General features: G+C 49.5%; 1 long non-coding RNA gene across 1 annotated transcript; it reads right to left on the minus strand.

Annotated features, from left to right (window-relative positions):
• Positions 1-32236: 32236 nt before the first annotated feature.
• Positions 32237-59559, minus strand: LOC141424125 (uncharacterized). Its single transcript, XR_012449000.1, has 5 exons — positions 59317-59559; positions 47922-48048; positions 36282-46676; positions 35683-35814; positions 32237-35512 (listed from the first exon to the last, which is right to left on the minus strand). It is a non-coding gene; the product is annotated as an uncharacterized lncRNA (long non-coding RNA).
• Positions 59560-60871: the final 1312 nt, after the last annotated feature.

The following is a 60871-nucleotide window of genomic DNA, read 5'->3' on the forward strand; positions in this document are numbered from 1 at the left end:
TTCTAAACTTTATGCAAGTAGTGAAATGTTCTTAGGGTTTTTATCACAGCTGTGAGACGAGGTCTTGTGGGGATAGGTACTGGAGTTTGAACTCAGAGCCTCATGCTTGCTAGGCAGGAGCTCTACTATTTGAGCTGTTCCACTAGCCCTTTTCTTGGGGGGGGGGCGGGGAGTAGGTTTTTTTGAAATAGGGTCTGGTGAACTATTTGCCAGTGAGTGGCTTTGAACAGCTACATCCTCCTGATCTCTGCCTCCTGAGTAGCTAGGATTACAGACGTGAGCCACAGGTGCCCAGCTTATTGTAACTTTCCTGTGTAACATGAATTCATTACATTCACCAGATGTGAGCTGAGTCTGCTATATGCAAAAGGTTGCTATGTAGTAAGGTTGGAGATTGAAGTAAGATGTGAACAGTCAATGTGAGGCAGATGGGGGAGGGCCATTAGTGAGTGGCCTTAGGAGGTCAAGGAGGTGAGGTAGTATCCCTCACACACACCATAGCTTTGTGTGTTCTGCAAGGTTGTGCTGGTGTCTTGATCCTAAGCCTTTGCTGCTAATGAGTATCCTCATCCACCCACTAAAATAAGAGTACTGCATCCATAAAATACCTAGGATCCAGAAGAGAGGGACAAGTCTTTTTGCTAATTTACTGAGTGGCCTGTTTGGTCATTTCATGGTTCATTAAAAGTGTTTCCAAGTGGCACCATTAAAGCCAGAGCCATTTCTTCATGTATTGCATTATCACCCCACCTTTATCTGGTTATCACCAGTGTGGTGTTGATAGCAAAACCAAAAACAAATGCTCAACCAGTTTTGATGCTTTTAACAGTCAAAAAATTAAAGCTTTTTAAAAAATCAGCTTAGTACTGTTGATTAAAGTTAACATTGGACAGATTTAAGAAACATTATCCCTGTCTAATCAAAATGGAATGCATAAGATTTGAATTCTGTTATATGAAACCAAATTTGATCAAGTTGTGGTTTTGGTTAACTTGTGCTTGTGAATATTTGACTTACGCATTTGAACGTTTCCATGCACCCAGGCTTATACTGACTTGTAATATACCAGGGTATTCACTGAAAGGAATTTTTGTCCCCTTGTTTCTAGTACAACTTTATAGCCTGTCATTTATGGAACAGGTTATCTTGGATACAAAAGTGTAGCCTTTTCTCAATGTTACTGATTCAGAGAAGGAGAATAGCTTGAGTGACCATTGGAAACAGTTCTGTGGATTTCAGGCACCTGGCTATTTGTTCTGTGTGCCATTGGGCAGTGGAACAAATCTTGATGATAAAGTACTGTGTTAGATACTTAGAATTGAAGAAAGAGAGGGAGGAGGGAGGTATTTTTAGAAACAGCTCTTAACAGTTGCTAAGTAAATATTTTTATTAATTGCAAAACTGATTTGCACTGTGCTAGCAGCATGCATAACTCCATTAAGAGTATAATGTTTTAGTCTAGATTTATACAGTAAAACTGATCAAATAGCCTCTAGCTTTGTGTAACTGCTACCAGTAAAAGTGAAAGTAAATTCTCTGGATGGTTTTTAATATCATTGAAGTGAAGAGTATGTGAGTTTTTTTGGTTTTTTTTTTTTTTTGAGTTTTATGTGACTACATTTTTTAGTTTTTTGTTTTGTTTATTTTTACAGTACTGGGGTTTGAACTCAGCCTCACACCTGCCAGGCAGGCACTCTACCACTTGAACCACTCTGCCAGGCCCCACCCCCTTTTTTTTTTCTTTTGAGACAGGGTCCTGTCCAATTCCTGGGTTCTGGCAATCCTCTTGCCTCACTCTTCATTCAGTATGACTACAAGTGCAGGCCACCACACTTTCCCAGTTTATTTTTTCAGTCTGTATACAAAACTGCATATTCTATTCAAAACAGTAATAGGATTAATTTTACTTAGCAATTAAGGGGCATTTAACGGTGTTCTTAATGCCAGGCACTGGGGTGTTAACAACATACATGGAATATAATACTAGTGAAGCAGGTAGACCAGAGAGGGTCTTCTCTGAATTGCATCTGGAAGAATGCTAAGATTTCACCAGGCAATGAAGACTTTGTTCTCACCTTGAGGACAGCCTGCAGAGTACCACACCCTTCAGCAAGGAGCCAAATGAGGGCAAAGGATTGAAATGCTATGGGTTTGTGTGTTAAAGTAGCCATTAAAGGTTGAAATAAAGTCACCTAAAGTTGAAATGTGGAAGTGTGTATAGGTACTTGTATCTAAAAGTTATTTTCTATAGATACCAGCCATGCCCCTATCCAGTAAGTTTTGGTCTGCAGTTCCATGCATTACTATCAGAAGTGATGGGAAAACAAAAATAATGAAATCATAAGTGCCCTTAAGTATTAGGGCACTGATACAAGATGTGAGAAAATCCAAGAAGCAGGTATAAACCCAATGTGAGGGAAATGGGACTATGAGGGAGTGATGGTAAGGTTTGCAGAACAGCAACACTTCAGGGGTAGGAAAGTGAGGGGATAATTTCCTGATCATTGGTAGGGAACTGGGGAACCAGTTCATACCAATGTCTATCCATTCTAAAAAAGTCACTTGTGTGATGCTAACAGTTAAGTAGGACCCTGAAAAATTGGTGATAATTCATGGAGTTCCCTTATATATTGAAGAAAGGTGATAATCTGCCTTTACAGGATAGGGATAAGTACATTTTAATGACTGGGGGAGGGGGTTGAACTCAGAGCCTCCTGCTTTGCTAGGCAGGTATCTACCCTGTGAGCCACACTACCACCCTTTAATGGCTTTAAATGCCACTTGTGTATCATTTTTTACTCAAGTCCTCATGTGTGTTATACATGTGCTTTCTACCACTCTATCTTCAGTTTCTATCCTTAGAGGAAAATTGCTAAATTTGAAACTAAACATCAGGAAAGAAATTACTGTACACTAATTCTACTCTGAGTGGTTGCCAGAGTCACATTCAAATGTACGTTGTCACCAGGAGACTATCATGTGAAGACTTGCTGTTTGCAACACTCAGGGTTGGTTTGTCTCCAGATACTTTGTATGAAATGGTGACAGGCTGGATGGATGCACAGAACACCAATGCATGGAAAGTAATAAGACATAGCGCACACCACACACACTTTTTTTTCTTTTGGAGACAGATTTGCTGTGTGGCACAGGCTAGCCTCAGACTAAGTGTTGGGGATTCCAGGCTTGTGCCATACCTGCCCGAAAGGCAAATTCTCATGCCCTGCCCCAGACCTACTCAATGGAACTTAGGGTAGATCCCACAGTTGGCTATTGAAAAAGCTCCCCATACCCAGCTGACTCTGATACACAATTAAGTTTGTGAACCATTAGTGAAACAGAATGAGGCCAAATGGACAGCGGAATAACTTGGGAAGGGATCTGGCACAAGACCTATGATTGCAGTTTCTCCATCCATAAGAAGGGAACAATCACTAGCTAGGTCGTCACTGGTGCTTTTGAGTGTGGAATGAAATCAGAAACACTGTAGAAAAGGGCTTGCTCCAGGCTGAAGCAGTGTCTTAGTTCATAAAACCACGCGTCTCTGCCCAATTCTACAGATCAGCTGTTGTGAGATGCTGGAAAACTCCATTCAGGGCCTTCCTCCTAACGCTGGCTGGTTGGCCAACATGGCACTCATTACAGAATACAAACTCAAGTTTCTTTATTCTTGGTGTAGCTATCAGTGATTGACTATAGAATCCCTTCAAACTGCCAGTTTTTTAAAAATACGTATATATTACTAATTTAGGGAAAACCTGATTTGTACATCAACAATTTCTGTCAGGACTGGATAAATGTGAAGTCCCACGTTCTAAATAGCTTCAGAGATGGGGGTTTAGGAGTTAACACCACAAGAGTGGTATTGAAGTTGTAAAGCAAGAGAAATTCTTCCACACTGAGAATTTGGATCTGAAAGTAAAGAGGGTTGAATACACCTCTGGGGCATACAGGATAAAGAATAATGAGCTACTGAAGAAAGGAGTCACAAAGAGGGTCATCCAGCAAGTTAGCAGTGCTGTGTAGAAAGGTCAAAGAAGCAGTTGTTTGTTTAACCAAGGTACCCCATGCTAATTACTGCAAGGAACTGGGGCTGCTGGGAAGCCCCAAGTTCAACCCCCAGCACCACAAAAAAAAAAAAAAAAAGGTTTGTCCTTAATGTGAGCTAAATACCATGCCTTCCATCTTAAAACTGTATACACTGAGCCTCCGAGGTAGAATCAGCAGGGTGAAGTGATGGAGGCATACCAGCAATGAATTCTCTCTGCTGGGGAGCAGCAGACCACTTTAGGACAGACCAGGCCCCAATTAGTACCTGAGAAGATCATAGGTGTTTAATTGTAGTGTTCTGTAACCCACAGTTTGTATGTACTAAGGTAGAGAAAGTTGGACATGTCAGAGTAGCCCTGTCTGGTTTGTACCTCAGGATTCAGGCTTGATCTTCCAGGCAAGCAGAGCCTGGAGCTGGTAAATTCGGGTGGCTCTTGCACTGGCTCCTCGCCTGTCTTTCAGGGCTTGGCACATAGGAAAACAAGCCATGTCGTCCCCTCTGTTGCTAGGAAATGTATAAACACAGCAAAAAATAATCCAGCTATCTGTTGAGGGTTTAGCATTGCAACTTTTCCGTAAATGACAAACAGCTGTTTGACCTGGTTGGGGGGTGCAATGCTATATCTCTCTGTTGGTGGATAGGAATAAGGAAGAAAATATCTCTGCTGGAACTTTTTTTACGTACAAGCATCTAGCACAAGATGGTGACCAATAAAAACCATTGTTGAAGATACAGATCCGCTTTCTCTCAGCACTTATGCTCTTGACTTACTGGATTTGTGGTCTGTTGAAACTTGGCATTATTTTATTCAAGATCTGTTGCCACACCAGGTGCCAGTGGTGCATACCTGTAATCCTAGCTACTAAGGAAGTAGAGATCAGAAGGATGGTGGCTCAAAGCCAGCCTAGGCAAATAGTTCAAGAGACCCTATTCAAAAAAATGATAATAATAATAATAAGGAACAAGTAAAGGGGAGGGGGACTGAGTTCAAACCCCAGTACTCGTACCAAAAAAAAAAAAAAATCTGTTGCCAAGCCATATACTGATTTTAAGATTTAAAAGTTTCCTCCATTAATCAACACCACGCCAAAAAGAGATCAACAAAAGCACTTTAGATTCAGCTCCTTGAAGGCAGAACTGCAGTCCTCTCCCTAAATGTAAAACAAACTTGATCAACACTTGTCCCAAGGGCTTTTTTGTGCCTTGGGTTTTTTTGTGTTTTTGTTTTGTTTTACAGTACTGGGGTTTGAACTCAGGGCCTACACCTTGAACCGATCCACCAGCCCTTTTTTTGTGATGTTTTTTTTCAAGATGGGACTATTTGAGTTGAGTACTATTTGCTGGTGCTGACTTCTAACCTGATCTTCCTGATCTCTGCCTCCTGAGTTGCTAAGACTACAGGTGTGAGCCACTGGTGTCCATCTGTGCCTTGTTTTTAAAGTCTATAATATCCAGAAGGTCCGTGTTGTAGGCCTAAATTTAATAACTAATTCTTTTTCTTTCTCCAATCCATATTCATGCTTCAAGTAGATTTTAAAACTAAAGTGCTTTCTTATGCTTGCTTGTTGTTCCAACATTTGTGCTTTCCAGAAGACCAGGGATGTGACTGGAAAACTTGCTTGCATATGCTTGATACCTGGCTCTAGAGCCCATGGTTAAGGGGGTTTGTAACTGGTTACACTGCATGCCTTAGTGTTTTGCCACATAAACTTTCACTTTTCAGGCCTTTGTGCAACCAGAAGGCCAAGTTCATGTATTGGCGATGGCTGCCTAAGTATCTAAGTTCACCTTGTTCACGAATGAACCTAATATCCTGCCTGCCAAATCTGCCCTTCTGTAATCTCTCCTTGATCGCAGGTGAAATCCGCTGGCCAAGAGAGTGCTTTTCTTTTTCAGGTGCCTTTAAAACCTACACTACCCCACAGGAGGGCAGACCAGGAGGTTCCCACCCAATAATGAGTGGGGAGGGGCGTAGGCGGTTCCCCACCCCAGGCAACCTACATGAGCCCCAAACTTTTCCTTCTTCTAGACTGCCTCATCAGGAGGCAGAGATCAGAAGGATCATTGTTCAAAGCAGCCTGGGCAAATAGTTTGTGAGATCCTATCTCACAAACCCATCATAAAAAAAGGCTAGGGAGGAGCTCAAGGTCTAGGTCCTGAGTTCAAACTCCAGTACCGCAAAAAAAAAAAAAACAGGAGTTAACAAAATGATTAAAGGTCACCCTTTCCCTTACCTTAGTCTTATCTGTTCTAAAGTCTTAGACTAGCCTCTCAGGCAGGCTCCATTCCCCCACTTCCACCCCCAATGACCCCTGCCCCCTGCTTACCAGCCTGTCTAACCTCATCTCTTGGCTTCTATCCCAGCCTGTTTCTGTTCCAACGCCCCATACTCCAGATACACTTGCATCTCCCAGGACTCATTATACCATCAGTTCTTCAGATAATTCCCTGTGCTAGAAGTTCTTGCCACTTTCTCCCCCAATCAGCTGCTTTTTTCAAAACCCATTTTCGAACATACCTAGGACGCTACGCTTCCTTACACCCACCACGAAAGCTGATTACTCCCTGTCTAGTCTCTGTGGCACTTTGTGAACTGTGCTTAATTGTATTTCTTCAGTTACTCAGACATAAATTCCTCCCTCACCAGACTGAGCCCCTCCTCCTAATGCTCAATGACCCCCTAATGCTTACAGGATGATACACAAGGAGTCCATAGTTACTATTTTTTTTTGAGACAGGGTCTCCCTGTATAGTCCAGGCTGGCCTAGAACTCATGATCCTCCTACCTCAGTCTCCTGAGTGCTAGCTAGGATTCAGGCGTGCACCACTGCATCCAGCTTCTGATTGTACCCCCCCTTTTCTTTTTTTTTTTTTTTTTTTCCTACTTTATTTTTCTTGAAGATAGGTTCTTGCTACCTGTTTACCTGGGCTGGTCTCGAACCATGAGCCTCCTGATCTCAGCCTGCCAAGTAGCTAACATTAAGGCATGAGCCACCAGCACTAGCTGATTATGCCTTTGAAATGTAAAACTATGATCAGGCAGAGTCTAACGCCTGTAATCCTAGCTACTTGGGAGGCAGAGATCAGTAGGATCATGGTACAAAGCCAGCTGGGGGAAATAGTTCACTAGACCTTATCTCAAAAAAACCCATCATAAAAAGGGGCTGGTGGAATGGCTTAAGATGTAGGACCGAGTTCAAACTCCAGTACCGCTAAAAAAAAAAAAAAAAGACTACAGATAAGAATCACCATTTTGAGTCTGGACTCCCATTTTGTGCATATGGAGCAGGAAATGTTTGTCCCTTTTTTTCCCCATTTCTTCCTACTTTATCCTGCTATACTAGAATAAATCCTCACCTAAATTTCTGCTTTGTGAGACTCCTAGAAATGCTTTTTACATATGGATGTCAAGTACCTATGATTTTGAGTGGAAACTGAGAAACTGAGGCAAACCTTCATCCTTCATCTGGTAACATTACTGCATAGTCCAGGCTGGCCTCAAAGTCTCTGTCATCCTCAGCCTCCTGACTGCTGGGATTGCAAGTGTGGGCCACTCTTTGTAGCATGAGTATACACTTGAGTGTGAATTTGGACTTTTAGTTTATCATGACCAGTGTTAGTGAAGTGTTGTTTCCTGAACTGCTGTTTCTTCTGATGAGAGTTGTCATCACTGTTATTAGAGTGGATTTTTTAATGTTATCTATTCCTAGGTTGGGACAGGAATCACCATCAATACTACCCTCATTTTTTCATGTTAATTTATAGAAGAATTTAAAAACCTTTTTAATATAATTGTGTGGAACTGGAAGAAGTTTTGGTTTTTTGCTTTGTTTTGTCTTTGAGGAGACTGGGTTTGAAGTTAGGGCTTTGCACTTGCAAAGCGGATGCACTATCACTTGAGCCACATCTCCAGTCCATTTTTGCTGTGGTTATTTTGGAGATGGGGCTGGCCTCAAGCTGGGATTCTTCCTATTTCAGCCTCCCAAGTAGCTAAGATTATAGGCCTCACCCACCTATGCCCAGTTTGGAAGGAGTTTTACTATTGTAAATCAATTCTTTTGATTCTTTCTAAGATGGGTGTGAGAAAAGGAAATTCTGAGATGTCCTCATTTAATGACAGGCTGGTGGGGTGGAGTAAGAGCTGCAGGCAAACCAATAAAAAGTCTGTTTATGTTGAAACATTTAGGACTGTTAACCCCAACCAATCCAAAGTGACGATTACTTCTCCTGGCAGCCCTCCTATACCAAAGCTTCCCTGTTGATATGTGGTCCCACCCCTCTCATCTGTAGTGACCATAGGTTAAGGTGTCTCCCTTCCCCAAAGTTTATAAAATGTGTTCTTGGTGGTCCTGGGTACATCTTCCAACTGTCTCTAGTCCTGCTGCTGGGAATAGCAGGAACTTCTCCCCAGACCTGGCCCCTTTTTCTGGCTGTCATCTGTAAGGGCTCAATAAACCCCTTGTTTAAGAGATCCGTTGGTTTCTGATGTGCCAAAAATCACTGGGGGGGAGGTGGGAGGATCTTTTATGGAAAAATCTGTGAACAGCCCAACCAGTTCCTCCTTCATGTCATGGGATGACAACCTGTTTTCTCCAAGGCCATGTCCTGAAGGAGCTTCTAGAACAAGGCAGAGCAGGTTTGCAATGTGCCCAGTGATGGGGCCATGAGAAAATTGCTTCTTGGATTGGGCTGCCCTCAGGCCTCAGGTTTAAAAACTGCACCAGCTTTCTTTCAGCTCTGCCTCTCTCCTTTCCTTTTCCAGGCTTTTTTGTTTTTTTTGTTTTTGGCAGCACTGGGGTTTGAACTCAGGGGCTCACACCTGCTAGGCAGGTGCTCTTAATGCTTGAGCCATTCCACCAGCTCTTTTGCAATGGGTTTTTTTTTTTTTTTTTTTTTTTGGTGAGTGTGTCCCATGAATAAGGGCTTTGGAGCTAACTTTATTTGAAAGTTGCTAGAAAATGAAGACTCTGGTCAGGTACAAGGCTACAGGTGCACCTTTTAATGTTTATGTACATTGGTTTTCTATCCTCTAAGAGTGAGAATTGAATTCTGCTTGTGTATAGTGATCAATTAGGATTCAGGACGAATTGTGATTTATTTATTTATTTTTTTTTTTTTCATTTTTCTTTTATTATTCATATGTGCATACAAGGCTTGGTTCATTTCTCCCCCCTGCCCCCTGCAATGGGTTTTTTGGAGATAGGTTCTCACGAATTATCTGCCTGGGGCTGCTTCACCACAAACCTCCTGATCTCTGCCTCTTGAGTAGCTAGAATTACAGGCGTGAGCGCCTGGCCCCTCTCCAAGTTTGAATATCTGGCTCTGGTTCCTGAAACTTCTTTCAGCTGCTCGTAAGGATTGCTTTCTGCCTCACACCCTAACAACCTCTCTGTGAGTCTCTATCAGGCAAAGACTCTGCCTGTATAATTAGCCAATCAAACCTGTGATCTCAAATGCTGCTCTTAAAAGCAGCATCAACAGCAGAGGGGCCTGGGAAAGCTAGCCTACCACATTCTCCTCCCCACAGAAATGATGTGTTTTTCAAAAACTGGTTTGCTCAGAGATTTCAATGTCAGCTGTTCGAGCCATTTACAATCAGCTCCTGCACAATGCAGGGAACCAGCAGGCTCTTCAACTCTCTAAACCACTCTGGAAAATTGTGTGAGACTGGCTGACCTCTAACTCACCACAGTAGGCATTTTAGCTCAGGCCATTAACTCTGCTTTTGTTGGATTCTTGCCTCTTTGCTACCACATTAATTAGCTCAGGTTCCATCAGGACTCTCAATGACTCTCCATGGCTTGTTTCCATTTCTATGAAAGGTGAAGCCATAACAATGGTAACTTTCTTTTGCATTAACGTTTGCTCTGAAACAGAAGCAGCATCCTCTGCTGCTGGGTGCAGTTCCATCCTTTGAAGATAGTACTAAGGTTGCTGGAGCCAGAGACCCAGGAACGAGACTGTTCTCTTCTTTTGAGGGGGGCGGGGAGGGGGTGAATTCAGGGCTTTACCTCCGAACCATACCCCCAGCCCCTAGACTTCACTCTGACCAGGTTAACTCCCTTTGAAACCGGAGTTTTGGACCCAAGGCCCAAATCCCTGGGATTCCATATGCCAGATCCGGTCACCTGCCCCTATGCCAAATAAAGAGGCATGTCTGTGAAGGCAGAGAGAGATTTATTACGAGGCTCTGGATGCCATGGGGAGAGGCAGAGTGAGCACTCGGCCCATCTTCAGCCATCTTTGGGGTAGAGACATGAACTAGGTTTAAGTAGACAAAGAACTGGGAGCAAGAGATGAAAGGTATGAATAGTTAAAACAGTTCCAGTTACAGGTGAGGTCTGGTTAGCCATTATCTTATGAAGTCCTTGGGTTCTGGAGTTGTTATTTAGAGTCAAGCAGGTGGTCCATTCTGAGGAGGCTTCACTGTTAGGGGTAGTTTTGGTCCCTTGTTGTGAAGATGTTATTGATCATTCCTGTCCTTCCTTGATTGCAAGGTGGCAGCAGGAGAGAATGGCTCAGGGCAAAGGACAACAGGTACAAAATGGAGACTGGGATGCCAAGCTTTTCTCCTGCTTTGAGTTAATTTGTGGGACCAGGTAAGGAGTCAGTGGTTTTCAGGAAGAGCAGTTTAAGCACCTCTTAACTCTTCTCTACTAAGATACTTCCTGTGTCTAAACAAACAGATACAAATTTTCTCTTTGAGCTGGAAATGTAGCTCAGTGCCAGAGGACTTGTCTAGTCCTGAGATGGATCCCCACAAACAAAAGCAACAACAAAAAATGAGACTTCCAAATTTTCACTCTGTCCTATTCCCTACCTCTAACTAGGATCAAGGCAAAAGCTTTTCTGTATTTAGAACAGGGAACATGGCAGAATCTGTGGGGTTTTTGTTGAGACAGGGTCTTGCTATGTAGCTCAGGCTGGCCTTGAATTTGAGATCTCCTGCCTCAGCTTCCTGAGTGTTGGGATTATAGGCAGGAGCCACCACATCCACAAATCAGTGTGTTTTGATGAAGTCATGACTTATCTTCTTCATTCCTTTTTCCAAGTTGGACGAACTAGGGCCACACTCCTGAGGCCTGGGTGGTCAGGGAAAGTGAGTGTGGCACCAGGTAAGGGATGATGGGATTCCCTCAGCTTCCCAGTTTCTACACAAAATCAAAAGTACTTGAGATCCACACACGAAAAGCATTTCAAGGTGTCTCTCTACAAGCAGTCCCACAATGTGTAAGTTTTAGCAAGGATTTGTTTTAGTCTGCTCCCCACTCAGGAAACTGAAGTAAACACAAATGCCATTCTTCTCTGTGGCCTTTATACTTACTAAGCAGTAGAATAAACACAGTCATGTCATGTAATACCCCTAATCATTAGATAATGGATCCAGGTGCCCAAGATGGGTGCTGTTTATTATTTTAAAACATGGAGATGCCAGTGAGTTTTAGGACTTTAGGACATGACTTCATTTTTCTGTCTCTCCACTTTTCAAGAGCCTTGCAATTTCTTCACATGTCAAAGGGGAAGGCAAAGGCAAGTAGCCCGTTACATCTTCCTGTTTTTGTAACTTAGTTTTTTCAGTTTCTACTTCCTGATTTTATTGTTAAAAATAATAATATACTGGGCACTGGTGGCTCACACCTGTAATCCCAGCTCAGGCAAATAATTCATGAGACCCTATCTCAAAAAAACCCATCACAAAAAAAGGGACTGGTGGAGTGGCTCAAGGTGTAGGCCCTGAGTTCAAACTCTAGTACTACAAAATAAAATAAATAAATGGAAATAAATTATCATCATCATAATATATTTTCCCTGTCTCATCTACCTACCCTGCTTCGGGTAGACAGGCTGCTTTGCCAGCTTGGACCCACCTGGCTGGTAAACACAGCTCTTTTTTTTCCAGGTAGGCTGGCGGTGCCCAGCTTGCGCGTGAGTCATAACAGCTGCATGTCTCTGCAGAAGCAGAAAATGCTGAGCCACCAGGTGAGTCAGTCCAGTGAGCACCTGTCCTCCCCACCCCTGAGCTGGACAGTGGGCCATCGTCCAGAGGAGCTAGAGAAAGAACAGGCCTTGGATAGAAGTGGCCCATGGGAGGGAGGCAGGGGAGGCTCAGGCCCTACTCTCAGACGTTGGTGGTCCATCCAGAGGAGAGAGAACCCATGTCTGAGCTGTGTTGCTCACCGAATCAGAAGCAAGAGTGGGAGAACCAGGCACAGAGCAGAGTCTGGGAGTGATCCTCAGTCACCCAGCTTCTCAGCAATAAAGATGGGGGGGAGTTGGCGGGGGACCCTGGCCCACAGGGACTTGGAGAATTCAATGTTTAGAATCCAGGTTAATATAAAGGATGAGGCTAAAGGAAGAGGGCATGCCAGACAGAGCCAAGTCCAAGGCCCAAGGCTCGGAAGTAGTGTCCTTGTGAGGGCTGGGGAGGTTCCAGAATAGTCCACAGAACTGGAAGGCAGGCTGAGAAGTGAGTGGGAGGAAATACGAAGGCTGTAGGTGTTGCAAATGCCAGATATAGAAACAGGGAGCCCGTGAACAGGGGGAGAGGGTAACTCAGGGCTCTGTATTTTCAAATACAAGGCTTGGCATGTTTCTTTGGGAAGACGACATGAGGACGAGGCAGGACATCAGCCAACCTGGGGTGTACGAGCTGTTCCCAGAAAGGTTAGCGCTGCTATCTAGTGAGAGAAGACTTCAGGCAAGATAGAAAATATAGTGAAAATGATAGCAAAGTTTATTAGGAAAGGAATTATTTTTTTGGTGGCACTGGGGTTTGAACTCAGGGCCCAACGCGTGCGAGGCAGGTGCTCTACCATTTGAGCCACTCTGCCAGCCCTGGAATAGATTTGTAATAGACTGAAAGCGGGTCTCTAGAATGAAAACACTAATACTGCTACCGGAGGAGGGGTTTCCCTCGGCTTCCCGGTTTCTACACAAAATCTCAGATACTTGGGATCCACAAGCAGGAAAAGCACTTTAAAGTTTCTCACAACAAGGAGTCTCACAAGGTGGAAGTTACAGCAAGGGTTTGTTTTAGTATAGCGGGATAAAGTAGAGAGAAATGGAGGGGGCAAAAACAGGAGGCGAGAAATGCTTCCTCTTCCTCATACAGGAAATGAGCGTAAAGCGGTGGTTCTTAGCTCTAGTCTATATACTTTCTGAGCTGGGGACACACGTGGTCACGACATGTAATCATGTAGTCTAGCACCCCTAATCATTAGACGATGGATCTGGGTGGCCAAGATGGCCACTATTATTTTAAAACATGAAGAGTGATCTAGGCTTACCCAAAACACAGCGACAATAGGTGTTTTAGGACTTCCTTTTGCTGGACATGCCTTTTCTGTGCCTCTACCCATCCAAGGAGCCTTGAAGCTTCTTAACATCTCAAGGGGAAGGCAGCTGCAGGTAGCTCCCGTGTGTCTCCCTGCTCCTATAATTTAACTTCTAGAAGGAGCTGTGGGGGGCAGGGGGAGGCGCTACTCTGGCTTTTCAGTTTTTACTTCCTGTTCTAATGTCTGAATCTGGCCCTTTGCATAGTTATTAAAAATAATATAATGCCTTTGTCTTCTCTTCTGGATCCTGCCTCACCACAAGCAGGCAGCACCCCCATGCTTCACCACTTGTGGGCTAAGAAGCCAACAGGTGGTGTATGGACTGGGCCTAGGTGAACCCTGACTGACTCTTAAGACCTAGGCTCTGGGGCCATAGGCTTTCTGGATGCAGCTGTAGGATGCAAGAAAAACCAGGAGCCTGTTGCCCAGCTCCATGTTTACAGAAGGGCAAAAGCCCAGAGTGGAGCTTTCTACGCACAAGCTTCACAGGGCCAGGGGAGAGCTTGACCTGCAAATGCAGGGGCTCCCTTCCTAAGGCTGTGCCCTCTAGATGGACATCACCACACCGGCCCCCGAGAAAGGCTTTGCTGCAGTGTGGGACAGCTTTGTCCTGCCAGAACAGGACTCTTGGAAGTTGTCCCAGGCCCAAGGGCAGGCAGCTCCCACCTCTGGGAGAGGGAGGCAAGGGGAGGTGCTGCCCAACCTGGGCTGATCTCTGTTTCTACCTCCTCGCCCACTCTGCTGCATCCAGGAGCACCTTGCAAACCTTGCTGCACAACCTTCACCTCTTGGAAATCCTCCAGAAGAACAGCACGGAAACAGAGCCCATGGCATAGGCATACTCAGCAAAGGCTTCTTACTCCTTGTCCATAGGCTGGGCTCCCCTCATCCACTACCTAACTCTCCTGGTGGCCTCTGCAGTGCCACCTCTTCTCTCCCCTACCCAGGTAGGTCAAGGTCCAAGCCACTGACTAGATCAGAAGCAAGGATGGTAGAACTGGGCACAGTGAGTCTGGGAGTGCTTCTCTCATTTCTGCAGTCTGCCATTTCTCCCCAGAGTGGCTGCTGCCCACTGATTTTACAAATGTTCCCAAGGTCATGTCAGCCCTCTGTTCAAAGCCCTCCTCAGTCCAATAAAGCCAGGCCTTGCACTCTCTGTCTGTGAATGCAAACTGAAGCTCTCCCTCCAGCCATTCCAACTTCCTCCCTCTGTGCTTCACTTACCAGCCCCACCTCAGGCCTTGCTGTGGCCTCGATCCTCCTTCCCATCCTTATTCACTGCCTTCTTGTTGAGGCCTTGCCATACCACCTTCTGTGAGTACGCCACCTCTCCTATCCCTCATGCCTCAGTCATTTCCCTGTTTGTTTGTTGGTACGGGGTTTGAACTCAGGCCTACACCTTGAGCCACTCCATCAGCCCTTTTTTGTGATTTTTTTTTCTTTCTTTTCTTTTCTTTTTTTTTTTTTTTTTCAGATAGGTCTCATGAACTATTTGCCCAGGCTGGCTTCAAACTACAATCCTCCTGATCTCTGCCTCCTGAGTGGCTAGGATTACAAGCATGAGCCACAGGCACCCAACTCCCTGCTTTATTCTTCTCACACTGTAGCTCAGGGATAGAGCACTGGCCCAGACTGCATGAGGCCCTGGTTCCATCCCCAGTGCCACAAAAATAAATAAAAAATGATACTCACCAGTCACCAAGAGGACAGCAACAAGAGGGCAGTATTTTTGTGGGTCTGTTTGATCAGCACAGGGCCTGGAGCACAGCAGGCTCAGCACAATCTTCAAACATTGAAAAGATAAATGAGTGAATGTATAAATGAGCTCAGAGGGTGATGAGTGGCCATTTAGCTTCACCGAACAGGGAAGTCCTCTCCCAGCTATGAAAGTCCCAAGAAGTAGGGTCTATGGACTCATCACAGAGAATGGGCCAGCTAGTGGAATGGCTCAAGTGATAGAGTGCCTGCCTAAGCAAGCATGAGGTCCTGAGTTCAAACCCAGTACTGTCAAAAAAAAAAAAGTTAAAAAGATAAAGAAAGAAAAGAAAATTGTTCAGAAAAAAACTGGTGGAGTGGCTCAAGTGGTAGAGTACCTGCCTAGCAAGTACAGGCCCTGAGTTCGAACCCTAGTACCTAGTACCACCAACGGGGGGGGGGGGAATAAATAAAGAGAACGGACCAAATATGGTCGGTATGAGATGGGGCGGTGGGGTTTTCTCACTAAGTATTGTCTCTGACTGGCCTGGAGCTACTGTCCTTCCGATCTCCACCTCCTGAGTAGCTGGGATTATAGGCATGTGCCACTTTTGTCTTGCTACTTTCTCTTTTATGTATTTTTGTATTTTTAAAATTTAATAGTAGTACTGAGGTTTGATCTCAGGGCTTTGAGTTTGCTAAGCAGGCACTCTACCACTTGAGCCATGCCTCCAGTCCTTTCTTTCTTTCTTTCTTTCTTTCTTTAATTTTGCAGTTTTGTTTTGGTTTTTTTTTTCAGTACTAGGGTTTGAGCTCAGGGCCTCACACTTGCTAGGCAGGCATTCTATACCTTGAGCCATTCCACCAGCCCTGTTTTGTGATGGGTATTTTTGAATAGGGTCTTATGAACTATTTCTCTGGGCTGGCTTTGAACCATGATCCTCCTGATCTCTGCCTCCCAAGTAGTTAAGATTCCAGGCGTGAGCCACTGGCGTTACTTTCTCTTTTTAAATAAAGCTTATACACCTCTTTTGTCCTCACCATCACTCTCTGTGAATCTTCTCACCTTTTTAGCATAAATGAGGTTCATTAGCTATGACAAAGGGCACAGGCAGCAGCATAGAGCATGATGAGTTTTCCCTTTGGTAACCACTGATACCAGCCAGGTGCAGATGCCAGCCAGTTCTCTTCCCCAGGAAGCTTCCAGTGTCACCTCCATCCTGACTTGATTACCACAGGTTCCAGTTTGCTCTTTTCAGAGCTTCACCTAAATGGATAAATGGAACCACATGCTTTGTGTCTGATCCTTTGCCCAACATGGTGTCTGTGTGATTTACTCATTGTCCTGTACCTTCCCTTCCTTTTTTTTTTTTTTTTTACTTGCAGTATTGGGGCTTGAACTCAGGGCCTTCATCTTGAGCCACTCCACCAGCCCTGTTTTTGTGAAAGGTTTCTTGAGATAGGGTCTTGTGAACTATTTGCCTGGGCTGGCTTCGAACTGCTAGCCTCCTGATCTGCTGCCTCCTGAGTAGCTAAGATTACAAGCGTGAGCCACCAGTACCCAGCCTGTACCTTCCTTCTTATCACTGTATACTATTTCCTTCACAGCTTGAGTTGGAATCATATGACCTGGACTAGTTCTTCTTTTTTGGCAGGACTGGGTTTGAAGTCAGGACTTCACTTGCAAAGCAGGCACTCTGCCACTTGAGCTGTACCTCCAGTCCATTTTGCTCTGGTTATTTTGGAGATTCTGGAGATTCGGTCTGGCAAATTATTTGCCTGGATTGACCTCAGAGTGCAGTCCTTCCAAGTAGCTAGGATTACAGGTGTGAGCCACCAGCACCTGTCTGGACCAGTTTTTCCATCAAGCTTTTTAGCAAACTTAGAGGGGGTCCCACACTCAGCTCTGGGGTCTCTGGCCTTACACAGAAGCCACCCAAGCTGGGGGGATGCCTGCTTGCTCCACTGTAGCCTTAGAGACCTCATGACTGCCCATAGACACCAGACCAGGATCAAGGGCAAGGTCCAGAGTCAGGCCTGTGTCTTCATTGCTCATCTGCCGCTTCTAGGCAAGATGATCTTGAGCAAGTCACTAAGCCTTCACTTCTTTCCGTCATTGGTAAGGTGCGGATACAATAGTGCCACTGAGCATGTGGCATTACTGTGAAGATTCAGTACAATGAACCTTGAGTCTGGTATGCAGGTGTAGCAGATGTTGGGCAAATAGTGGTTATTTTTTATCATGGCTTAGACCACCAGCCACTCCTCCACAGCTGGAGTTATAGGATCTTTGTCTAATGGGCTGATCCACAACTGTTCCCTTTAATTCCCCCAACTTTTACGAGGCTACCTGCTCCGGCCTCCACTTCTGCAATTTTCAAAGGACTTTTATAAATGGATGCAGGGGAGCACTACTCCAGGAGATACGGAAGTGTGTATATATATATATATATCAGGATCATTTCACAAGCAGAATAATGAAAGCTTTGTATTATTCTCCTTGGGTCAAATTCATCACCAGGCCTTTCATTCAGGACTTTGAACTTGAGCTCCACAAAGTGCTGAGTGAGGAAGTAGCTTTAAATGCACACAGGAGGCAGCAATTTGAGATTCAATCTGGTGTCCAGATGAGACCTGAGTCAGCTCACACCCACTCGTGACCTGGTGGTCTGTTGCCTCCCCACTGGGCAGCTGCTATCCCACCAATGTGGACACAGCTCTACCAAGGTACCCTGATACACTGTGCAGATCCCAAGGTCACCCTTGACTCAGCCTCACCATGGCATTGTGCAGGGCCTGTGTCAAGAGTGCCTTGGAGCACTTCCCTACAACCATTACTAAGGAGTCACCGCAACAGTATTTGATGTGTATGTGTCGGGGGTGGGGGGGTGGTGGCAAATGGCAGTTTCTGTCTTGTTTTGTTTTGTTTTGGGCACTGGGGCTTGAACTCAAGGACTCACACTTGGTAGGCAGGCACACTACTGCTTGAGCCACTCTGCCAGCCCCCAGATGGCAGTTACTGGACCGTGGGTTAAATGAGACTCTGGGCTTCTTTCCAAATCATTGCTGTCTCTGTTGTTGCGTGACATTTGACCACAGAGCCATCAGTGAGTCCTAACCTGGTCGCCCACCCCCCAAGTTCCTCTTCGTTGTGAGGTTTAGAGCCACCACTGGGCACATCCAGGCATGCACTTACACTTCCTGGGGGCAGCCACGTGGCAGCGTGAGGCAGTGAAGTAATAAGAATACGATGAAGAGCATTCCTTAATGATTTTGCTGCATGCATTCGTTCATTTAATCCATTCACCAGTTAAGTGAGGGGGACTGTGTTGAACTGTGTCCCCTCCAAAGATGATGAAGTTCCACCCCTAGTAATTGTGAATGACCTTATTTGGAAATAAGCGCTGTGCAGATGGATGGTTAAGTTGAGGTCATTAGGGTGAGCCCAACTCGATACAACTCCTGTCCTCAAGGAAAGGGAAATCGGGACCCAAGTGTACCTGCAGGGAGCCCATCATGGGAACATGAAGACAGAAACCACCAAAAGCTAGGAGATAGGCACAGACCAAGGTCCCCTCACAGTCGTCCGAAAGAGGCACTCCTGCTGATACCTCCATCTCAGGCCTCCAATCTACAGACATGGTGGGAGGGAGACAGCACATTTCTGTTATTTAAGCCCCTTGCTCACAGAACTTTGCTACAGTAACCCAGCAAACATACCGGTAGGTGCTGTTCTCTAGCCTTTGTAGATAAGGAAACAGAAGCTTGCATCTGCCCTGGTTTTATTTTTACTTATTTATTTACTTATTTTGGCAGTACTGGAGTTTGAACTCAGGGCCTCACACCTGCTAGGCAGGCACTCTACCACTTGAGCCACTCGGCCAGCCCTTTTTTGTGTTGGGTATTTTCAAGATCGTGTGTCTCTCAAACTATTTGCCCAGGCTAGCTTCAAACTGTGATCCTCCCATCTCTGCCTCCTCGGTATCTAGGATTACAGGCCTGAATTATGGTGCTCAGATTCCCTGGCTTTCGTGAGAGAGTTGGGATGAGGGAGGAGCTGAAGTGGAACCGGGAATGTCATGAGGGGCTGTTTGTCCCACCAGTTCCTCGTCAGTTGTGACTTCTGCAGCCCTACACTCAGCCTGGTGGCGTCTCCCTGTCCTCCTTCCCCAATCTTTGAAGGCCCTGAAAAGGAAGGGCTGAGTCAGTGGTTGGGGAAATGAGCATCAAGCAGAGGGTGGGGAGTGACTGCACTGGGATGACTGTCTGGCTTGAAGATGGAGGAGTCACCAGATCAGCCTGGGCCAGAAATCCCAGGGGACGGTGCCTACATTCCCTCTTGGGTATTTTCTTTCTTTCTTTCTGTCTTTCTTTTTTTGTTGCAATACTGGGGTTTGAACTCAGGGCCTGCATCTTAAACCGCCCCACTAGCCTTTTTTTGTAAATTTTTTTTTAAGATAGGGTCTCACAAACTATAAACAATTATCCTCCTGATCTCTGCTTCCTGAGTAGCTAGGATTACAGGCATGAGCCACAGGTGCCTGGCAGCACTTTCATTTTCAAAGTCCTGAATGGGCCTCTGGTGGAGGTAGGGACTCCACCAGGGTCACAGAGTAGAACAGCAGGGGCCCAGGAAGAAGAGAATAGCCATTGGTGGAGGGTATGGTGACTTGGTGAAGAGAGCAGGGGCTCTGGAATCAGGGGCAACAGGGCTCAAACTCCCTTCTCTTCACCCACGGGCTGGTTGAATTTGGTTTCATCTTGGCCTCAATATTTCTTTTTCTTTTTTTTCTGTAGTGCTGGGGATGGACCCATGGCCTCACCTATGCTAGATAAGCACTCCACCACGGAGCCACACCCTCAGGTCCCCACTTAGATTATTAACTTCCTTGAGTCCACATTCTTGTGGGTAAGTTGGAGCCTTCAGGTAGCAAACCTGTTGGTTTGCCTGGCATGGGCTCCTAGACACTCCAGTCTCCAAGAAGTAGAGCATCCCCTAAGCTTCGGGCTCACATCTGAATCCTGGTCACCAGCTCTGAGTTCTGGCCTCCATGTGAGCATCTGAGAGGCGATGATAAGGAGCAGTGGGACCGAGGCTGGGAGTGAAATTACTTGGCAAAGTAGGCGTGGGATGGAGGCTGGAGGCAGAGGCTGATTAGACCTGGTAGGCTCCAGGGCCATGGGAGGGCAGGGCCCCAGGGCAGGCGCCTGGAAGCCCTGCTCTCCTCTCAGCTCCTATCCTGCCCTTAATGACACCTTAAGGAGACTAGACCTCATTTGTGGGTGCAGGGTCCCTGGCTTTTGTCAAAGATGCATCCCTTGTGCCAGGTCTGCTAAGCAGAGGACTTCTCTGGTGCAAGGAGGATCAGGAGCATGGTCTCTGAGTTTTGGCTTGTTCCCCAGATGGGGTGTGGTAGAGGGGCAGATGTGGCAGGAGCTCTGGGCCCTGCTCTGGGCTCAGCCTGGACCCATAGAGGGACTCTTTGCCTCTCTGGCCTCAGTCTTCCCACATGGGAACTAAGACGTTATTCCTATCCAGTGATAAAACTCTGGAGTCTCTTTCTTACCTCCGGTGATTACTGGGTGTAGGGTGAGAGGTGAAGGCCTTCATACCCTTTAACTTAATCCTCGCCCTAGCAAGTGATTCCCAAGGTCACCTAGCTTGCCGCCAATTGAGTTGGAATTTATGCTCTGTCCCAGCCCCCCACTGCTGCTGCTCAGTCCAGGGAGTGGCTGGGCTGGGCTGGGCTGAGCATGTCACTCCCTGGGCATGTTCTCTAGAAGTGCCTTCTACTCCTATTCAATTTTTTATTTGTTTTTGTTTTTTTGAGATAGGGTTTCGTTATGTAGCTCAGCCTGAGCTGTTTCTACCTCAGCCTCCTGAATGCTGGAATTACAGGAATGCACCATCATACCCGGGATCAACTAATGGTTAAAGACATTTTTTTTTGGTGGTGGTGGTATGGGAGGTTGAACTCAGGGCCTCAGGTGCTCTTACTGCTTGAGCCACTCCACCAGCCCTTTTTTTATTTTCAAGATAGGGTCTTGTGAACTATTTGCACAGGCTGGCTTTGAACCCTGATCCTCCTGATCTCTGCCCCCTGAGTAATTAGGATTACAGTCATGAGCTGTTGGAGCCCAGCTCTAAAGATGATTTTAAGAGTAAGATGGAAAGCAATTGTGCCAAAGCCAGAGGGAGTTGAGGACAGTGCCATTTTATTTATTTATTTATTTATTCATTTATTTATTTTGGTGGGACTAGGGTTATGTACTCAAGCCTTCACATTTGCAAAGCAGGTGCTCTACCGCTTGAGCCACACCTCCAATCCGTTTTGCTTTTGTTATTTTGGAGATAGGGTCTCACGAACTATCTACCCAGGCTGGCTTCGAACCACCATCCTCCCAATTTCAGTCTTCCAAGTAGCTAGGATTATAGGCTACTTGTAATCATGAGTCACTGGCTCCCAGCTAACAGTGCATTTTAATATGTGTCTGCCTCACCACCTACCTCCTTGTGTCTCTCACCCCAGCCTTGGCCCAGCCTTGCTCCAGGTCACCTGAGAAGAGGTCTCTGGTCATGCTGCCCACACAGAGGTCAGCCCTGATATAACTCAGCCCTCTGATCACGGCTCATTTCCCAGGTCCTGCTTTCAGATCTCCTGGATGCAGGCCTTGCCCATTGGGTCCACCTCTGGTGCCTGATGCCAATGTCTACCTGACCCATTCTGCACCTGCCCCAGGCTCTCCTGAGATCCTCTGATGTCCAGGGGTGGGTTCTCCAGAAGGGTCTGCCTGGCTACGGTGGGTCTGGCTTTAGACCTTTGGTCCACCCAGCCCTGCACTGGTCAGGTGTCCAAAGCAGGTGTCCCTTAGTCCACAGTCCAGAGTCACACTGTCAGCTCGCTTGTGAGTGCTTGGCTCACATTTTGATGTGTGGAACATGCTAGAGGCTGGAGATATAGCTCAGCAGCACACATAAGGCCTTGGATTAAATCCCTGGCACAAAAGAAAGGAAATAAAACTGGAGGAGGGAGGGGGGAGGGAAGAAGAAAGAAAGAAGGAAAGAGGGAAGAAAATACGGAGCCTGGGTCCTCTCTGCATGTGCCACCTCTGGGAACCACCACAGACGTACATAAGAGCATCCGGGCTGGTCACTGAGGACATCCACAAGGCCAAGAAGAGAAGCAGCACCACGTGTTGGCTGGATGAGCAAAGGGCTCCTTATAATGAGCAGGTGGCACTGGTGAGGGTGAGCACCAAGCAGTGTGACATGCCTCCCTGGTTCTCAGGGTAGTCAAACATCACAGACCACCTACTCTTCACATCTCAGAGGTCTGGGTGAAGGGCACAGAAATCCATCACCACCCAGCACATTCACCCTCAGCCCTCACTGTGGAAGCAGCTCTTGGGAGCTCTCCTGCAAGTATTTGAAAGGCACATACAAAGCAAATGTCTCAAGTGACTGTTCTGAGTTACTTGCCAACATGTAAGAGTAGCAATATTTCCCTTAAAAATCTGAATTTTTGTCTGTGTTGAAGAACTGGAAAATCTGTCAGCACCAAGCCTATAAGCCTGTGTGGAAAAAATTGTCAGGAACTGAGGGTCCTGGCCCTCACTGAGCCCTGTGCCTGCTTTTCTTTTTGGCAATACTGGGGTTTAAACTCAGAGCCTCATGATGGTGCTCTAGCACTTGAACCACTCTACTAGTCCTTTTTTCTGTTGGGTCTTTTTGAGATAAGTTCTTGCTTTTTTGCCCAGACTGACCTCAAACCAAGGTCCTCCCGATCTCTGCCTCCCAAGTAGCTAGGATTACAAGTGTGAGCCACTGGCGCCCTTCGGAGCCCCGTGGTCTTCACTCAGGACTCTTTAAACCACAGCACATGTCCTTTAGCCCCAGCTCCTCACTGCAGTCATCTCCCTTCTTCCATGGGAAGACCATATCAAGGCTCTGAGAAGTCCTGCTATTTCTCAAAGCATAATGGTCCCCATTGGATAGAGTGGGTGCCTCCCCAGACAGACCAGGTGGCCCACGTGCCTTTGGAGTCAAGGCTTTGATGCCTTCTCAAAGCACCGAGCAGGTCTGAGGTGACTGAGGGGCACCTCTGTGATGTGAGGAAGCTGCCTGCTTGATGCAAAGCAGAGACAAAAGGCAGTCAGGGAATGAACTTCAAACCCCGAGCCAGTGAGTCAGCATTCCACCCCAGCCTTGCCCTTGCCCTTGGCCCAGGCGTCCCCTCACAAGCTGGCTGATGTCAAGATCCCCAGGCTCATAAGTAACTAGAACCTCTCCCCTAGGACACTGACCACTGTTCCAGGCCCCTCCCTGGCATGACGAGCTCAGGTAAGGAGTGCTGACTCACACTACAGTCTGGCCATGCCAGTGCTCAGAGCATCTAGAGACCCGCCCATCCCCTCAGGTCCTTTCATGTCAGCCGGACTCCCTTGGCCATGGCATCTTTGAATGTACCGTAGAGAATGAGTCTGCGTCTACACTCAGCCAGTAGGATAGAGGGAGATGATTGATTGGTCACGCCCGCCATGGGTGGGGTAGGAAGGAGTGGTGGACTCTGGCCCCATTTGGTAGCCTGGATTAGTCTCTGGTCAAAGACCCCTCATGGGGTGGAGGGGACGCATGAGAGAGGAGTGGGCTCTGCAGTTTATGAAGGGAGCTGAGGCATGAAGCTATAAGGCACAATCTTCAGTCTGCCAGCCTCAGTGTGCCCACAGCCCCCTTCTCAGAAGCAGCTAGGGACCCCAGCCTCTCTGGCTACAGCTGATTGGACCTAGGAGGGGTCCCAAACAGAAGCACAAGCTTGTGAAGCAGCTTGGTTAGAAAATGGACTCGACCAGGCAGATCCTCTTTTGGGAAATGTGCATTCAAGGCAAAGAGTAGAACAGTTGGTAACAAGAACAAGCTGTAAGTTAGCCAAAGATGGAGGAAGGCAAGAAGAAATGAATGCTGGATTTCTTATGATGCAGTCCCCATTGTCCGTCAAATCTACTTCTGGCCAAAGGGACTTAATCTGGGTGCAGGCTGGCCCTGTCCTCTATACCGGCCTCTTGCTGTGTAGTCATGTCCACAGGGCACCCAGACATGGCATGGGTTGGGTTTACACAACAGTTGTTGCAGTTAGGACTGGTGCTCTGCACATTCCCAGGCCACAGAGGGCTGAGGGCCAGCGCTGTGGGCAGACTGTGCCATCCTCCCTGGGGCTGCTGTCCTCACTGGCCAGGTCCAGAGAGCCCAGCCCAGCCTTGGCCTTGGGCTGGTGATTTGACGTAAGAAAAACAAGTGCATCTCACAGTCTGGTGATTCTTTTGTTACTGCAGTCAGTACGGATATTGGATAGAGAGAAGCCTGGGCTCAAAGCTAGACCATCTAGGTCTGAACTCTGGCTGGCTCTGCCACATATCAGCCCCTTGAGCTCTCTGTGCCCCTCAGTTTCCTCAGCTGGACCTGGAGTAACACTGGCACCTCACAGGGTACTTGGGAGGATGAATGTAAGTGCTTAGGATGGCGCCTGGCACATAGTCCATCAGGCCTGTGCCAGGTGCTGCGGGTACAAGGTGGACTTGCCTTGCCCTCACCAAGCTTACTTAGCACCAGGAATTTAGAGGTGACAGGAATTCAGCTTTCTCTGCAGTGGGAAAGCTGGTCCCTCTGGGTCTGCTCACAGCCAGCCTTTGTGAGGACCCCTCCCCCACTACCACATCTGGTCCTGTATCTGATTCCATAGCTGGCAGGTGCCAGCGAGGCATGGCAATGGAGCCAGGGCCCAGGAGGAGGAAATTCAGGGCTGGGAGTCAGGAAGACCCTGTGACTCAGTGGGAGGAAGGGGTAGCACACTGGGAACAGCAGTGGCAGCACCTGTATGGCGTACCTGCTATGTCAGTTATTGCAGTCTGTGCCCTAAAATACCCCTGCACCTGTTTCCTAAGGCAGCTGTAACAAGTCACCTCAAACAAGGTGGCTTTAATTGAGGTGTCCTCTGGGCCGTGTTCCCACCACAGGCTGAGGGGCAGTGCTTCCATGCCTCATCTCACTTCTGGTGGCCTCTGACCACATGCCTCCAATCTCTGCTTCCATCTTAATATGAATTCTCCCTGGGCATGTGTGTTTTGTTTCTGTGTCCAAATTTCCCTTTTCTTATTCAAAAAACAGTCATATGGGGTTCTCAGTCCACCCTTATCTAGTATGAAATTACCTTAATTACATTTACAAAGACTCTTTTGCCAAGGAAGATATTATCACAGGTTCTGGTGAACATGAATTTTTTCAAACACTGTTCCCCTCAAATCCCTTAGCCATTGCTTCATCTAAATGAATATGGTGCTGTTAGTTCCCCATTTTACAGATCAGAACACAGGCATGGAGTAGCCCAAAGTCTCTCAGCACACTGTGCTTCAAAGCCAACTGTCTGACTTACAAAGGCCTTGGCGTCTCTAACGTGGCCAGACGCCGTGGCGCTGGAGCAGGATGTAAGCAGCATTCAGGGGAAGAAGGAAGTAGCAACAGGAAATTCCTTCCCAGGGCAATGTCCAAGGCTGCTTATCAGCTCCCAGACTGGATTTGAGCCTCCCAACCCTCCTCCCCTTTCTGCAGCCTATTTCCCCCTGCCCTTCTGGCATAGGCAGGAAGCCATTTGACTTAATGCTTTGCCCAGGCCTGCTGTGAGCTGGCCTGGCCAGAATGAGCCAGCAGCAGCAACTCCGGAGGGGAACCATGGTGGACAGGCTGGAAAGAATGCTTATCTGGGGCCCCACAAAGGGGAGAAAGGCTTGGCAGTCTTGTGTATAGTAACAATGAGGCTCCAAGCCCAGCCCTATTGCCTGGCCAAAGGCCACGCCAGAGCGCGAGAACTGCCAAGTCCTATCACAGAGGTACATTCATCAGGACAAGAGAGGACCTGAAGAGATACAGTAGCCCTGGAGAATTAAATAAATGGGCAGTCTACTTTCAGACTCCCTTCCTCTCTCCTCTCCGACACAGCAACCTAGACAGCAATCTGTCAAAATTAACCGTTGGTTCTACCTCCAGACCCAGGTGTCTGAGTCTCAGAGACATTTCCTGGTGTACAAAGGACCAGAGGAGAGAGGCAGGTCAGGGCCAGGTCTCGCAGTCACTTTTTCATGACACTGAGTTTTTACATGAGGCAACACCCAAGCCTGCCTGTTGCCCACTCCCTGTGAATCATTCCTGGCCGTTAGGGCAGGTTTTGCAGCTGCTATGATGGCAGCCCTAGCACTGGCATCTGAGGACAGCTGCTGTCACGGCAGGATCTTTGTCACCGGGGCTGTACTGGTGGTCTGTGTCGTGAAGACACTCAACATGGGTTTGAAGTATGATCATGTCTTAGTATCCACAGGTGATTGGTTCCAGCACTCCCAGAATACCAAAATGCCCGGATATTCAAGTCCCTTATAAAATATAACGTATACACAATCTTCTGTATGCCTTAAAAAATCTCTAGATTATTTATAACACTTAATACAATGTAACCACTATGTAAATGAGCATTACACTATATTGTTTAGGGAATAATGACAAGAAGAAAAGATCCATACTGTACAAGTAGGAGTTTACTTGGGTGGGTGAGAGAGCTTAAGAAGGAAATTCTGGGCAGGAGAATCAGTGTGAACAGAGGACTAGTGGGCGCTCCAGGGAGAAGGGGGCTAGAGTGCTGGCAGCATGGCTGGGAGGTAGCAGGGACACATGAAGCATTGTACACAGACCCCAGCTTCAGTCTTGGTGCCTGGGGCCAGTCCCTGCCCTCTGGGCCTTGGTTTCCTCACTGGTAGAGTAGGAAACCAGGGCTGGGCGCTCACTACAGGCTTTTCCTGCTTTGCTGGAGTCCCCACTGTCCTCTCCTCACTGTCCTGGAGAGGACCTTGCTGCTTATCCTCAGAGAGGCCCAGCCCAGCTTGGCGCTAGTCCACCTATCTCTCTCTGGGCCTCTGTCTGCATGGCCCAACCAGGAATGGGGCAGGCAGAAAGACACTAATGTTCCTCTCAGTGCCCTGTGACAAGAGGCACCCTGGCAAAAGCTATGAATCAGAAACTGCCCTGTGACTTTGGGTGAGTCATTCCAACCCCTCTCCTTCCCCCAACCCCCCACCATAGTGCAGTTGGCTGCTGGCCGGACTGAGGCTCTGACAGCTGGTAGGATGGCTGGAGGCAGGAATGCCGGCATAGCCCAGGAATGTGTTTACTTCCCCCTGTGCTGGAAGGAAGCCAGCAAGGCCCCCTGGATTCCTTCCCAGTCAGGCCAGCAGGCCTCTCCACCTCCACCCCAAGCTGGTCACATTGCTGTAGGCTCCCCTTTCATCAGCCACATTTCTGCACATTTTAGCTCTGCATAGATATTAACCCCAAGATAGTTGAGGAAACACATGGATGTCAGGTTCTTGGCCTGAAGCCAGCATCTGGAGCCTTTCCTCCAACTTGGTGTCTAATTATTGTGAGGACCCGGCACATCCCTTGCCTGCTCTGGCATCAGTTTCCCCTTTCTGTTATGAAGGAGTTGGATGAAGTGAGCTCTATCAGCTTTTTCAGTCTGAGTCTTGGCAAGCCCACCCAGGAAGGCAGGGTTATGTATTGGTTGTGAGCATGATATGATCCAGAGCCAGGATGTGCCCGGCTGTGTTCCAGGTGCTATAGCTAAACGAGACAGGCCAGTATCTGCAGCAGAGAAGAGGGAATACAGGCTGTACCCGACCATAAACTGTGGAAGACACTCAGGAAAAGCTATGAAGAGAAGTTATGAACAGACAATGATGCTGGAAGCATGGCTCAAGTGGTAGAATGCCTGCCTAGCAAGTGTGAAGTCCTGAGCTCAAACCCCAGTGCTGCCAAAACAAATTAAAACATAAAGAGAATGCTACAACAAGCTATAATAGAAGACAGAGCCTGTTCTAGGGAGCCTGGGAAGGTGACATTTAAATCAATATGCAGAGGAGAAAGAACACCAGTATCATAAAGGGCCAGAGAAGAGCCTTCCAAGATGAAGGGCTCGTCTATCCAAAGGAATGTGGTGCAAAGACTGGGCAGGGGGAGTAGGGGCCAAGATCAGAGCCTGGGTGGGCCTTAGGGCTTTAACCTCCCCATGTCTCATTTCATCACCTGTAAGTCAGCAGTAAATCTCACTTGCAAGGTGCTCATGAGCTTGGCCTTTCTTCAGGATCTCGTGAAGGAGCACTCAATAAATGACAGCAGGGGTAGGGGTGTAGCTTGCTTAGCAGGTGTGAGGACCTTGGGTTCTGTCCCTAGCACTGCAAATAAGTAAGTAAATAAATCAATAAACAAATGGCAGCAAAGTATCTTGTTATCCTCTGCATGTGTGATTTACGTTTACAGGTCTATTATATTTTAGAACCTGCTTCTCTTTGTTTTTCTTTATTCTTTTGCTCTTAATTAAAAATTTTACTTTTATGTTACATCTTATGTATTCCTTTAAATTTCTGTAAAGAGGACATCATTATTATTACTATTACTTTTTATGTGTCTTCCAAGTGAACAATGAAAGTGCAGGAGAATGCTTTCAAGCGTGCAAACTGCTGTGCAAATCCAAGGGATTCTTCTTCACGTTTTCAAAGTGTCTTTGAAGCTGGGTATGGTGGTGTATGCCTGCAATCACAGCACTCTGGAGGCTGATGCAGAGGGATCTAAGAGGTTTAAGGCCAGCCTGTGTTACATAGCAAGACCCTGTTCTCCCCAGAAAAAAAAAAAAAGAAAAAAAGAAAAGGATATTTGATTTCATTGACATAACATGAACCAAAACAGAACCAAGACTTGCAAATCTCTAGCCTCACAAGGAGCTGCAGATAGTGGGCATTTTTCCCCCCATGTGACTTTAGGAAATGGTTTAGGGGTGTGGGGAGCAGATTTTGTGAGCCTTTTGTGAGTAAGGCTGAGGTCACTGGGGAAATGAGGCCCTGCAAGTCTCTGACTGGCCCTCCTGGAGCAAGAGAACTCAGCTTGCTTGCAGACAGAATGAATGAATAAGAGGAAGCATGGGGTAACACTTTAATAACAAATCTGTTCCAGGATGAAATGCCTTGAGAGGTAGTAAGCACCTGTCACTCTAGTTGTGTGAACTGCAGAATTACTTTTTATACAAGGCATGAACAGGAGTCCATCCTTAGGTGGAAGATGTATGTATTTGGGGTAGAGGGAGGTAAAAGATTTAGGAAAATTAGAAGAGATGATGTGTCATCAATTAGGATCAGATTTGAGTACAGGAAGTAGAACTCCAAAACAGTAATGGCTTCCATGGCTTGCTTCTTTCTCTCATATAAACCTAAAGATGGGTGGTCCAGGGTTGGCACAGAAACTCTGCTCTACCCAATCCTCAGGGGATCCTTTTGCATCCACCTTCCCTTGGATGTGGCCCTCATCCTTATGGTCCAAAATTGTGCCTGTCATATCCACATGTAAGAACTGGTTACAGAGGTATGCCTCGTGGCAAAGGAGGGTGGGAAATGTAGTCTTTCTCTCTCTCCCCGCCCTCTCATAATTCCAGCTAACAAGTCTATTTTTGTTGAAGGGGAGGGTGGATAATGAGGGACACTCATTAGTCTCTTCCATGAATAATATTTGTGATCTCTTTCTGCTCCAAAAGTCCATGAGTTTGTGATTCTCAAGGCTCTACAACTATAAGCAAGCACCCTTGTATGTCTAGTACTGTGCTAGGTGCTTAGTACAAGCTGGGCTGCTCCAGGAGGCTGCTAGAGATGAGCATCCCAGTCACAGGACTGCAGGAGAGCAAAGGTCTGAACTGAGGCCCTTGGCCCAAAACAGCTATCTGACTGGAATGGGACAGGACAGCTGAGAGAGGGCAGGGAAGGGAAAAGATAGTAGAGAGGGGACAGTCGCTCCATTCTGCATGCTGAATGAGTGCAACCCATCACCATGCACAAGTGAGCTCAACAGCCTGCAAAACCGCCTTCCCTTGAGGCAAAGCGATGTTTTCTTTGGCTTTCACAGGTGGGCAGTTTGTGAAATGCATAGTTGAAGGGGGTTTCCATATCCATGAGGAAATGGAGGTGCTGCTGCTGTCCACCATGTCAGGAAACACCCCGGCGTTTACTGCTTGTGGGAGGGGATTCATTGTGCAACTAAGAACCGGGAAAACACTTATTTCCAGCATGTAGGATGCTGCAGTGGCCCTTTGTTGGGCTCCTCCTCTGAGCATAGGACACCTCCTTCTCCTTTCGGGGACATACCTGTTTATCTGTTGAGGAACTCAGCGCACATGGCTCTGGTAAGGCTGATGCCACCCTTTCTTCTCCTCCACATGTTGGTACAATGCCCAGGCCTGGCTAATTGGAGTCACAGTAATTGAATCCAGGATTGGGTCATGGCCCAGTACAGGTCGTGAGAAATCCCTGGAACTTTTGCTGAGGTTATCAGGCAGTGGGTGGGTGTGGGATGATGCGGGGAGCAAATCTTTCCAATTGGGAGTCCTCAGCCGATAAAATGCAAACCTCAAATTGGAGTTTGCTGGTGATCATGTGGCATTTGTAGGAAGAACTTACTGAAGAATGAGGGAACAAGCTAACAAAGAGGACAGCAGGAGGCAAAGAAGAGTGTGATGCATTCCCAATGACATTACTTAGGCCTCTGGATCCAGCCGCTTCTGAAGCTGGGAATTACCCCAGAATTTTCCAGTGTATGAGTCAGTAATTCTCTCTCTCTCTCTCTCTCTTTCTTTCTCTCTGTCTGTCTCTCTCTTCCTCACTGGGTTTCCATCATTTGCAAATGAAAAAGTCCTTAATAATACTCCAGACAAGGTGCAATGCTGCCTAGAAGTGGAGGTAAGAATTTTGGGTGTTGTCACCCCAGGTGCCTGAGATAGCGATGCTCAGCTGCTTCTGCAGAACTCACTGAGGGCCTACTGAGCATGCCCACGATGGCAGAGTGTCTACAGAATAGTTAGCAATGGTCTCTCTCACCTATGTGCGTTGTGCTGAGCCTCCCACTGGGAGGTGAAGTCTATTGTCCCTCCCCTTGAATCATGAATTGTGGCTGGATTGATTTGTGATTTGCTTTGATCAATGGAATGTGGCTGAGGTGATGCTGGGCCAGTTTCAGGATGAGAGCTGGCATCTTCTGCTTTCACTCACCTAGAGCCCAGAGTGGCCATGTAAAGAAGTCTGGTGACCCTGCAGGAGAGACCATCTAATGCAATGGAAGCACTAGGCATGCAAAGAAAGCCTTCTTGGACATTCTAGTCCTAATCAAGCTACTAAGTGTGGGTTGATTTGTTGGGCAGCAATAATTGACTGAAACATCCACACAAGCAACTTTGGACTATCAGGATTTGTCACTGGGTGTCTTATTTGAATGAGGTTCTTGTTGAGAAATGTCGGTGGGAGGTGTTGGGACTGATGATTAGGTGAGCAGAGCCTCAGGACTGAGATTTTACAACTCTGCTTCCGCATGGGGTGGAGAATAGAGAGGGAACAGAGAAGCCACAGTCAAGGTTTCAGCTCTGCACACTGACTGATGGGGGATGACAAACACCATTTGTGAGCCAGTCTTTCAAGTGTCCTATAGGCCGGACACACAGGCTCATACCATAATCCTAGCACCCTACAGGCTGAGGCAGGGGAATCACGAGTTTGAAGCTAGCCTGGGCTATAAAGCAAGGTCCTGTCTCAACAAACAACCAACAATAACAAGAAAAGATGTCCTGCAGCCTGACCCCCTTCAGGAGCTGAGAGAGAACACAGTATGGCTGCCCTGAACCCCAGGCAGAGGTGGCCGTACAGGCAGGGAGGAAGCCCTGTCACAGCTTTCCTTGGGAGTTGTAGAGGGAGAGAGAGGGCCACGAGGATCACAGTCACAATTCAGTGGGTGGTCAACAAAAGCAGACTGGTGCCAGTTTCTAAAGTCATAGACCACTAGTCCTTATAAGCTCAGAAGACCAGAATCAGGAGAAGCTGGGTTTATATTTATAAAACTACTACTCTGTCTCTCTCTTTTAATTATCCTGTTTCATTTAGGATTTCACCTTGTAAACTAAATTCTTTTTGGAAGTGGTCAGAGGCACATCACAAATTCCCCAGAGCTGAGATTATCTCTGGAACTCAGGTCAGAAAGCAGAGCCGAAAGTGTCTACATGGTTCCCCAAGCTGTCTCCAGGAGGCCTCAGAGTGTGAGCCTGGTAGGTGTGAGTGAGTGTGTGAGTGTATGAAAGAGTGTATGCGTGCATCCTCCAGAGTTGTGTGGAAAATGGGTATACGTAATGTATGTTGAGAGTATGAATATTCATGAGTCGTGTGTAGACAATGTGAGTGTTCAAGTTGTGTGGAAATAGGCATGTTTTAGTGTGCAGCATGAAAGTGTGTATGAGTGTGAGCACGAATGTGTGTTAGTTGGTTCTTGAGCATGTATATGTGGGAGCGTGGATCTGAGTATGAAGTGGGTGTAATTTGTGTGAAGATGTGCTAGTGTGAGTCCATGTGAGTGTGAGAATGAGAATAGGAGTGTGTGCCTGAAAGTGTGTGTGAGCCTGCTCAGCACAGCACCAAAATGACCTTTAGAAAACACACAGCTACAGGCTCTGCAGGGGAGCCCGCTGCTCCTAGGACACATCCACGCCCTGGGTCGCTTGGTCCCTCCTTGACCTTGCTCTGTCCTCATTCCCTTTTTCCTTTTCGGTGTTGGCCACAGTGGTTGTCACTTCATTGCCTGGCCTGCACTGCCAGCTACAGGCAGAAGCAAAGCGGACAAGGCAGCTGCTCCCAGGCATCAGGGACTGGAGGGTGTGGGGCCCAGTTCCTCCTGCTGATGTGCCAGAGGCTTTTGTGAAGCTTTTTCCTGACAACTGTGAAGCTGAAAATCCCCAGGCCTCAGTTTTCGTAACTGCCAGCGTCATTGGCTCCCTGGGGCTGGGATACAGACTGGAGGCCAGAGATGTGCTTTCTGCTGCCTTCTGCTGGGCGCCTTTTGCATCGCAAATGCAGAAGGAAGCTGGGTTTATCCACTCCTGAAGAGCAGCTTCCTCCAGCTTTGTGTCCACACAGGGCTGCTGGCCAGACAGCCTGGGCATATGCCAAGGCTGACGACCAGGGTTTGTTGTCACCTAATGTGCATTGAAGGTTTGATACTAGGTAGATGCTCCATGGCGGAAGAACCAATGCATGGGTTGGTTCGGGTCATATTGAAAGGGAAAACAGAATCCCAGAAAGGGGGGCCCAGCAAGTTTGTTGCACAGGTAGGATGGGACCTAAGGCCTGCTGAGCTCCAGGGCTTGCTAAGCCACAGCTTCACCAGGACGCAGATCCTGGCCTTTTCCTGCTTACCATGAGCAAACTTCCCACTGACTTGGCTGTCTCAGGGGAAGGGTCCAGGGCTGTTCCCACATCATAGCAACTGGACCAGGCTGGCAGTCAGCAAGGGGGAACCCAGCCTGCCTCTGTCAGATTGTGATGAGCTGGCCATGTCCAGGTAGATAATGACATAGGCACTGCCTGGGAGCCACAGGGTGTGGGGGGTGCCCCAGACGACTCTGTCATGGCATCATTAACTCCTACACAGATGCCTGAGGCACAGTATGGTGTGACCAAGCTTCCTTCCCTCACTTCTGGGATTCACCCATGAGTACTGCCAGCTATCTCCAGCTCCTCAGGGTAACAGGTTCCACAAGTCCTAACCCAGGACTCCCAAAGAACAGCTTGCCCCTCTCTTCTAGTTACTCCATGTAGAAAAAAGGAAAATACAGACAAGCAGAAAGAAAAGAAAATCACCTGGGACGCCCTCCAGCCATCAGCCTCACTCCCCAGCCAGGCCTGCGTACTGTGGTCCAGCTCAGTTACAAACTGATTTTTCCACTGTTGCTCCCACTAGGAATGTCCCCCTTCTCTGGGCTCTCTGTCTACCATCAGCCTGCACTTGAACAAAGCTGTCCACACACCTGGCTCCATAGGCCCAGTGCCCATACCGTCCCCTGGTGTGCCCGTCCCAGTGGTACTCAGGAGTCCATTTCTAAGTGAGACGGCTTGGTCTGCCATGTCCCTGCTCTAAGACCTTCTGCGGCTCCCATCTGTACAGCCCCAGGGTTGTTCAGCATACTGGGAAGGCCTCCCCAGAGAGCTCAGGAGCCACGTGGTCAGGAGCAATATCTGCTTTTTATCCCCAGTGCTTGGCCCAGGCCTGGCTCTTGGAAAATGTTCACCAAAATAAGCTGATTTGATCAAACCAATTCCCTCCTGTCACTAGCAACAAGAATTCTGTGCTGGCACTGGGCTGAATGCATTGGAAGAACTCCTCGATCAGACCTCAGACTGCTCAGAGGTGGGGCTACTGTAATACCCATTTTCCAGATGAGGAATTGAGACCCACAGAAACCAAGTGATGTGATCAAGGAGAAGGGAAGGAGGGGGAGAAGGGGGAAGGAGAAAGGAGAAGAAGGAGGAGGGGAAAGAGAAGGGAAGGCAGTGCCAGGCAGGGCTGCAAATGTCAGGTGAGGCTGAGAGATGGGCTCTTCCCAGAACAGGCACACCCCTGCTCTTTCATGTGGCTAAACGAGACTCAACAGGTTGACTCAAACCTCAATTTTCTAAAATGAGCTTGCGCCGATGCAGCACTGCAGAGGGGCCTGGCTGGAGGCTGGGCCCAGGAGTAATCATAGCCTGGCTCTGTGACCTTGGGCCAGGAGCTTAGCTTTGCTGAGCCTCCACTTCCACATCTGTACAATGGGCATGAGACTCTCCACCCACAGTGTCCTGGGGAGGCTTAAACATGAGTGGTGTGAGAAGGCATCCCACAAACTATGAGGGGATATAATGAGGTGGCCAGTGGTCTGGTCCAGAGGTGGGAAGGAGGGAGGGAAGAGCGGAGGTGTCTAGTCCAGGCACAGGTTTTTCTGGTTGGGGTGGGAGGAAGGAGTCAGGTAGGGAGTTGGCTGGGCATCCCAGAAAAGCAGCTGACTCACCCTCCTCCATTTCCTCCTCCTTCTCCTTCCTCTTCTCCCCCTCCTCCTTTCTTGTCTTAATTCCTTTTTTCTGCTTTCAAAAGCAGCATAAGCTCATTGCACAAAGTTCAAACAACCCTGAAATACACAGCGTGGAAAGCAATTTCCCATGTTCATGTCCGCAGATGTAACTGCTGTTGACGTTTTGGTGTGTGCTTCCAGATTTTTCTTTTGATGAGCAGATGAATATTTCCCCAGGAGGGAAGCATGTTTCTGGAGCACAGCTGACAGCAAGGGGGTGGGGGGAGCTGTGACAGTGTTCCCCTGCCACCCCCTCAGAACGGACCGCTCTGCACAGCTCAGTGGGAGTGTGCTGAACGCTTTATATGGTTTAATATCCACAAGTGGCCTCAGCGAGGGGTGGAAATGTTTACACAAAGCCCAGCTCGGCCTCTCTGGGCCTCCTTTCCTTTCTCGGAAGATGGAGATCATGACAGCAGCTCTTCAAGGTGTGGCTGAAAGAATTAAATAGATAAAGTATGCTGAGCTTAGCGTAATGTCTGGCTCAGTTATTGTTGAAGGCACACGGACCGCCCCGCCATGGGATCGTACTATGCATATTACCCCGTTTAGCTTGGAGGCAGAGGGATGTGCAGAGATTGGTCATAGGGATCCTGAAACTTACCCCGGAGATGAGAAGTCGTGCATTTCGAATCATGGAATTGGTTGCACAAGGGTGGGTCGGGAGGAACCTGGCTTTCCCAGGCTGGGCCACAGCTGCCTCTGCACTGGAGCTGCAGCTACAGGCTGGCTGCATCTGCAGGAAATAAGGGGCCTGAAGCAGGGTGGCTAGTCCACCCGAGGCTGCCTTTCCCCTACCTCCCTCTATCACTGACATTGAACTTGTGTGTGTGTGTGTGGGGGGGCGGTTAGAGATCAAAGTCAGGCCTCAGGTCTGCCAGACAAGCATTCTCCCACTGAACTATACCCCGAGCCCTGGAACTTCCTACCTTGACTGCCTAAAACTTCTCCCTTGGAGGTTTCACTCCTTACCCACCCCGAGCCTCCTAAGTCCTCCAGTCTCCCCAGCCTCAGAATCTGCCCCAGAATCTGCCATTTGCTTAAGCAAGGCCTTGGGAGGGTGGAGATGCTTCCTTCCCACTCCCACCCCCCCAGCAGCGGGTGCTGCCCTGCCCTCTCCCTCTCTCTTCTCCCCACAGCCTCAGTTCTGCCACTTATAGCTCATGTGCCACCCCACAGCTAGAAGAAATGCTTTAAGTTTACCTTGACCTTTCTGAATAGAAATGGGATGGATCAAATGGTACCATCCTCAAAGATATGTCCACATCTTGAATTCTGGAATCTGTGAATGTGATCTCATTTTGAAAAAGAGTCTTTGCAGATGTAATTAAGTTAAGGATCTTGAGATGAAGAGATTGTCCTAGAGAATTTGGGTGGGGCCCTAAATTCAGTGACAAGTGTCCTTAGACACATGGGAGAGAGGAGGAGGTGGCATGACACAGAGGCAGAAATTGGAGTGACCTAGTCCCTGGTCAAGGAGTGCCTGGAGCTACCAGAAAACGGCAGAGAAAAGGCTCAAAAGTGCCCCTCGAGTCCTCAGGGGGGTGTGGTCTGGCCAATCCTGCACTCCAGCCTCCAGAACTCTGTTGTTTGAAGTCACCTAGTTTATGGCTGTTTGTTATGGAAGCTGCAAGAAACAAATACAGGTAATATACACATGAGGTGAAACTGGCAAAATGTGGCAAAATGCATATAAGGAGAGAGACCATGCTTTTATAGGCAATGACTTTTATTAGGTTTCTTTGTATTTCTCTAGGGTTTCTTAATATTCATATAAGAAAGTATGAAGCCGGGCACCGGGAGACTTGGGTCCAGACTGCTGGGCCTGCCTGACCTCATCCTGACCTCACTTTGGGAATCTGTTCCCTGCCCCCCTTTGCCTAAAGAGCACATGCTCCTTTTGCTACTGATCCTTCAACTGGGGGTCCTGGTGCCATATTTGCTCCTGCCTCAATCCCCAACCCTCTAGAGGTATTCCCCTCTATCTTCCTGTAACCAGATCTCTACCCAAATGTCACCTCCGGGAGAAGCATTCCCTGACCTCCCATGTTGAAATAGCTGTCCTAGTCCTGCCTTTTCTTCTCATGTCACCTGCTTACCGTGTGCAAAGTCCCCTCATTTCACTGAGTGTATCACAATATGACATGGTATTGATGATACATCAGTTTCTTCCTATTTTCCTGATCTAGACGGTTTGTTCTTTTCCTTCTGGTGCACCAAAACAGTGTTTGGCACATTGTAGGCCTGCATATTTTTCAGATACATAAGTGAATATTAAAGGCCAAGCACTTTTTAGATTTTTTTTTGGTGGTGTTGGGGTTTGAACTCAGGGCCTTGTGCTTGCGAGGCAGGTGCTCTATCACTTGAGCCATGCTGTCTATCACTTGAGCCAGTCTGGTTAACAGCTTTTATTACTTCTTTCAAAGAAGAAGTGAAGGGATCTTAAAATCAGGGCCTGAATGTGCAGGGAGAGGGACAAACGAGGCCTCTTGGGACCCTGGGCTGGTTCAGGAGGAGCCTGGCTTAGAGAAGGCAGGGCTACTGCAAACTATGTCTCTGCAGGCTGCCCCCTGGCAGAACAAAGAGACCACGGACAAGGATTCCACTGGAACAGGGGAAGGACGACCTGATAATCAAAGCTGACCAAGGACAAGAGGGCTGGCTGGTAAGGTGATGAGCTCCTTGTCACTGGAGGTATGCAAGCAGATGTGCTGCACAACCCTCTCAGAAACTGTCTGGGTTGAGCAGGCCAAACAAGCACACAGTTCCACGATGGAGGAGGAGGAGATGGCTTGAGTCAGAGGATACAGTTTCTAAGTTAATATAGCCTTGGTTCTCCCATCTCCCACCTAAGGTTGTCCCCAGAGTGAGGACACTTGAGCGCCATCACCAGACTTTCCTTAAAAGCAGCAAGTACAGACCTTCCCTTTCCTTGCTAGGCTGTTTTTTCAAGACACAGAGTATGGGCTCACCACTCATACGATGATGACGATTTTCCTAATGAGTGTTGTTGAAGCTCTCTGGGCCTCTGTAAAAGCACTATGGCAACATGCATCTCACAGCAAGGATCAAAAGAGGACAAAAGGTGTAAAGAGCACCCTGAAATGCAAAATCCTATGCAAAGAGGTCGGTCCCTGGTCACTAATGACATCAATACAATGGAAAGTCCCTGTGAGCAAGAAAGCACAACTGCTCAGTAGAGCACAAGAGGGCGTCATGTCCCCTCTGCCTGTGACTCAGCACCTTCAGGAGGTTTTCTTTTGAAAGATGTGTTACAACTTGTCACCCAAACTGCCAGTTCTAATTCCTTCTCTCCACAGGACAGAGGCCCTAGGCATGGTGAGTCTGAAAATGTTCCTGTTGGTAGGACAGTGTTCAACAAGGGTTTCAGCACGGGGGTTCTGCAAGTGGGGTACAGGGCCTGGCGTCTGTGTGCCCACCTGGAGGTCATCCTCCCAGCAAGCCTTCTCTGGACTCTTCTGCCCCAGACACACGTCTGCTCCTACAAAATGCTTGCTGAGTTGGCAGTGAGGTGTATGAAGAGGTGGTGTATTTGGGGGGGGTACCTATTGTCATTCCTGTCCACACCACCCTTCTACCATAAGGACAAATCTCAAACCACAGCCCCTAACTTGTTGACAGGAGCCAAGAGAGCCCCATCCTAGTTGGCGATAAGTTCCCTGAGGATGTGGAGTGGGAGGTCTAGAAATGATTACAGCAAGGACAGGACTGTGAGCCTGAAGCAGGCCCCAATGTCTGGCCGAGTCCTGTTTCAAAACCGAATAAAATGGGATGCATGATGGGAGGACCCCTCGGTCTGTTTCTGTCCCCCACCCCACCCATGCAGTCACCCAGGTTGCGCTCTCAGCTTGCTCTGGGGCACAGAGGAGAAATGCGGGAAAGCCCTTGGCTTTTCCCCCATGTTCTCCAGTGTCTTCATGAGCTGGCTGGGTTGCCTATGGCCAAGCTGAAGTTCTATGTTACCATCATTATAGAGCTGGGCTAATGGCCTGAGGTCACTAGGACTCAAACACCCATAGCGAAGTGTGAACTGGCCTCAGATTTCGAGCTCCATTTCCTGTTTGGCCAGGCACACCTCTGGGACTCGAGGAGAAGGGATGCTGTGTGACTAGGACCCCGAATGCTCTGTTGCTAAGTCTGGAGGAACACTTTCTCTTCCCTTACCCTCCACACTGGCCTGGCAGCTTCCTAAGACATCTGACTGTCCGGATGTGGCTGCTGATTGCTATCTATGCCACCTCTGGAAGTGTCCAGCCACGTGGAGGGATTACTTTAGCTGGGCTGCCAGGAGGTCCTTCCCCTGCCTTCTCTTCAAGGCAGAAGAGAAGCCCCACTCCCCTTAATTCCCAGGAAGAAACAGGACACAGGCCAAGAGTCCAGCACTTTATTACTGTCACAGAGCACAGGCGAGACCACTTGGGTCTTAGAGAAATGTTGGTTTTTCCTCTCCTCCCGGGAAGCCGCAGGGAGACATCACCACCAGCCAGGCCAAATGGGGGTGGGGGCCACAACGTGAAGGTTAAAAACAAATACTGTCTTGATTGTCCTAATTCCTTAGCTGTGTGGCCTTAGGGAAGTCTCTTACCTTCTCTCAATCTGGCTTCCTTGTCTGTGAAATGGAGTAACTACTAGAACCTACTTCACTGAGGCTGTGCTGTTCTGAGGACTGAGACAGTGCTTGTCAGTGTTCAGCACAGTGCCTGGCAAGTGAAGAGTCAGTCAGTGAGTGGAAGCTGTTATCGTCGGCAAATGTGATATCCTTGTGGTCAGGGAGCCTAAGTCTTTGCGTGTGAGCTGGACAGGGTCTCATTTCACAAATGTCTGCAGAGCGCCTGTTAGGAAGACAGCTAGGGACACTGTGGGAGCCACCTGGTCCTTAAGAATGTGAGGATTAGACTCCAAAAGCATCCTGGAGCCATGGCAATTACCATCTTTAACACTTCCATGAAAAGCCCTAGGAAGAGTGAGGGGAAAGTTTTAGGTTTGTACCTGGATCTCTTCAGGGTATTGAGCAGTCAGTCAGTCAGCATTCCCTACACATAGTCAGAGAGACAATCTTTCCAGCTTTAATTGTGTAGTTTTTGTTTTGGCTAAGACATTGCCAAAGACCACTGATCTTGAACTCAGTCCTGGCCCTGCCTTTTGCTGTCTGATAACCTTGGACTTGTCACTCTACATCTCTGAACCTCACTAACCCCACAGAACTTTGTGGAGTCTTGAGGATGACATCAGGCTTTGGAAGGAAAAGTGAACTGTAAGTGACGGAGGTGTTGCTGGTAATGCCGGTGTTGCTTGGCACTGGCTCAGAAGTGACTGGGCAGAAGAAATCTCGATGTGTGTGTGCACGCTCGCATGTGCACAGGCAGGAAGATCTGTGTCTGAGTCCTGTGTCTGGTCGTAGGATTTAGAGATTTCTTGTGGCCTGGGATGGGCGGGAGTGGGAGGATCACAGGGTTCCTGCAGTGGGAAGATCCACCACCAGAGGGCGCTCAGAGTCATGTCTTCTCTACCTTGATGGAAGTTTTGGATTTTTCTGTGGCTGCATTCCAAATTGAACTAAAACGTACAGTTTTTAGTTTACCTGACTGATGTAATGAACTTTTAAAATAAATGCATGTGCGTGTATTGGTTTCTCAAAAATGCGGATATGATCCTGCAACTCCTACACAAGACTTGTGGGGAAGGAGTGAGGTGGGGCAGGCTGGGAGGAACATGTGCCTCAAGGAATCCTGGTTCAACCGCTGCTCAGCTGTGTGACTTGGGACAAATTTCCCAAGAGTGGGACAGTGTTGAGGTTCCCACACAAGGATGTTACGAAATGGACAGAGTGGAAAGAAAAGCAACTTAAAGGTCACGAACATGGTTCACAAGCCCTCTTACCTCCAGAGCACGGCTTCTCCTTGACCTTCATCCCACAGGGAGGCAACGCCAGGGTGGGAAGGAGGTGGACCCAGCCGTTAAGCCATGACCTCAAGAACAGTATTTCCAGGAATCCCCATCTTAGCATCCAAGGGATTCCTGGGAAAACTGGACCGTGAGGACAAGGTGGAGAGAGTAGGGACCCGCTGGGGTTTTCTTCTGCATCCAGCCCCAGCTGCAGCAGCCAGTGCAGATGCAGCTCACTGCTCTGGGGAGAGAGTGACTAGAACTTCAGGGCCCTGGAAAGTACCTTCCCTGGGGTCAAAGGTCAGCTGGGGGTGTTGATCCGAAACCAGCTTCGACCTCCCCGTTCCTAGGCTGATGACCTCCAGCAATCTCTTCGCCTCTGAACCTTGGCTATCTTTGATCGTAAACTGGGGTTGAGTAGGTCCTATGGACAGGCACCATGGATGAGATTGGGGACAGGGAGTCCGCTGGCTTAATTGGGAATGTTTGGGTCTGTTGTTGCTACAAGTGACCCTGGGGTGTGAAGATAAGACAGAGTGGGATTTATTCTGTCTCCTCCTATCCCCTGCCTCAGAATCCACACCCACATCAACGATAAGAACGTGACTCTGAAGGCAGACAGGTTAGGGTCCAGCCCCAGCTCGGTGCAATCCGTGTGTGACCTTGGGTTAGTTGCTTAACTAAAGGTCTAGATTTCTCCTCTGGAAAGTGGTCCAGTAACACTGCCTGCCACCCAAGCTTGGGAGGTTAAACAAAAGTGGACCCATCCCAGCGGCTCTCTTCTGCTGCTCACAGCTGTCTGAAGCTTTTGGGAGAGGTCAGACATTTGTGAGACCCCTGGACTGTTTTAGATAACAGTACAGAGCCAGGGTAGGGGCTCAGAAAGTGAAAACTCTGACTCACAGCTCAGGACTTCTGTCTCTAGGGCTAAAAGAGTTTTCAGGAATTGTGTGATATACAAACACAAATGGGTTTCAGCTCTGAATCTTTAGTGGTGGCCATCCAGGACTCGGTGTCGAGAAGGACACTGAAACTGCATCAACCTAGAATGGCTGTCATGCCAGAGATGGTGGCACACACCTGTAACCCCAGCACTTGGGAGGCTGAGGCAGAAGTATCACGAGAATGGATGCTTTGATTGATTAGCAGTGTCTGCCAAGGGCTCAGGAGGAGGAGCAGGGTGCTGGGTGCTGGGTCCATCACTGAATGGTTTAGCACCTCGTGTTACAGGTAGACAACTTGGATACAAGGAGGAGTCGGGACTTTCCCAGATCACAAACCCAGTAGTAGCACTGGTAGGACTTGAGCCCAGGAACTCCCCCAGCACCACGAGCGGTTGGTGATATAGAGTCTGGGAAGCATCCCATCCTTGCTATCTCCCCCGCCCCTGCTACTTACCATATCCAGTTGACGGCTGCAGAACAACTTCTCCCTTCCCGAGCTACAGTGCTTCATCTCAGACTCCCAACTGACCAGAGATGCAGCACTGCACCTCAGGCTGGGAGACAGGGTGCTATGCTGCTGTGCTCCAGCAGTGGTGGGCTCTCCAACCTGGGTAGGGAAAGGGGTGTTGGGGGAACCTTGGCTCTTCCCTCCAGTGCAGCCCGAGACTGCTGTAGCTTCTGCAGCTATGGTTCCTGTCCTCAACCTATCATCAGAGCCTGTCAACCTTTTTTCTTTTCTTTGTCAGCTTTATTGAGAGAGGATCCACCCACTTAAAGTGCACAATTAGGTATGGGGGAGTGGTTTGAGTGCAAGACCCTGAGTTCAAACCCCAAGACTGCAAAAAAAAAAAAGTTAAGCCACACAGCTGGATATAGCAGCTCATGTCTGTAATCTGAGCTACTCCAGAGGCAGAAATCAGGAGGATCACAGTTTGAGGCCAGCTTAAGTGAGAAGTTAATGAGACCCCATCTCAATAAAAAAGCTGGGTATGGTGGTATGCCCCTGTTGTATCAGTTACATGGGAGGTAGAAGTAGGAGCATTACGATCCAGGATGGCCTGCACAAAAAAAAAAAGAGAACCTACCTGAAAAATAATGAAAGCAAAAAGTGAGGATGCCAGAGGAGCACTGCCTGTGTGGCTGAGTCACACTTGTCAGTGTCACCTCTCTAGCTTCAGAGCTACTTGCCTGTGGGTCTGACCTGCTTCTCTGAGGCCAGGCCCATATTTTCTTAATTTGGGGTTCTCAGATCCTACCGGTGGCTTTGAATGAGATGATAGACTATAGGGAACACCATGTGGTGGTTGACTGAGTGACCATGTCTAGGCCTGGCTCAGGTAGGAACTTCTCCCCAACTCTTTTTTGTCCTCACCAAGATCTCCAGGCTCCCTTGAGGACTTTCCTACTTGCCTGATAGTGACTGTGATGGCCTTGGTGCTGGACGGCATGTACTTTTAGGGATGTCTGAAGGGGCAGATGGCTCTCCTCAGGGCTGGGAGGGAAGAGAAGAAACACCCACCTCCAGTAAAACCTAGGCCTCCTATGCCTCCAGCAGAAATCTGACATCAGGTCCAAGCTGACCTCCAGGAGGAGTGGGAACAGCCGTCAGTCCTGGTCTGCTGCTGGGGCCAGGACACTTCTGATGGCCAGCCTGCTGAGGGGACAGCCTGGCCCAGGAATCCCCAGCCAAAGAACGGGCTTCCTCCCGTCAGGAATTCTCTTACAGAAACTCTTTTCAAGCTGTACTTAGCAGGAGAGGATTCTAACACTAGACTCCCTTAGGGGTCACAGACACCCTGTCCGCTCCACTGCCCACAGCTCCCACTGGCCCTGGAAGAGGAGGTGCTTGGCTCAACGGAGGGACAAAGGGACAGAGGGACATTTCAGTAAATAGACAGGGAGAGCTGGCCTGAGCAGCACGGCTGCCAGGTTCCATGCTGAGAAGGACAGTCCCTGCCTTCATTCCGGAGCAACCTTCCCCAGGGCAGCAGGCCGAGTGGAGCTGGTGACCTCAGCACTAACTCCCCTGGGAACTGAGTGACAATGGTTGTTCCCTGCCAGTTTGCTTTCACTCCTGGATAGAGGGGGAGAACCTTGGTTTGGTTCTGTCCTGCCTCTGACACCTTTCTGTCTCCTGCTTATCTCAGGCCGGGCTTCAGGCCCAGGGTCTGGCAGGCCACAGTGTTAGGTGAATGTGTAACAGCCTTGTTTCCTTTTCACCTTTTCACCGTATTTATTTTTAACTGTGGGTGCTGTTATAGTTTTCCATTTAAAATTACCATTTCTACTTAAGTATTTAAGAGGCTATGTCTTGCATTTTTTAATATTATGATCGAATGAAAAATAAAAACCATAGCATAGCATTGGCTGGGTCTGTGAAAGGACACCTCATCTTATTTAATCTTCAGATTTAATCTTCAGATTAAATAAGAGGTGAGGTGGGCAGGGATGTGATCACCTTGAGGCGGATCAGGAAAGGGAGGAGGCCAGTCCACAGTTGGTGGGGCCTGGGCTCCAACAGGGAACTCAGGGATGTGGGCTACCCTGGGGATGAAAAGGAGCACAGTGAAGATAGCATGTGTCCTGGGTGGGACACAGGAACTGGACGAGAGGTGTTCCTCACTTCTCTAGGAGAAACTGACACTTAGGGGCTGAGATGCAGCCTTTGGCCAGAGGAATTCTTTGCCTATCTCCCTATCTCCTCTAGCCTTTGGGTGTCTATCACTCCTCTGGCTGCCTTTGAATCTAGAATAATGTTGATGGTGACTGTAATGAGAATGGTCATTTATTTAATGTTTTAATTATGCAAATCCCCGTGTGTCCCCAAGGCTCCACAGGAATGGAATTTTCCAAAGGCACAGGGCAAAGAACTGTGCTGGGATTCCTAACTCAGAATGGCCAATTCCAGGCCCCTGTTGGTATCCTTTCATCCCCTGTCAACTTCCCCGTCCTTTGGGATTGAGACAGGGTCTCACAATCATGCCTGCTCTTTCAGTAGAGCGAGCATCTCTTCTGTGGGCCCAGGGAGAGGGGACTGAACATGAGGCAGCCCTTGCCATGCCACAGCACAGTCAGGCTGAGGTAAAGGGATGGGGACAGACCCGAGTGGACACAAGAACAGACGGCCAAGGGCTTGTGGACGAAGAGGTTCCTGCCCTGGGGGAAGCTGGGACACTTCTAGAGGAAGACGTGGTGGCCGGGCTAGAGGAGGAGCAGGGTACAGGAAGAGAGTTTCTGGTTCTCTGGCCCTAGGAACACTTCTTTTGGGTCTCGCATACGTGCTGGCTGACAAACAGGCTTATCCTCATCCATCTTTTTCAAGTAAGGTCCTCACTGAGAAGGAGTCTAGCACCCCCCTTCCCCCCCATTTTACTTACCCCATGAAAGGCTCCTTCATGGGATCCCCAGTCAGGTAAAGGGGGCCTTCTGGAGTCCAGGTTCTATCGCCTCTCAGTATAGCTACTTCTCACCAGGCCCTTGTCTTCTGTGGCTGCTTCCTCTTCTGTTTAAAGGAGGTGGCTGAGCCAGCCCTGCTCAGGATTTTACCTGATGGTCTTTGTGCTGACTGTCCATAGTTTGGGGCTTGCTCCAGGGAGGATGGGCCACCTCCCCCTCCCTTTCCCCATGTCTTCAGGAAATGTCACTGGGTTGGGGGAACCTCCGTCTTCTGTCGGGAAGCTCCAGGGAGGGGTGGGTGAAGGGAAGGCTGGGAAGGAGAAAATAAACAGTGGCTGTCTGGGTTTTCTCGCCAGGGCTAGGCGAGGAGCCTTCCTGGGCTCCTTCCCTTATATGGCCAGGCTGCTCTGGGCTAAGAGCCTGCTGCCACTCAGAGGGCCTGGGGCAGCCACTGCCCACCTGGGACTCCGCTACTGCTGAGGCTGAGTAGGGCCTGGGTGTGTCTCATAATCACCTGTGTAAAGTGGTCAACTGCTTCGGCCTCTGGCTGCTTAGGTGGAGGAGATGGGGATGGATTCACACTGGAATAAGGACAGGGGAAGAGGAGGGGTCTCTACTTAACTCCCAACTCAGGTGTGACCCTGGCCAAGCCCTTTCCTTCTTTGGCCCTCTGGTTTCTCTCCCTATTAAATGAGAGTATGGAAAACAATACAGAAGTGGGAGCTTTTATATCTGCATTTTGTAGAAGGGAAAACAGCCTTGGAGAGGTTAAGAAATGTGACCACAGCTATCCAGTTGAGAAGGGAGTGGGACAGAATTCGAACTTGGAGCCGCCTGACATCAGGGTCTGGTTCTTCCTCTTGGTGGGAATACTCAGCCTGCCCATGTGCCCTGTGGAAAGGGTTTGTGAGTCCCAGGAAGACTTGGGAGACCCCAATGTCTGATGACCCAGTCCAAAGGGGACAATTCCACTAAAGCAACAGGAACAGGGGCCATAGGTTATTCATCTGAGTGTCCTCACACATTACATGGGGAAGGGGAGCTGTTGAACCACCGAGTGAACAAGCCTCTGAGCACATCTGTACCCTGGCACAATCCCCTAACTCGCAGGCACACCTTGGGGATTAAGCAAAAACCATGTGAGACGCCACCTTAAAGATGACTTCATCTCTCCGCTCTCAAGTTCCTTCTTGTGCCATCACACCAGTGTATCCGGAGGTGACCGCTCACCAGCTGCGAGGACCCAGCAGTGGGACCTCAAGGTATAGCGGATCTGCTCAGAGCCTGGGCTCTGGTTGGAGCTTCAGGCTGAGCCCAAGTTGCAGCCTGGCAGCTGTGACCGTGGGAGAGGCTGCGGAGGGGAGGGGAGGGTGAGAGGGCGGTGGGGGTGGGCGGCTGGGAACAGCTCAGAAATGTGCCTCGCACAAGCACTAACATCCTGTGTGCTCTCGAGGCGGCCCTGGAACCTCCCTCACCCCATCCATCATCCTGGCGTCCTCTCAGACCCTGGCCCCTTCCTGGGGCTGGGAGGGGGCTCTGGGCTGAGGACGACTGTCAGTGTGGCGAGAGACCGCAGCTGGCTGCTCTGTGGTCCTGCTTAGTGTCAGGCGGACAGCCGGTCGGGGAGGAGGCGCCTGTAGCCCTCCTAATCCAATTTGTTTAGAGCAGTCTCCGAGGCTCATCTGCTAGCGAGTGAGGACCGGGGTGCTGTGCCCCGGTGCACGTTCACACACACGTGGGGGCCGTGCAGGGGTGAACAGGTGCTCTGCGTTATGTGAGACAGGCCTGGGCCTCCTCCCACCTCCCTTCCCAAACTTCCTCTGACTTTTCCAGACTCCTCTCTGCCACTGACTGGCTGTGTAACTATGAATGAGTGACCTCCTTCCCTCCTGGGCCTCAGTTTCCCCAACTATCTCATGGAACCTGCACATCATGCTACCTGCTCCACCGTGAGCAGGAAAAGTGCGTTTAACAAGTGGCAAGGTGGGAGGAGTGTGGGAGGCAAAAGCCAACTGCTGTCCTTTCGGTGATATACTGACAGCTGGATGCCTGGGTCACAAGTCAGATGAGTTGGTTTGTTATTACCAGGCACAGAGAGGCTCAGTGACTTAGCCCAAGTTACATGACCTCAGGTGCTTCTCTGGAGTTCTCCATGTCTTTGTCTTCAAGTCAGTTTATTCACAAGCCACAGGGCCTTTGCATTATTGTTCTACAGGGCGGACAAGATGGGAAGGCTCTTGGCTTGTGCTTAGTTCTCCCTTTTTAAAATATTATAAAATTTTTTAGTTGGATATATTTATTATGCAGGCAACGGATTCATAGTGACAATTCTGATTAGGCTTCTATTGTGCATTAGTTAGATCACCCCCATCGTGGTCCTCCCTTCTTCACATCCATTTCTTTTCACCCACAATGCAGACCCCAGCAGTCCCTAATTGCCTGCACTCCCACCTATTGCTAGGGACTTTCCTTTGACCTTTTGTGGTTCTGAGGCTGTTTTCCCAGTCATTCTGAGGATCGGGGTGAGGAGTTTATCCCCAAGGTTCCAGGTTATTCCAGATGTCTGCATGGCAGGGTGTGGAGGGGGATCACTCACAGTTCCGCAGCCAGGCTGCCTGCTGCCTGCCCTCCTTTGGTCCCCAGGAGGCTCTTGCTTGCTCTCTGGGGTTCTTGCTTCTCCCACGCCAGGGGGTGAGCTGATTCCCACCAAACAGTGTCCTTGCCTGAAAGGAAGAAAGACTCCACCTGTCAGAGGATGCGAGGCTATGCTGCAGCCAGAGTCCTGGCCTCTGAGACCCTGACCGGGCCCTGAGGGATTGGGGAAGGACACAGAAGCCTCGGGTAGAACCTGCTGAGTTTTTTCCATCCTCTGTGGAGCCTGCCCCTCAGGCCCTAGGCCTACCTGCCTTTCAAGTGGGGTCTTTGGAGAGACTGTAAGGTGTGAGAGGAAGAGTGGTTACCTGCCCTTCCAGCTCAGGTGGGCCCTATCAGCAAAAATACAGGACATTTCCAGAGGTACCTGGTCCAGCATCACACAGCAGAAAGGAGCCCCGTAGACATAGATCAAAACTCTGTGAGCAAGATCTGCAACCCCTTCTGGGTGCATAAGGCTCTCAGCCTGCAAGATGTTCCCACAAGAATCAGGGTCACTTGCAGCCACCGCTGGGTGTGAATAACTACCCCCTACGGAGGTCTGCTGACCATTGTCAGAGGCAGCCACAGACCCTCTGCAGGTCCAATCCAGCTACCCCTGGAGCTTGGACAGTGGCCTCTGGCTGACCACAAGACAAAGGTCACATCATCAGCCATTGCCAAAGCCTGGTGCTCTCTCCAGGTCTTCCATGTTTCCAATAAACACAAGTGGCTGGGACCAGCCACGCCTGCAAGCCAGACTGCATTGCAGCTGGGGCTCCCAGCAAACCTGAGAACCAACACTCACACCTCCTTGGAGGAGCTTCCGGGCCACAGCAACCCTTCCTCAACTCCCTCGCACACACAGTCCACAGCCTTCACTGGCATTGGGCTCCAGGGCTCAGATTCCTTATGTTTAGAAAGAATAAAGATGATACAGGTCTTGCCTTTGAATCTTGTCTTTAGCACTTACTGTGTGATCAAGGGTCAATGTCTTTATTTCTCTGAGCCTCTGTTTCTGACCTTATTTGTGAAGGTCAAGTGAGGTAGATGTTAAGTGCAAGCCCAGTTTCAAGCTCGCAGTAAGCCCAGAATTTAAAAAAATGGCTGCAGTTCCACTGTGAGCAGAAGGGGCTGGGGCAGGAAGAGAAACAAGGAAGATGAGGGTTAGGTCCACAGAGGCTTCTAGAAGAGATGGAGATGCTGGCAGTGGGAGCTGCCGTGTGGGCCCCTCCTCATGTCCCCTCTGTTCCCAGCGCCCTCTGCTCCTTGTGACCCGAAGGAGTTCACTAGCCTCACACGCTCCCCACTTCCTCCCCAGGGAAGGGTGCTTGAGCAAGCCTGGGAATGCAGTCTGAGACTGAAACAAGCCATGGAGGGAAAAGGGAAGAGAGGGAAAGGAACCCCAAGCCTGGCCTCTTGTAGCCCAGGTTCTAGGGAGTGGAAGGGAGAAACCTAGAACCAGGATTCCTATAGTTCCCCTCATCCAGGCCTTCCAGGGATTGCAAAATCTAGGAAGAGTGATGAGGACAGGAGGTCGCATATACCTGGCTTCTTATGTGCCAAGCGTGTGGGACATGCTGTCATCCTAACGGCAGCTAATTTGTTAGTGGGGCTCCTGATGCAACCTCCCCCTTCCTAAGAGTTTTCACTGGGCCTCACAAACCCTTGTTACCCTTCTTATCCCCATTTCGCAGTTGAGAATACTGAGGGTCTCTGAGGCTCCAGCACTCCCTCAAGGTCAGGACTGGCTCCATGCAGCCCAGCATGTACTTCTCTTCTCCCACAGACCCAGACTAGTCATGGCATCATTGTAGAGTGATAACCTGAGTCAGCTTCTCATGGCTTTCTTCAGGGGTGTTTTTGTTTTCAGTTTTTTTGGCGGTACTGGGGTTTGAACTCAGGTCTCAAGTTTTGCTAGGCAGGTGCTCTACCACTTGAGCCACACCCCCAGCCCTTTTTGCATTGGTTATTTTTTTGATCGAGTCTCAGTTTTTTTTGTTGTTGTTGTTGGCCTGGACTGTCCTGGACCATGATGACAGGTGTATACCACTATTCCTGACTTGCTTGTTGAGATGGGGTCTCCCTAACTTTTTGCCTGGGCTGGCATCTAACTGCAATGCTTCCAATCTTTGCCTCCCAAGTAGCTGGAATTACAGGTGTGAGCCACTGTGACCCGTTCCAAATGCTGTACATTTTTTATAACACAAACCCTACCGCCACCACCATAAAGGAGTTGGTTCTATCTTCTGTCTTATCTGTTTTGCAAGGAATAGGAACCTCCAGGGTTTGGGGGGCTTTTTAAGGAGGGCAATACTTTCTGTATGAAACAAATATTCGTTTCTTCTGGAGGACACTGGATGGGAGTGACAGGAAAGCACCGGGGCTCCTGGAGGTATGTATGCTATGTGATCACACACAAGGGTCTTCCCCTCTCTGGGTCTTAGGCTCCAAATGTACACAATATGGAGCCAATACTGGACCTCATTGTATCCTTGCCCACGCCCCCCACCCACCCGCCCCACTCTCGCTCCTTTCCTCCCTCCTCAGCCCAAAGCAGGCCCCAGTGAGCCAGCCCAGGTGGCTTTTCTGCACCAGGGACTCTGCAGCATCAGTATTCCAAGCACCCTAGTCTCATACCCATTGCTCAGATGAGAAAACCAGGCACGGAGAGGAGAAGCAAGAGACTCAAAGAGATGCATGCAGTCAGAGGCCCCACTGGTGCTCCAGCCAAGGTCTTGACCTCTTCTACTTGCTCAGGGATCAGATATTAACAAAGGGGCCCCAGGAGGAAGGTGGGAGAGAAGGGGGCCGTTAAGTTCCCTTGGCTTTGAAGCTGGAATAATCGTGACTTCCTTCTCCAAATAGCTTTTGGCCCTTCCTAGAACCAGATGGCAGGATGTTTGGAATGTATGTTGTAAACAGAGTTTCAGAGGGGGTGGGGTGAGATGTGTCACTTTCTCCAATCACCAGAAAGGAGACCCGAGGGGCGGAGGCTGTGGGGAGGGAAGCCGGCTGTGAAAAGATTTGGGGAGAAGGGAGGGGGAAGAAGAGAGAGAAGAGATGAGAGGTGGGAGAAGAGGGAGAGAGAAAGGGAAGAAGAGACAGTGATGGAGTGAGCTTGAGAGCAGGACCAAGAGGGAGGCAGAGGGAAGGAGAGCAAGACAGATGGGGGAAGAGGGAGGAAGGGATCCAGGGAGGGGGCTCCAGGGTGCAGGCAGGACAGCTCCATGTTAAGCTTAGGAGCAAGCCCTTGAGTTTTCTAAAAATAGCCTAGCCTTTTCCCCCAACAGGGCTGGCAGAAAGGACCAAGAGAGGCACGCTTGCCCTTTTATGGTAAGAAAAAATGCAGATCCTGAGGGAAACTGGGCTGGAGCTCACAGTTCTGGGTGAAGCCCAGCCATAGGGTCCAGGGTAGGACAGGGCTGTCAGGTGAGACTTGGTGGGATTTCCTGGCCTGGTCCCCTATGGTCTGTAAAGAAAGGGCTGAGGTAGGAAGACAGTAGGAGCCACCCAAGAAAGCCCTGGGGTCCTGGTGGATGCCCAGTGCTAGGGTAGAAAGGCTCCTAGAGACATCTGGTCTGTCCCATCTCCCTGTTTGAAAGAAGACAAAACTGACTGCTAGACAGGGAAAGAGACTGCAGACTCGCTCCCTGTGAGGGAGTTTGAGCTGTTGAGGTAAATTTTGCCTTGTCCACAGGAGGATGACTTTCCTTCCATTTTCCTGAAGGGTAGTGTGTGGTCAGTGGGAAGGCACTGGCCTGGGAGTCAGGAGAGCCCAGGTCCACTTCCAGTTGGCACATGATTTGCCATGTGATCTTGAGCCATCTGCTGACCCTTTCTGGTCTTAGCTTCCCTCACTGGGGTGATCTTAAGGGGCTTCCCAGTTTTCATCTCTCAGAATTTCCTGGCCGAAAGCAAAGTTTAGGCATAGAAAACTCCACAGTTGTAGTATTCTTCCTGTGTCTGGCCCACTGCCTGTGCCAAGCCCGGTAGGTGAAATCTAAGAGGGGGTACAGATAGAGAGGAGGCCCCATGGAACACTTACGTCCGAGATGGGTCAGTCCCTCACAAGACACACTGAAGCTAGCGGGGTCCTTGTGCTCCAGGTCATGTGGAGAGCTGGGGCAGAGCAGGAGCAGAACCCAGGGCTTCCCCTTCCAGCCCTGCATGCTTCCCTCTGCAGGGGCCTCCTGTCTGCAGCAGCCCACACTCTGGGGGACCATCTTTGGCCACATCAAGGGGCTCCCTGGCCAGAACAACCAGAATTCAAGATAGACTGTCATCTTCTGACTGGCTCATAGGTCCTGGCTGGGTACCTGCCCCTCCTTGTTCCACAGCTCCTGTGTGTGAAGAGAACACCATGCTCTCCATCTTTGCCTAGAAGGTATAGAAGAAGCACTCTGGCTGGATGATCTTGGGCAAGTGTCTCCCTGCCATTGGGCCTCTATATTTATGGTGTAGGGCTGAGGTGCTGATCTGCTTTGAAGTCCTTTCAGCTCCGAAACGACTTGGATGCTGGGAGTTTTGGATTGCCCACCAGGAATATTTATTATGCATCCACCAGGTTACCAGGGTGAGTGAGACACAGATAGATTTATGGCCAGCGTGAAGTAGGGACTCACAGTCCACGGTTCCTGAAAACTCCATCTTGAAATCTTCTGTCTTTATTTTAACACCCTCTGAGCTGACGCTGAGCCTAGCTTGAACCCCGGGCTTGGGCAGCTCTAGTTTTGAGCACTCAGGGATGCCAGCTGGCTTGATCAGTGTTCATGCCCACTGCTTTGGGACCCTCCCCAGGCCTGGCTGGTTCCCTGGCTTTTTTCGCAGGACAGTGCACCTTCCCATACCCTGGAAGGATGCATACAGTTGGCCATGAACTCTCAGTTTCTCCACACTACATTTCGCAACTCAGCCTGGGGAAGAGGCTTGTTTTCAACTTCCTATGACATCCGCCCATTGGTGGGGAAAAGGATGGAACAGAAAAGGGGAAAAATTAAATAAAGCATGTTGGTTCTGAATTAGCTTTCTTGTGACCCTCCTGGAGTTTCCATGCAGACTCTGGAGGGGGTGAACAAGGCTCCCAGGGACCTGCCTCCTTTGTCGCACTCCTGCAGGGCGGAAGGCGATGACTGAATAGTCCCTGGGGACCTCGTTCTCACAATCAGGCTCTCAATTTCTTTGGTCAGTCCTGGTGTCCCCTGGGAAGAGCAGAAGGTAGTAATGGGGTAAAAGGAAGTGGGAGGTAGGGGGTCCCAAGAGACTCCTGTGCAAATTAGAGCAGAACTGATGTTATGTGTGCCTGGTATGTGACATGCAGGAAGCTAGGAGACCTCAGCTCCATGGCAGCCAGAGCTGGCATGTGGAGTCCCAAGCTAGTGGTGGGAATGACTCCTCTCTGGCAACCCTATTATCTTGTGTACCTCGTGGATGGGAAGCTCACCACTTTAAAATTACCTTGTACCTCTTTGGACAGTGTACTGGAGTCTCCTTCCTAATATCCTGCTGTCACCTGCCTCTCTGGGGCTCCATGCCCTGTCTTCTGAAAGCTCTTGAGAGGTCTGAAGTTGGTGCCCCAGCCCGTGGGCTTCCTGCACCTCCTTCTCTGCAAGGTGTCCTTTCCCCACCACTGTCACCTGAGTAGTACCTGGTGCTCTCGTTCCCTGGCTCCCTTCTGCCCTGGAGCTCCAGGCTTGATGGTGTTTCCGGGAAGGGGACAGACAACCTAAAGAAAGTGACTGACAGATACCAAAGAGGACTTTCCCCAACTGCTGAGACTTTGGTTTCTAGCTGCTAAAGTCTCTCCACAACTTGGTCTTCCCCCTTGCCAGCCTCCAACCTCACAGAGCTGCTAGACCAACCCTTGGTTCCAGCCAAAGGGGCTTCTCTGATCTGAAAATGTCCTTGTAGTCCTGCCTCTCCCCACTGAGCACACGGAGCTCGCCACCTGATCTTCCTCCTCTCTGTCCACCCTGACTATGCCCTGCTACTCTCACTACCTCCACCTGCAGGCTTGTTTCCCTCTTGGAGAGTCTGAGCATCCTCTGTCACACATGGGATGGCCTGAGTGATTTCCCCTCTGTCCCAAACATTGGCAACAGGGCCTGAAGGGCTCAGCCGGGCAGGAGCACTTCTCCAAGTGTGCTGGCTACAGAGTGGGTGCCAGAGCCACTTGTCCTTTCTTTCTGTTCATCTTGTTCTGCTCACCTAGCAGAACTCTAGCAGGCTCTGGGAAGGCAGCCCATCCAAGGGTGGTGTCACAGCCACTCTGGCCTCCTCCTGACTCTTTCACCCACCTCTGTTTCCCTGCAGGAGGCAGAACAGGAAAGTCTGGGAGAAACTAGGGGCTGGGTAGTGTCCCTATTAAACCCACAGGGACCAGTGTGATTTCCGGTTTGGAGCCTCTCTTCAGTCTCAGCAGAGATCTTTTTTTTTTTTTTTTGGTGGGACTGGGGTTTTGAGCTCAGGCCTTCATACTTGCAAAGCGGGCACTCTCACTTGGACTACACCTCCAGTCCATTTTTGTTCTGATTATTTTGGAGATGGGATCTCACTAATTATTTGCCCAAGTTAGCCTCAAACTGTGATCCTCCCACTCTCAGCCTCTCAAGTAGCTAGGATTATAGGAAGCTCTGGCTACCTAGCAGGGGTCTTTATGGAGAGGCTGGGCTTCTGACTGGCATGGGATTCTGGTGAGGTATCAGGAGAGGATCAACTTCCTCTGGTCTTGGGCAAGCTCATTGCCTCTGATGGGCCGGGTGGGGCAAGGGACAGGCCATGGCTGACAATGTCCACCCCTCCCCCCCAACAGATTTCATCAGAGAGGTTTGGACAGGGTCTGCACTCTTGGCTCTGAGCAGGGGAGTGGTTAGGGACAGGAGACTGTCTATTCTCTCACTGTAGCAATGCTTAACCTAGGAGGCAACTTTAGGCTGGAAGTATAGCTCAGATGGTAGAGCACCTGTCTAGCAAATGAGAGGCCCTGAGTTTGAAGCTCAGTATCACCAAAAAGTAAAAAGGGACAGCAGCTTCAGACTCCCATAGCCCTCTCCCCTAAATGTCAAGGATCCCACAGGGCAGGTGAAAGCCAGAATTGGTTCCAGTTCACAGGCCTATTGAGCTGCTTCTAGAAGGCAGCTATTAAGTACATGGTTCTGGAGTCAGCCAGACCTGGAGTCGAGTCCCAGCTTGACCTCTTATAAGCTGTGTGTCTGGACAAATGAGTAAACCTCTCTGAGCCATACTGGTACTTACCTCAGAATACTGGGCAAAGGGCCAGGTACAAAGGCTCGATATATAGCAACTCTTTTGGGGTAGAGGGGATTGCTTGTTTTTGCTCGTTTTGTAGTGCTGGAAATTGAACTCAGAGCCTTGTACATGACAGGTAAGTGCTCTATCACTGAGTCATATTCCCAGCCCTGTAACTGTTATTTTTGAAGAGACAGGGCAGTTTATTCCCAATATTCAAAGAAGACTTGGAACTCACTAGGGCATCCCCTCCCCACAAGAGGCTGTTTTTGTAGTCATATTTTAGCAGCTATTTTTTTTTTTTTTGAGAACTTACTATGTGTCTGACATTGTTCTTAGGGCTCTGTGAGCTTTAGCTAATTTAATCCAGACAACTCAATAACTAATGAGATAGGGACTCTGATCATTCCGACTTTACAGACAAGGCAACTGAGGCCGAGAGTCTAAATAAACAGCCCAAGGTCTGGTCTCACAGCTACTTTGAGGCAAACACAGGATTCAAACCCCGCCTGAGAGCAGGTTGGCTCTCACCTAACCCCTGTAGCCCTGACTCTTGCAGCACTCCATCTTGGAAACAGAAAGTCCAACCTCCCTACAGTGCACCAAAAAGGGCTTGAAGTTGCTGGATCCTGTGGACCAGGAGCTGTGCATCGAGGCGTGTTTGGAATTGGAGAAAAGTTTTCCGGTGGTGACTGTGCCACCAACAAACCTCTTTTGCAAGCAGCGAGGGGGCTGGCCTCAATGCTCTCGCAATGCGCGGTGAGGCTGAAGCCTGGAGCCCTGTGGGGCCTGTCTAGACAGGCTGTTAGCTGGCGGCAGCCATTGTGGGCTCTTTCTCCCAAATTCTGCAAGCAACCTTGGGTTGGATCATGGCGACTGTACAATGCTGGGCTGAGGGAGGCTGCAGGGGTAGCACCCGCTCCCACCCAGGGCCTGCATAAGTGTCTGTGATTCCTGTGCTCTGGTAGGACAGATTGCTAGATACCCACGCGAACAGGGACAGCATCCTGCAGAACACACGTGCATGCTAATTTCCATTTTTTCCTGCCTTTTTCTTTTTTTTCTGTGTGGATGCCAGGCCAGGTGCTGTACCACTGAAGGACTACATCCACAACCCCTTCCTTACATTATTTCTCAGACAAATTTGATACACACAAAATAAAGCGTGTAACACATGTGCTTCAAGAAATCAGATCTGTTCCAGTGTGGTGAAGGAGAGGGGACATACACGCACTGCTGGTGGGAGCGGGACTTGGCCACTGTAGAAAACACCTGGAAATTTCCTGTGAAGTCAGCAGGCCTCACCCAGGGCCCAGCGACCTGTTCCAGTTATAAACCCCAGAGGAACTCCAGCTCCTGTGTACCAGGAGGCATGCACAGAAGCAGACAGAACAACTATTAGAAACAGCCTTTATCATGGCTCTCTGATGCACCCAGAGCCTGAGCCCCAGGGACAGTCAGTGGGAAAATCACAGGAGGCAGTAGGACCCAGCCCCAGCCCAGCAGTGAAGACCTCAGAAACCCGCTCAGGGAGCCCATAGCGGTCAGTGGTGACTGGGGGCCTAGAACTTTCTATTCCTCAGGGCTAACCGTGTCAGCTGTTCCCTAGAACAGGCCCAGCAGGGAAAGGGCTGATTTTTCCCACATAGTTGCACTGCAGCTGAGGGACAGATTCCTTTCCTTGCTGGGGCACTGGCACAGCTGAGGGGCAGTAGTGGCCTCCAAGTGAAGAGACTTGGTCAAGGCCTTGGACAGCTGTCCATGGCCTCAGTCTCTTCTATAAGAAGCACTAAGAGAGGCTGTGTTGGGGGCTGAACACTGTCTAGCTCAGCCCTGTACCTGGCTCCTGGAAGCCCCCCATACATATTCTGTCCCCTTCCACAAGGTTCTTTGGAGCTCCAGGGTGACCAGGGACAGGGCAGGAGGTTGGAGGCCTCTGGAGGAGACAGCAGCTTGGGGCAGCCAACACGCACACACACTGTGTCCAAGACTGATAATCCATGACCTATGTGATCTTAACCGAGCTACTTAACTTCTCTGTGCCCCTGGAACCTCACCTGCACAACAGAGATAATTGCACCCAGGTTACGGAGTCTCATGAGGATTAAATGAATTAATTCACGCACAGGCCTGGGGTACTTCCTGGATCTCATAAGCACGCCACACATGAAAGCAATAGAGTTCTCCTTATTCGCACTCCTGAAGGAGCCAGGCTCAGAGATTCAGGTTCTGCTCCAGCTCTGCCACCAGTTTGCTGTGTGACTGAGAGCTGTGCTTTCACTCTGACTCTTAGCGATCAGTTGCCCCATCTGGGAGGGACCCGGGCTGCCCCATAGCCTGGCACTCCCAAACTTCTACCGCATGGGAATTGCTGAGAGCCTGTACTGCAGCTCCCCCATCCCTGTTGGCAGGAGAGTGTGCAGTGCAGTGGTTCAGGCTCCATACTTTGGGAGACATGGGGTCCCCCAAAGCCTTCCACATGCAGAAAAGGAGGCCCCTTCTAGCCTTCAGGTCACAAGCTGATGGCTCTTCACCCTTGCCTCTGACTTTGGGGTTCATCTCGCCTCTCTTTCCAGAGCTTCGTACCCCTGCCTGGGCCTCCTTCCCTCTCCCTCTAAACATAGCTGAGGCCATCTTGCCGCACAAGAAGTGTGGGGCCCAACTGTAGTGTCACACCAGCCCCTGCTCTTATGGGTACATGTCCCTTATTCCTCATGACAGCCACGTGAGGTCAGAACCAGGGCTGCACCTCTTCCATGGAGGAGGAAGCTGAGGCTTAGAGACAGCAGGTGACTTACCCAGGGTCACCCTTCCAGTAAGTAAACAAGACACAATTGAACCCAGTCAGCTGGATTCCAGCACCTCTGATCCAGTATGGTCTTGGACCTCTTGTGTGAGCAGAAGCAGGAAGGGGAGGGTGCTGAATACCCAGGTACTGAAGGGTTGTATTCTGTTCTGACCCCAGCTGTGGCCAGTGTGTGTTCCAAGAAGCCTTGCCTGGATGTTGCCTGTACGTCTCTGAGTCCCCACCCTGAGCCTCTGCCTCTGCAAAGCCTGGTCCCCCACAGCTGTGTGGTACTCAGGACAGGCCTCCAGACTTCCTCCCAGGGTCCTGGCCCACTACCATGTCCCCCAAAGCCCTCTGTGGTCTCTTCTCCCTCTCCCACCCCAAGGTCCTACCCTCCTGGCTTGTTGGGTCAGAGATTAGCTCATGCCCACCAGAGGCTGTGTCTTGGGGAAGCTGGTCCTGTGGCTTCAGCCACATACCCTGCAGCCTCTTTCCATCACCTTAGGCTCAGCCTCCACAAGTTCTGCTTGTGGAGCATCTGCTTTGGCTCTGAGCCTGTCGTCAAAGGGTGGACTCAGCTCTGGGACCTCCTGGGGAGCTTCCCAACCCAAGCTGCCTCTTGGACTCACATGGCTCAGAAACCACATCCTGCATAGATACCACTTTGTCCAGTGGCTTTCTTCTACAGATGGGGAAACTGGCCCAGAGAGGGAAGGGTGCCTTCTCTGAGCCACATAGCCAGGCATTGAGAGCAGAGCTGGAGCTGGAGCCCAGACCCCACCTCCCTAGCCAGCATCCCTTCCCACAGCTCCAGGGATAGCCGACACTGCATCTTTCCAGGCTCTCCACCTCCCTGCGGGGCCTGAGCTTATATCAATGTTCCCCCAGCTTTGTCTCTTGAAACTATTATTTGAAAATAGTTTTCCTTACTAGGCTCTTAGAGCTGTGAAATCAAAACCTCATATAAGGAAGACCACTGTATGCATGGAAGCCAGGAAGACTGGTCCAGACTTAGCCCAGAGGTGGCTTTGGCCAGCGGAACATTAATTCTGCTCACTCTCTCTGCCCCTTCTTCTCCACACACACGCAGCAACAAGGGTCTTTGGAGCTAACATGACTACAGAATTAGAGGTGATCGGGCTGGACCCACACATAGTCATCCCTGAATTCAGCCCGTGTTACAGATAGGGAAACTGAGGCCCAGAGAAGCAGAAAGAACAGAGCAGTTATCAAGAGAGCCAGGCTGAGATCCCTGGATTCATCCTCCTGGGAGGGGGCCACAAAGACCCCATTCATGAATCCCATGTCTGCAGCTGGTTCTTACCTTGCCTGGAGTCTGGTCCAGGTGTGGCTCCTTGGGGCCTGGCGATGGGGGCCAGCTTGTTTGGGGAATGGTTGGGGGTGTCACTGCTTCTTAACTGACTTGAACCGGCCTCTGGCACTCCTCACTGCCACAGGGGCATTTTTAAGCGACTGGCACTGGACCCTCCTCCCCTCAGCACCTTGCCGGTGGCTCTCTGGCCACAGAGACTTCTCTGCCTTTTACCTTATATGAGCTGAAGAGGCCAGTCTGGTGTTGGGGCGAGGCGGGTGCTGCATCCTCCCAGAGCCCCCCATTGGCTGGGGTGCTGGCCACGTGACTGCCTCGCCTTGACCTGCCCCTGGTGCTGAATGTTGCTTTTACCCCCTAAGGAAGGAGTGGTTGACAATTTTCATATTTCTTCTAAATTTGGAGATTTCAGACAATGCTGGGAGGCTTGGCTCCAGCCACCAGAGGCCCATGTGGAAGTCATTAAGCTGGAGAAGGGGGGCAGGAGGAGAGGGGAGGCAGGGAGAAGAGGAGGAGGCAGGGGGAGGGGGACAGACTTCTGAGGGTTGCCAGTTGTCAGCCTGGGAACGCAGCAGACTCTCTGGGAGAAAGCTGTGTGAGAATTTCCTTCCTCTCCCTGCCTGGCCCCTGGGTCCCAGGCCTGGAGTGAGAGTTCTCAGATTTTTTGGGAATCCCCGATGAGGAAGGAACAAGTCCTGGCTCCTGGCATCCAGGGGTTGATGGGAGTAGAGGAACATGGAACGCCATGGGGGAAGTAAATCTCTTCTCCAGAAATCTAGACTCTGGGCGCCCACTCTTATCATTGTAAAAGGAAACCCAGGGTCCCACACAGTGAGGCTGCCACAGACAGAGCAAGGGCTGGAATTCAGTCTCTGCTGGGGACTTTCCCTAAGGAATGACCACTCTCACCCTAGTCCCCTTTATGCTTCAGCCATCGTGGCCTCTTACAGACGCTTTAGTGTCTGCAGGGCCTTTGCACATGCAGTTCTCTGTGCCCAAAGTCCCTCTTCCCACCACAGCTAACCAAAGCCAGCTCTTCTCCCCCTTCTCCTGCTCTCCCTGGCCACCTCAGGATTCCCTGCCACAGTCCTGTGCTGGCTTCCCTCACAGGACTCACACGTCTGCTGGTCTGCTTTCTTGCTGTCTAGCTCTTTCATGAGCGCATGGCTCCCTGGGCAGGTTCTGGGTTCCAGGCTTCCCACAGTGCCTGTAAAGAATGGTCAGCCGAGATGCGTGAGAAGCAGCAGCACAGCAGAGACTCCGCTGAGGCCCTTGGAGGGCTCCTCCCAGTGGCCAGTGGGGCTCTACACTGATGGCTGTCTTGTGTCTGTCTTTCATGGTTTTGTCTTCCCTTCAGTGGCCATGCCGTTGGCTGTGATTGCCACCCTCTCCCACTCACAGTCTCAGTCACAGCCAACCAGGCCGCAGGCTAGGCAGGACAGACTGCTGCCCATCGCTCCCTTCCCTGGGGCCACATGTGAGGTCTGCCTGCCCTGCTGGACACCAGGATCCCCCCAGGACACGGTCTTGTGGATCTCCTGTGAAGCCA

This window comes from Castor canadensis, chromosome 6 (assembly GCF_047511655.1).
Source record: "Castor canadensis chromosome 6, mCasCan1.hap1v2, whole genome shotgun sequence".
In the NCBI taxonomy this organism is placed as follows: domain Eukaryota; kingdom Metazoa; phylum Chordata; class Mammalia; order Rodentia; family Castoridae; genus Castor; species Castor canadensis.